Source organism: Panicum hallii, chromosome 1 (assembly GCF_002211085.1).
Source record: "Panicum hallii strain FIL2 chromosome 1, PHallii_v3.1, whole genome shotgun sequence".
Classification (NCBI taxonomy): Eukaryota; Viridiplantae; Streptophyta; class Magnoliopsida; order Poales; family Poaceae; genus Panicum; species Panicum hallii.
In genome coordinates, this window is record NC_038042.1 from 44,459,714 (window position 1) to 44,530,511 (window position 70,798).

A 70,798-nucleotide genomic window follows, 5' to 3' on the forward strand; every position below is an offset into this window, starting at 1 on the left:
AAAATATGCCTTGCAAACAAAGAGCCTCATCTGGTCCAGAGTTGAAACCTAGTCCACCAGGAAAATTCGCAGTCCAAACAGAGAGCCTCACCTGGTCGACCAGAGTCGAAACCTAGTCCACCAAGAATTTTCGCATTGCAAATAGAGAGCTGGTCGACGAGGGTCGAAACCTGGTCCACCAAGAAACGCCCAGAACAGAATTTTCAAGGAATTTAAGCGAGAATTTGATTAAGATTTTGATAGCATTTATATAGGGACATATAAGACAATTTACCACAAGAACAGTACATAACAATGATCTGTTGGGACAAATGTTGATCCAAGAATCCAAAATCCAAATATTTTGAAAAACACACAAAACAAGTCATCTTCTCAAAGACCTGTCTAGAAAAAACTGCAACAGTAAAGCAAACAATTTTGCATGCATGATCTCAAGCCAAGTTATGAGAATCCAAGATATTTAGTTCATTTCTCAAAGCACAAAACTTTGACTCTAGAGGCTTAGTGAAAATATTGGCAGGTTGCCATTTGATGCTCACTTGACATAAAGCAATATCTCATCCCTTGTAAGAAGTGATGTGTGTTTGATGTATCTCATTGCAGGGGTAGACCTACGTTGAGGTAAGCAGCAGCACAGCCCCTTCCTCCCTCCCCCCTCGCCCCTCAATTTTTTGATCGTAACGTAATTAGCAATTTTCACCATATCTAAATTTCTAAAATTTAATTGTTCTTAAGATGTGCCGCCGCTCAAAATTTTCTCTAGGTTCGAGCCCCTGCCTCATTGTAGTCAATTGCTACCACAACATCCGGTACAACAATGTCTATCATGTCAGGTGGCCATAACTCATAATACGCCCTCTCAGTTTAATGTTTCAATCAAACTTGGGGATAATTAGCGTAGGTAGCTTACCTTTACAAAACACATTGGTACTGCTGAGTTGCTTCTCAAGCTAGCTTTGATACTATGGGATAACGTTGCGATGACTAAAATTAGATAGGCGGTTGAGGCACTCGATAGAACACTGTAGGATATTATAGGATCTACACGGTGTTTTGCGTGTTTTGCAGGTAAGGCTACGTTGCTATGGCTTTGAGCAACTTGGCACGTTTACTCTTTGATTGTACTTACACATCCAGGTGCACGGGTGATTAGTGCACATTAATTTTCATCTGCACCATTCGGCGGTTTGCAAACATAAAATGATATGAGAAATTAGTTATATGATGTAGTTTTAAGTTCCTGTTACAAATTATGACCAATGCTTCTTGCAATTCAAAATTGATGTACTATTTGGTGAACTAATAAATTGGATTTGCAACTATTTTATCTATATATCTATTAGTGTCAGTAAATTCCTTGTATACCATTGGAATTTAACCAATCCCCTATATGCCATTGAAGTTTAGTGTATCCCTTCAATGCCATCAGTTATATTTAGGATAATACCCACAGTAATGCTGTTAAAACGGGTCAAACTTCGTTCTTCCGTTTTTACCTCTACCCAACCTTATCCTTAATCACCGGCCACATCTCATCTTCCTTCTCCACTTTCACTAAGATCCAAACCACTACCAGCCCTAAACACGCCGCCCACCGCCGCTCCCACCCTCCCAACTGCACCGCGTCGGGCCCTCCTACACACTCCCAGTCGAGCTCAGCCCCGTGTGCTGGGCAGGCTCGTCGTTCCCGGTCTCCTCGTGCGCAGGCGTCCCCTGCGCGCTGTCCTGTTCACGCCCCCTGCAAGCTGGTCTTTTATTCTTTATTATTTCCATTATTATATACGCTGTTCCTTTTTTCAATCTTTTTCCATATCTTTTAATACATGAATATAATATTCTTGTTTACTAGATTATTTTAAAAACACGTACGTGCTGCACTTACATCTACACTAGTCAAAAATAAAGGGAAAGTGACCAACATAATATTTAGTGCGTATTTGCATTTTGAACTTATTTTAAGAAAATACTTAGATGAACAAGCTCAATTATGTTAGAGAACTGTAACACTCTAGACTAATCTTGGATCAGTTTTCTTCCCACTAATTACAAGTTATAACTGCTTCACACAAGGAGCAAATGGAGTGTAACTCAGTTATGTTGTTGTGAAGAAATACTAAGCTAAGTTATATATTTTTGGCCAATTATTTATTCAGTGGTCGGCAACATGCCTAGCCCTAAATAAACGTCATTAGTCCCTTAGTATTCATGCAAGTAGGATGTGCATAAGCGCCTTTTGAGTATTTCTGCACAGTTGCAAAAAGAAAAAGTTTACAATTTTTTTTCTACCAAGTCAAAATGTTTATATCCTGGTGATAAAAGGCTCGCTATAAATTTAGCCACTAAACTTGTAATATACTTCTTGTATCTAAGTCTAAGTAAGTTAAATAATTTAGTTTTTCTAAGAAAAATCTACTAATATTAGCCCATCTAAATACTCACAATAACGTCAAACCTAATACGTACTATACTATTTGGTGGTATTAAGACATTATAATTCACAGGAGTATATTCTAGAGTCCATACACAATGGATCATATTGATGTTGCTGTTGCATATTATATTATTATGAATTTGGTAACTGCCATAGATGAAAATTGAATTCTTGAAGAAAAAAAACTGCTGCTCCAAGATCTGTGTTCGAAGATCGGTCGGTTGTTGTTGGATCTTCTCATCGAAGCGTCTCCTGACTCCTCCAATGCTCGTCCCCCTCGAACTTCACCGGCGCTCGCGATGCCAGCCCCCTCCGCCGCCGCCGAACGCCTCGCCGCCCAGTGGGTCGCCGACGCCCTCGCTGCCGACGAGACCATCGACTTCTCCGTAATAAAGGGTAAGCCCCAGGCCCTAATCGCTCGCTTCGCGCCCTCGGTTCTCCTTCACTCCTTCAATCTCTCACCTAGGGTTCCTGGTGCTCCACCAGCGCTGGTGGGAGATTCATCGGAGTTCCTCGTCGGCGCCCCGGATGCTGCGCGGGAGCGGGTGGCGCTCCGGTGCCTGCAGGAGCTCGCCGCCTTCGCCGTCTCGGACGAGGATGGTGTTGCGGCGGCGGCGGCCCCGTCGGGGATTCTTAGGGCTGACGCCTCCCGCTCTTGCGAGGACTTGCTGATTGAGCTCACCGGGCAGGTATTTAGTGCCTATGCAACCATCTGCATTCTCAGTTGTGGGTCGTTCTGACTTCTGATTTACCTATCCCTGTTGTCAAATACTAGCAATGTTTTTGTTTAGTGAAGAACACGCATTTCTGTTCATGTGGATTAGTAGACACCGTCGTTCTGGAAACAATTTGAAGGAACTTAGATAATCAATTGTAGCTGCTTGGTTTCCGGTCATGTGGATTAGTTGACTCCGTCATTTTGGAAATGACGAGCCTAGACAATTATTTGCATAGCCCCTTGCTTTCTTATTCGGTTGAAATTGTCCTGGTTTAGTTGTCACTGGTAGAATCATAGTGAGAGAGCAGTTGGGGTTGGGTGGTGGTGGGGTGGGGTGTAAAAGAATGAATATATATCTGAACAGAACATCCGGTCGGAAGGTTAATCCAAATCTTAAACATTGACTGTATGTGCGCTTTAAGCTAAACTGATGCACAAATTCTCTTCAATAAATAAATGAATCTGTAGTTTTTTTTGATGATTCAAGAGTGATCTTATGGTGCGTAATCATTTTCATCTGTTCGTCATTGTGGTGCTAGTTAGATTAAAATGTTATTCAAATTGTGTAGCATACTTTTATCTAACAATTCAAATTCATCTAAGTTTTGAAGCATTGTTTTGATCTTCCAATAACTATAGAGCAGCTGCTGCATTTAATAATTGGTGATGATTCACAGAGTTCTCAGTACAACAATAGATTCTTTTCACGAATGGCTTTCTGTTGCTTTTATTTTCTGTATTTCTTGTGGTAGTTGTTGCATTGTACTAGTTATTATGCAATTTGTCCCTACGGGCTGTGGTCAATTGCGGTGCAACTCCCAAGAGGAAAATATTGCATACCGTTGTGTACAAATATATTTATTTATCAACTTATCCAATTGTTACTGTGAAATATGAATGCTAAATCTCTAATAGAAGACTCAGTATTGGTATGTCAGAAAATAGTCTCTATATTTAGTAAAAGAAAAGAATCTTTTGAGCTATTGTGCTCTACGTTGAGAATTTGGTTCAAATCTACAGCTACTCTTAAGTAGATAAGTGGTCAAATATGCCCACGTGCTCCTGTCAAGACCATAGTTATTGAAACCGGACTGGCCTAGCAGCTCGACCGGTAAAACCAGGAACCAGAGCCAAGCCCCTGTTGGTGTTAAGTGTTAACAGATCAGTGTCCTCAAGGAATTGGAGTTGGGCCCCGTTTTGGTACCGAGTTGTGCTGCCTGCTAACTCATGGGCCTTGGAGGGAAAGTGAGATAAAATATAGATAAAAGAGCTAGGATTGAGAAAATGGGTGAGACTATTTGAACCCTGGTCTTGGGGTTGGAAGGCCGTTACTCTTAACCACCAACATTTATTGACATTTACAAAAATAAGTATGTTTTGAACCGTCGGTTCTACGTTTGGTTGGCCCGGGAACCGTGAACAGACAGCCTCACCAGTTCACTGAATAATGTGGTCAAGACTAACCAATTGGTTGCAACCTTGGAACCAATTATTCCATTAATGCTGTGGCAGCTGTGACATGCATTGCCATTTGCCTACTGAATAAATGATTGTGAGGTTAGAAAGATTACTGCATTGCCTTCCAGATAAGTTGTTTGAATGCACTATTTTGTGCTGAAGACTATGATGTTATCTTATATGCCATTCATCACATAAGCATGCACACATAGCTAATGTAAAAATTTATAAGTATGCACCTAGTTTTAATTGGTGCTTCTCGATGATTAAGTGTAGCTTGCTTATCAGTTCTTGAAATGATCTTCGTGTATTTTTCAGTTTTGTTTGTTTCTTTCCAAAAATAAGACATGTTGCAGTTTGGTTATCATCAATTTATTTCCAGATTCAGGTTTGTGTTACATGAGCGTAAAATTTGCAGGTTGGAAGCTCAATAAGTTTTGAAAAGGACAGAATTCTGCCTTTTAGACAAGATATTCAGGACTTTATTTGTATCAAGAAACCTACACTACCAGGAACTTCTTTGGAGTTGGTAAGTTAAAAGGCTATTTTCAAATGGAAAATCGAAGTTCTCCTCAAAATGTACCAAGCTGCCTGTTTTATATGCAGCTCCGAGAAGTTGATCCAGAGATTCAATCTGTGGTTGCACCATCCCCAGTAGATCAGAATGGCATCAAGAAACATGACAACAATCAGTCCCTGTGCAATGTCAACCATCTCCATTCAAATGTAGAGAAGCCTAGGCCCCCTACAGTCAGTACTGAGCTTCCGCCTGAAAATTTAACACATGTAGTTAAGGAAACTGAAATAGGTAATTTCCAGCAGTGTCCAATCAAACCAACTGTTGATTTTGACCAACCATGTGCATCAGACCTCAGGTTCTACAATCAACCACAAGAAGATGCTATAAATGCTGCTAGTGTTGGTGCAAGTACCACAGAAAAGAATCTTTCTAATGTGGATAGTGACTTATCAGTAGCTGCTGTACCTGCATCAGCTAGCTGCAATGCGACTTCGCAGGGCAACATTGTGGAACCCTTGTCAAAGAAGGATGTGGTAGATAAAACTGCCGTGGTTCAACCACAGCCTTGTAAAGGAAAGTCATCAAATCCAAATGATGATGGCACCTGTGATCAATCATTGAAGGATCCCAGTCATGAAAACCAAACCTTTCAGGCTACAATGGCTCCAGCTTTTGTCAGAACCAATGATGTTTTACCAACCGATACATCTGAAGCAAGCCACATGGTAAACCAGAATCTGGATGGCAGTGCCAGCATTCCACCTGTAGAAAAGGATCCTGTTCATCTGCGAGCTGCTAGCGGTATACCTTCTGTACCCTGCAATGGTGCTATGCAAGGAGACAAATCTGGGACCAACCACCCATCTACAGAGCATTCTACAATGTTTGAAGAGCAGATTGGTACCAAGTCTCAACTGGAAGTTAGTTGTGCTGACAAAAACAAGCACACTCTATATGACGATGGCACCATGTTGGAAAAGAATACGGTCTGTGGTGGGCTGAATGTGCAGACTGCTCCAGAGTCTCATAGCTGCAATGTAACCTTGCATGATAAAATTTCAGAAGCCAACTCTTTATCCGAGCAGAATATTGAAACAAACACAACTGAAGTTCAGAAACGTAGTTGCAGTATATCTGTTCCAAACTCTTCTCATGATGGGGACAGAGAAAGAGCTAAACAGGATTCAAAGAAGCAAACTGTTGGGAAAACTGTGGCAGAAACATCACATGTCCATAACGCAGATGATAGTTTCAGTGGATTTGCTGCTGCTCGTCTGCTGTCAATGACTGGAAAAATGCCATTGTGTAGTCAGGTTCAAGAAGCCAATGATTGCCTTGGGGTCTCCCAAGAACAAGATTTATGCATAAAATGCGGTAAAGATGGTCAGCTGCTGCAATGCAGCAGCTGCTTGTTATCTGCTCATGATAGCTGTTTTGGTTCGTCAGTGACATTTGAAGACTCTGGACAGTTCTATTGCCCAGTATGCATCTGTACTAAAGCCACTGAAGCATACCAAAAAGCAAAGAAAACATATATTGAAGCTAGGAAGAATCTAGTTGCTTTCCTTGGCACAGAGCAATTGCTCAAGCATCATGATGAGCAGCAAACCAACGGTGAGGATCAATTGAATGTACAGGATCAATTGAATGTACGAAATTCATCAAAAAGGCAAAAAGGCTGCAGCCAAACCAAAGATGATGACCTTGCTCATCAGGGTGAAGAGTCTGATCGGCAGAGGAAGAAACAGAAAATAAGTGCTACGAGTGATGCATGTAATGGGGTAGTCATTGAAAAGGCATCTTCTGTTCGGAATGCTGATGTGGCACCCATGAATAAACATTCTGTGCTCCAGAACAATAGCAATCAACCTCATAATTCAGAGAAAGACCATCATGTGGAAAACACAGAAGCTCGTGAAGATGCTGGTAATGGCCACTCATCTCATGAGAGAAGAAATTCATCTCAGAAGAGATGCACTCCTGCTGCAAATCCGGAAGTTGAGGCTTACAAAGAGGATGTCCCTACAAATTCTCACCAATCCGATGATTCTGATGAAATAGAAGCTTCGTCCTCAAATGACTCTGGCAAGCGATCAGCACCCCCTTGGCGTACTATGAAGCACCACAAAGCAAAACCACAAGAAAGGGAAGCAACTGCAGCTAGTAATTCTAGAAAAGCATTTGGGCAGCAGGATCAACACATGCCTTCACCGTCAGGGAAAAGAAAATATGCATACCCACCCAAGCGTTAGTAAGTATTTGAATGGAGCTTTATTAGCACTTCTTTCCTCATTTTATGTGCACTTACTGCTTTATTCATTTTTTTGTTTGACTTAGTATCAGCGCAATATGTGATTAGTTTAAAGTCAAATAACATTAAGCCCGCTGATTTAGATATGCTATAAATAAACCACCCTAGCTTGCATATATGGTAGATAAGGCTCTGCCATGGATATTGGTGTGCTGAAACCTAATGAGTTCCAGCGCTCATGCTTAAATAGTTTACAATATTTAGCATTCTTAGTTTAGCCTTCTTAATTAATATTATGAATAAGAATAACATTCTGCAGATCAGAAGATTATTTTGACTTGAATGTCTTAAGTTTTCTGATATCATCATAATGATATGATGTAGTCTTTTCAGTGTTCATGAATGATTTCACATTCATGACACCATCAACAGTAGTTTTTGCAAATCACCCTTCATTTAGTGAAGTAACTCGTAACTGAGGAGTTTTTGTGAATTTATCATTCATTAAAATGAAAAATGGAACGTTGTTTACACTACTGAAGTTAGGTAGACTTAATTGCATATGTAGCCAATGCAATTTTTTTTTATCACTAAGTAGTGATGAGTGTGCACAGTTGCTATTACCCTCTGTTGTGTGTCAATGACCGTTTAAATTTATCCTGCACACATGATAAAGTATTGAACTTAACTAATTTGGAGTACCAGTGTTTATTGCCGTTTTCCTTAATAGCCCATTTATTATGAAAAATCAAACATTCGAAATTGCACCATTTCATGGTTTCTGCTTTATACCCAATAACCGAGCATTTCCATCTGGCAGTTCCAATCCTGTTGCACCCACTGGAAGGCGCTCAAAGCTCTGTTGGACAGAAGAGGAAGAAGCAGCTTTAAGGGTAACCATTCTTTCTTTGTGAATTTCCATTGCATCTGCTGCTTGCTTGGCTTAGATATTTACAATATGCACTGTGTTATCCAGGACGCAATGGAAAAATTCACCCCACGGGACAACGGGGCTATCCCATGGGTTCAGATACTAGAACACGGCAGGAATGTGTTTCACAAGACACGCCTTCCGTGTGATCTGAGGGTCAAGTGGAGGAACATGAAGAAGAAAGCAGTCTCCTGATGCTAACAATTTCATGCCTAATGCTACCATCGTACGATGTCAGTCTAACCCTTTCCTCACCTCTGAGCATCCTCATGACCTCATGTAAATGTAAATGTTTTGAGCTATCTTCTCGCGCAAGTAGGACCTACAAAGTTTAGCCTGATGTCATATTTAGTAGCTTTCAATCATTAGGATACTATAAGGGCGTTTGGTTTCTCTGTTGTGAAGGTCGTCGGGGTATGCAAAGGACCTGTATTATTTTCCGACAAACATCTCCATTGTACATTTTCATCCGTCGGTTTCGGATGAGTACGGGACCGAATATACCCAGTAGCTATAGTATGCGCTTGCAGTGTGAGATTTTTTTTTTTGGGTGCATATTTGATGGTGCAGTGAAGGTCATGGCCTACAAAAAAGCTACCGTAGTGGTGCACCTGACATTATTTTCGTCATACCCGTTTCCAAACTGTATGAAGCCTAAACTCCCATCGAATGGTTAAGACCACAGGAAGGGCGGCTTGAACAGACATATAAACACTAGTTTAGTAAACGGGAACGCAAGACAATATTTCCTTTTTTTAGAAGAAAATCTTATCTGTCAAGCCTGAATAATTCGTTTAGTCGAATGATCTTCAAAATCACCTCAAACGCACATTCAGGTTCACAAAGTTTTCTAGTAAGCGCAAAGTAGTTGTATAAAACGTTTCAACCTCGAAAATAAAATTTTCACTGCACCTTCACGGCTTCACCGTCGGCCTTTCCCTCCAACCCGTCCCGCCAAAATTGAGAACATTTCCTTTCCCTCGTCTTCGTCTCTTATCCCCCGCCAAAAACCACGCCAAAGCCCATAAAACTCCTCGTTTCCCTCCACCGTCGCCTCCCAACCGCGCTACAATCCTCTTCGGCTCTTCGCCGGCGTCTACTCTCGTATCCTCACCGTCGACCGGCAGCTATGGCGTGCGACGGCGCCGACCGCCGCGACCTGCCGGAGCGGTCCTCCGACCAGCCCGCCCTCTTCGATGACGACATGGCCGCCTTCCGCGCCGTCCTCGGTGCGGACCTCCCGGTGGCTGCGGCCGTCGACGCGCTCACCCGCTGCAGCGGCGACACCGAGCGGGCCATCAAATGGCTCCAGGACGATGCCGCCGCCGCCGACCGCGACGGCGGCGACGTCGAGCTGGAGAAAGGTCCCGCTGGTGGTGCCGCTCCGGTGCCTGCTCCGAGGGGCGTCAAGGCGGAGCGCGGCTTTGGCGGCGGCGACCTTCCCCCGCTGCCGCCGCCTCCGGTGAAGGTTGAAGCCGCGGGCGAGGTCAGGGTCGAGGTCAAGACGGAGCCAATCGATGCCGATCCCGACGAGGTGAAGGTGAAGATTGAAGCTCCCGAAGAGGTTGAGGTGAAGATGGAGGTTGAAGCTCCCGGCGAGGCCGAGGTCAAGGTGAAGATGGAGGTTGAAACTCCCGGCGAGGCCGAGGTCAAGCAGGAGGATGAGGCCGACGAGGTCGATGTCAAGGAGGAGGAGCCGCGCGGTTCGCCCATCAAAGGTCAGGTTTTGTCACCGCGCCGTGTGAAGGAGGATGAGAGTGACTGCAGCGAAAACGAGGTGGAGATGATGGAACCCCCGGCGAGGTCCAAGAAGAGGCCCCACGAAGACGACGGCGTGGTCTTCATCGACCTGACGACGTCCCACCCGGCGCCGTACCTGAACCCGAGGCCCATCCGCGCGATGCCGCCGCCGGGGGCCATCCCGACGAACGAGTGGAGGATGGTGGTGGCTCCGCCGCCGGCGGAGCTGGACGAGTACCCGCCGGACCGCCGCGAGTGGTGCTTCTTCAAGAAGTCGTACGCCACCGGGCTGTTGACGTGCCGCGGGAGGAAGGTGCTGGACGGCGGCGAGGTCGTCCACTTCGCGTTCCCGTCGCACGACAGGCTCCGCGGCGGGATCAGGGTGTCGTACAGGCAGGCGGCCGCTCTGATGGAGATCGTGCGCTTCTCGACCAACCGATCTGGAGAGGTTCGTTCTTGCAACTTTACTCACAATCCCTTCACACATAGCTGCATGTCTGGAAGATATGGATGTATCTGTGCAGAGTTAGTGCCTCAATTTTTCGATTTTTTTATGGTTATTCATTGTAGATTGGGAAGCTGTCTCCCGTGTGGGCAAAGTGCCTTGCCCCGCTGGTGAATTCTTCCACGATCAAGGTCCAGGGGAAGATTGTGTTTCCGATGATGGAGCTGAGGCTGATGCAGGAAGTTTTGCTGTATGTCAGGTAATGAGCGGAATTGGATGTTCATCTGTGCTTGCTGTCTGATTTGTTACATGAGTCCTCCATTGCGCCATTATACTGTCCTGCCTGATGCTGAATTTGTTGGCTTTTGCAGCTTCTACATCCACCGCTCATCCATGTGCCTGATGGCTCCTGAAAACGCTCACCATCCCGACAATCCTCTTCGTGGCCTGTTCAAGTTGCTCCGGAGATTCGGCGTGCCAGAAGTCTGAAGCCCAGTCGACATCGATGGCCGCTTGGAAAGGAAGGGCATAAGTTTTAGGAACTGGCTAGGAATATAGTAGTTAGTGCATCATCGGTTCACCGTGCTGGCTAATTTTGCTCTAATCTTGCCGCACGGCATGGCTGCTAAGCGTTCTTGTATCTATGCCACCCCCCTAAACTCTGATTTCTACTCCTAGCTCTGCTAGGCCAATGGTGTCGTCCCCCGTTGACATGTTGAGCTTGAGCGATGGTGTCGGGTTCAGTGTTTCCGCTCGTGTAGCTTCAGAGTGCACGCACGCATCAGAGAACGCTGCACTGCGAGTTTGCAACGAGGTGTTCTTCTCTGTTCTTTCTGGGAAGCGAAGCCAGCGAGTTTGTTGCTGTTTCTCCGTCCAAGCCGATTGAGTTGTGGGTGTTGGCAAAAGCTGAGCCTTCAGTCATGTGCTGGTAGAGACTGTAGACGTTCATACAAGACCCAGTCAGGTAGTCACCTAGCGAGCGAGTAGCAACAACCCAAGCATCATGCACTTGACTGGCTTACTATTCTGAACATGGAACAACGATGTGATGGTCAGTCCTGAAAACAAGTTGTGCATCATGCACTTGACTGGCTTGCATTAGTTTGCTGCTCTCCCTTGTACGGCATACAAAGCTAAACTGTACATACAAATTGCCTGAAACCCTGCAAGTCTGTAATGTACACCTAACTTTTAGCTGTAGGCTGTTTGTTATCTGAATTATTGATTAGAGTAGACACGTACCATGTCAATTGTTGATCACTACAAAAATCTCTACAATTTGGATTATCTAAATCTGTTTCCGCGCCGATTCGAATTGTTTGATCACCATGTAAACATCTGCATTCGATTATCTAAATCTGTTTCCGCACCGATTCCGTGTGGTCTTTGCCATCTGAAAAATATTTGTATTTGTATCTGCATCCTTATAATATCACTTGAATTCCAAATCCGGGCAAAAAAAACTATGAATTAGGACCGAGAGCGGTTTGTTTGATCCAATCCATTTTTATCCCTACTCTGATCCAAAAAAGTCAAGGTTGGAGTTTTGGATCTTGTGTCCCCACCATTCCACAAATTCCTTTGGTATTTTTCCTCCTCAAGGAATCAATCTTGCCAAAATTTGTAGGATGCATATGCATCAAACGGATTTGCGAGAGGCTCTACCTCGTGGCCCACTTGCAGAGACTATGTCAGTCAGACCCACTATCCCTTCGCTGCACTGGTGTGTTTCCACGGAGCCGAAGCCCCGCCGCCGCCGCCGCCTCCGGGGTGTGTTGTTATCGCCGATTAGCCTGAGATGGCGGCGCCACCGGGAGGAGCTGGGATCGTGTGGCAGACGCCGGCCAACCCACCCGAGCCGCACGACTACGTCATCCGCAACGGCAAGTAACCGCAGCCTCCTCTCCTCTTCTTCCATGGCGCCGCGCCGTACGGGAGTCCCCGGCACTAAAACCCTAACCCCTCCCTTGCTGACGATTTCTCGGTCCCCTCTGCAGGTCGGCGCTACGTGAGGCCTTACTACTTCGAGTTTATCTCCCATGTAATTCCGAACCGCCACTTCCTGTACTTAGCAATGCTTATGTGAGCACATCAGGTGCTGCAGTTGTGGAGATGCTCTCCCACCGAAATAATGGGACTATATAATGGTTCATACTATCACACACATGCAATTACTAAAGGTTCAGTGTTAGGTTTTCATCAAGATCTAATATTCTATCAATTGTGACAGAAAAACTGTATAGAGGTGAATCCAGATATTTCATACTTCACTCGGTTTCTGGGCTTGTTTCTGTTCTTAAGAAATGCTGGTTTAGTTTGCTTTGCTCCAATGATAGATAAGAGCAGAGATGCATTACTTTCTCTGTGGATCTAAGCATTTGGTTTGCAGGTGAAGAACAGATGGGCTGGAAAGACCATTGTTGACCTCTTCACTGATGAGTTCAAAGGGCGGTCTCGTGAATACTATGTATGATTCATGCAATTATAACCTTTGGAGTTTATGTATCGTATCACATAGTTTCATTACAGTTATTTATCCTTACATCGTTGCCTAATCGTTGAGGTACATTCATAAGTGGTTTGCTACTGCCGTTTCTTGAATTCTGCATATCCATCCATGATTTAACCCTTGTTCTTCACATTTTGTGTGACTCTGTTGTATTCTTATTACTCCAGTAACATTTGCATTGCTGCATCTAAGTGAAAGGTGAAATTGCTAGGCTCGTGCAGTGAAGTGTGGGAGGCTTCAGGTGGATGGGCAAATGGTTCACAAAGACTACATCGTGAAATCATCACAAAAGATAAGCCACTTCTTGCACAGGTCAGTCATTTTAGTTGTTTTTGAAATTAATGCCCCCACTGAAAAATGTGTGATAATTTGGCATAAAAAATTCAGCATAGATTGCTGCATAGACAAATGGTCAAAAAATCAGGAGCAGCCTAAATACAAATTAGTGTACATTATATCCTTTACATGCTTGTACCATAAAAATGCCAAGTAAATCGACAAGTAACTAACAGATGTTTTGATAATGTCTTAGTTTGCTTTTGGAATCATTTAGCTAAATGGTAATCGACATAAAGTGCTCGTTATACTTTATGAAAGTCTAATGACAACTTAGTTAATTATTGCATTTAGTTTTACGTCATGTCCCATCTTACCTTTATGTAGTTCTCTTGTCAAGCACATGCTTCCAGTTGCACTGTTTCCTGATCTAATAAAAATGATTCACATGTACTTCCTCACCTACTATTTTAATGGAGCTTTCTCAAGGTGATTTCTCTTGCAGGCATGAGCCACCTGTCTTCGCTGGTGATATTTCAATACTTCAGAACGAAGTTGATGTTGTAACTATTTGCAAACCAGCTTCTGTCCCAGTAAGTTTATATTCACAGTCCACATGAAAGATGTTATACTAAAGGAAAAAGAATGATGTAGATAAATGTATCGATCCAGTCTTATTAGTAGCACAATCCTATCCTACTCTAGTGTTTCCTTTTTAATTCTTAAGAATGTCCTCCCTTTCTTATTCTTACTAATCAAGCCTATTTTTCAACATGTCACATGTTTGTTAAATATTTCACCTGAACTAAAATACATTAGGTTCATTAGCAACACAAATTACATATGCTAGTAAATAATCAATACAGTACTCTTAAAGTTGTATCTGATGGGATTTTCAGGTATTGTAATGGCAGAATTTTAGTTTCCTTTTCTGGTAATTTTTTATATGATCAGATGGTGCCTGGGTTATCAACTAATCATAAACAGTTTTCTGGGATGACATTAAATTAAGTTTGGTAGGTTATTCATGAACTTGTGGTGAAATGCAGGTTCCGCTTCAAGAAAAAGGTTATTCAAGACAATTTGGTTCATTAGTTTGTTGAAGATGAAATCAATTTTTAGAACGAAGTAACTATGTTAAACTAGAGTACCTAGGCCAAATTGATTATCGTTGTATTCAGAAGAAAATAGGCTCCCAAATTTTAACCAAAGAGGACACAAGCTTAGGTGGTGTGCACACATGCACCTCCCAACTGAGCTAGGTTTAGTACCTAATGGAAATACTTAATTGCTAATTAGTGTATGTTTGGTTGAAGTCATATAACGTGATTTACTTCAAGCAAGCGGTTCCCATTTTGTAGGTTCATCCATGTGGCCAGTACCGTAAGAATACTGTAGTCGGGATTCTGCAGGCTGAGCATGGGTTAACACCCCTATTTCGTATCCTTTGCTTTAATTATCCGTTTATTTGTTATGATTTACCTTTATTCATCAGACATTAGAATTCCTTGACTATCATTTTATTTTCACAGCGGTGCATCGGTTAGATCGATTGGTTTCAGGCCTCCTTATATTTGCAAAAAATGCTGAGAGAGCTGAATGTTTCAGGCAACAGGTGATATTAGAGTCCACGATAGTATTCTCCTTTTTATTATACTGTTTATTATGTGCATCTGCACTCTTAACATGCTATTGTATCCATTTGGTCTGTCTGCACTCATTTTATAATTCACTTATTGACATATTTTATCCTTTTAAACATGTTTCTTATTTTAATACTGTTACAGATTGAAGCTGGTCTCCTGCAAAAAGAATATGTGGCCAAGGTTGTTGGTGTATTTCCCGATGGTGAGGTATGCCGTTTATGTAGCATTCACATTTCTCTCTATCCACGGATAAATAGCTGATTCTTCCGTGCAGTAAATCTTTAACTTATCAGATCTTTAATTGATCTACTTATCGCCTATGTTTTCGGATACCAAGTTGTCTTACATTACATACCCTTTTTTTTTGAAATTTTAGGATCCAATTGAGTTTAGGAGCTATATCTTTTTGTAATTAAATTATTGTAACATCCAGCCAATATGCTATACCTTGTACTATTGAATTTTCCTTCAGGAATTTTGCAGAAATTCTGCTTTTAGGACATGAATAGATTGCTGGAAAGTTCTTGCCAGTGTTCTAAGCATTTCCAATATATTTGTTTTGTCATACATAAATGCTAATTTGGCATGAATATCTATCTCAACAAGTTTCATTTCAGCAAACTGTTGATGCCAATGTAAATTTCAATGCACGGGAAGGAAGGAGTACTGTGGAGGTCTGTAAGCAATTAAGATTGTTGTTGTGCATATTTTTCTGTGAAAATATGTTGGAGCAATGACTGAATCTCTCTTTCCCTCCCTCCCTCTTTCAAAGAAAGCATATTGCTGCCAGGGCAATCCTAGGCTAGTACAGATTAGTTTGTAGATGTTCAACAATGGTTATGATTATCAAAAAATTTGTACCCTGTATGTTCCGTATCATGAATATAAAATAAGTAAAAGAAATGTTACGTTATCCTTGTAAATAAATATAATTTCTTCTAGTTTCCACCCTAATAGCAGCTCAAAGATATACCACTATTTACTTCAGCAAACCACATGACAAGATTAAATAGAACTACATGTGTACTTAGCAAAAGAAATATTGCTCTGAAGCAGTGATCTGAGTACAGTTTCTGAAATGCAGATTAGTGGTGGTGCTGGTAAAGAAACAAATGGAAAACAAGCACTCACGAGATTTCAAAGGATTTGCACTGACGGGACTCACAGTATTGTCTTGTGCAAACCTGTAACTGGTCGAACTCATCAGGTATATTTACTCTCTGAATTTTGTACATTGCACTGCTTGGAGTATGCAAATGGTCAGATGCATCTTACAGTTGAACGACATTACTTGCCACTTGGTCTAGATATTTCTGAGAAATTGGAAGATATCGTGCACGGCATGCTGTGCTCCCACATATCAAATTTCATGATCAAATCAATATGCAAAATATTTTTCATTCACCCAGCTCCAACAATCGCACAGATGATTTTTTTTTTCTCAGTTAGGCTCTATGTTAGGAACTTGGTATTGCCTATTCACAATTCATTGAAAACATATTGTACCTTCCAGTAAGACATGCAAAATGCAGAATTTTCACTCACTATCTAAACAACAAGCCTTCATTCACCTGCTACCAATTGTTATAGGCACTCAAAGCATCAAATATCGCTTCTCGTGTTGATTCTTCTCCTTATTTAAACAAGTTTCATGTCCAATATACTTAATTCACCGTCATGCATCATGTCTCACCCCCACCCCTCCTCCCCTCCTAGCTGCTTAATTCTTTGGACTTATAGAACTTTGTTTTTTAGGCTTTTACATGTATCTATATACGGTTGATGCATTTGTGTCGTTTGCCTAATGTCCTCATATGTTAAAAATTGTAGATAAGGATACATCTAAAACACACTGGTTATCCGATAGCTAATGATGAGCTGTACCTATCGGGGGACTTCTGTCCACGATCAATAAAAGGAACCAGTGCCAGTACAGAAATGGCACCATCAGATTCAGACAATAGTGCGGCTGAACATGGCAGCAAAGATGCAGAAACAGATGAGGGTTTCGATATCGATCCGATGTGCACAAACTGTCCAAATCTCGCTCCAGTAGGGTGAGTGTTTAGTTGTTTACTTCTGCTTAACAAGTTCATAGTATTTGATATTAAGGATTGCTGATAGAGGATTTGCTTAGAGAGTGAATGTTTTCAAGTAGGTCTGCTTTATGGTGGACTTGTAGATTGTGTATTCACTTTAATGTTTGTCCGTTTGGCAGTTACGATGGAGACGAGGAAGGACTATGGTTGCATTGTGTACGATACACGGGTCCTGATTGGAGCTATGAATGCCCTTATCCTGACTGGGCGTTCCTTGATAGTGTGTCAACGAAGAAGATGAAGTTATGATTTTGTAAATTAGTTCATGGTGAATACTAAGCCCAAAATACTGAACAACCCAGATTGTTTTGACGTGACTATGATCGAGGTTCCTAGGTTTTCATTCAGTCATTCAAACAAGTCAGGTCCGGTTTTCCTTCTGATTCAGCTAATTCACGGCTCAGTCCTTAATCAACAACTTATAATTCAACATATATTATTCCACCCAGCATGCCAGGTCCATCGTCCATGGCATTACTGTGTTGTGATATTTCTGTATAACCAAAAAGAAAAAAGAAAAGAAAAATCGTAACTGGGATACCATTTTGTGAATGAAGGGATACTACAGCGCAGAGATGTTGGAACTTCTGAACTTTGCATGTGATCAACTGCAGGATATATTTGCTATTATCGGAGGTGACGAGAACTGCAGTATTCATGCTGCAGCCATAACTGATTATGACACTGCTGGGATGTGCTCTAAGTTGCAAGTTCTTTTGTTGGTTCTTAGCTTGTTGCATGCATGTTGCTAGATTAAAATAGTAACATGGAACATAACACTGCTGGCGGCAGTAACCAAATGGTTGCGAAAAATGTAGTGGTTGTGGAAACCAGGCGACGCTGTAAGCTAGTACAAGGTTAGAGTACCTCTAATGTGTACATGCATATTAAATGATTTGGGATTCCTGATTAGTGCTATATAGAATTTTGAATCTTCAAGGCTACTTCTAATATAATGTGATGTATCATGCTACATGCTCCCTCCGTACTGTAACGTAGAGCATTCTAGCAATTTTATGATAGATACATGTACCCCTATTTAATATTTTGTTTGGTTATTATTTTGCTGATTTTATGACCGATTGGGAATACTTATTTTTTTAAAACACTCTAGGATTTTGTACCATTCAATATCTTATATTTTAGGATGGAGGGAGTAGAATTTTTAAAGTAACATGGCATTAATTAAGAAAAACGGTAGAGAAGAAAGTTATATCTTCATCAATCTTAATGCTGATATAGCTTAGCCTCGATAGAAAATGATGTAGCACTTTGATAGGCCTGTTTGAATCGATCAGAGCTACTATAATAAAATGACATTCAGGATATATGAAGTGCCACATCAATTTAGTGCTGAGGAGGAGGAGAGAGAAGAGAAGCAGGATGCAGGTCCATAGCCTGGTAGGCTGACTGTACCACGGGACCTGATTGGATAGTTTGTTTTGTACCTATTAGCACCATTTAGTAGCCCCAACCATCTAATGGACTACTTGTTATTTTAACTTCTAATGAGGTCTATCTAATAAAAAAGTTATATAGAGAAGGGCATGGAACAATTAAATACTTAGTAAATATTACTTTTCTGGTTATAATGCATTTGCATTTTATTGAGAATCTAGATAATCAAATAAATAAAGCTCTTCTGTATTACAATTGCTACAATTAATTAAGGGTAACTATATTATTTCTAACTATTAGTAATATGTCTGAAATTTTTTGAACGGACAATTATTTTAGAACGGAAGAAGTAACTGTTATAACGACGGGCTGCTAATAGTTAGCGGGTTTATTAGCAAGTTTTGGATCCCAACCAATCCCACGTCAGTTAATCCTCCGTGCATATATAGAACTCCGTGCACCGTGCTGAGGTGGACCCCACTACAGGGCATATGCATGATGTCATAGACGATGTGTGGGCCTTTGTAGTGTACCCGTCATTCTTCAACCGTTCGATTTGGTTTTGGTCTACTACAACCAAGAATGTCCATTGTGCTTGTAGAAGATGTGCACGGTACAAAGGACATGTGGGAACACATTTGTACGCAATCTTTCCTTTTCCTCATTTAATTTTAAGCATAAGTTAGTCGCGCAAACTAAGAGTATGTCTAATAATTTAGCCCGCAGCTGGCTAAATGCAAGTGACATGTTATATATGTTATATATAGTCAACAAAATAACCTGCTCGTATAATAGTTTGGCTATAGATTAGCTAAGACTTAAGTGAGAATGCATTAAAGAATCCATCTCGTCCTCCTTGAAAACGCTGCCGGCGACCACGTACTGCGTCTCAACCGGGTGTATGGCTTGCAGGAGCCCGAGAGCAAGAATAATAGTTTAGCCCGCTGCCGACTACAAGAGTTTGCTATGTCATCTAAAGTTAATATTGTAGTCAACAAATATAATAGATTGGCTATTATGTTGGGTAAAAGAGTGTTGCGTAATTAATATTAGACCCACTTGCATACTCTCGTTCTCTCACCTCAGTCTAGGAATTTATGCTATAGCCAGTTATGAGCTGGCTACTATCCTACAGCCAGCTCCTTCTCTCTCTTCTCTCTTCTCTCCTCCACCTCAGCATAAATATAATAAAATAAGGCTTATAGCCAGCTGACTAGGCCTTATTGTACCTGCTCTGAAAGGCTGGCGTTTCTTTCTTGTAAGACGCGATTCAGCTAGGCGCTTCGTTAGGGCAGTCCAATGTAATAACTAGAATAGTTTTCGTAGTATTTAATATACTGTTATATAAGATATTTTGCTGATTTGGTAATGCAATTAAAGAAAAAATTAAGATAGAAAAAGATTAAAAACTGGATCTTATAAAAAATGTTTCTTGTAAGAAAATTGTCGGAAGATTTCTCCAGCCGGGTAGCGGAGTGCACCCGCCTAATCCTAACTTAGGATGAGTTTGGGGGCAGTCAAGGAATGTTCGATCTAGAGGCGTATGAACACGAATAGCACATACGGGTTTGGAGTGGTTCAGGCCGCCGGAGCGTAATACCCTACGTCCACTGTGTGTTGTATTGCTTGTGAGTTTGTAAAACTTGTGTTCTAACGTGCGCGCTCTCCCTTTTATAGGCTCAAGGGGAGCGCGTACACTGAGCGGGGTTCCAACAGGTGGACCCAGTGATATATTAAATAACGTACATATTGGAGTCTTAAATGCCTTAGATTCGGAGATCTTTCTCATCAGCCTCCGTGCATATCCTTCGTCTGGATATGGTCTTGTGCCGTCTTGCTAGCATAGGATCTGCTGCCGCTGGCATACGTAGAGGGAGTCGTGCTGTCGATGTAGAGTCAGCTCCGCTGATAGGCGAAGGGGCTATACTGACCTGCCGTGCTGTAGCCTTTGCACACTGTAGCAGCGCACGTTGTGGCCTTCCTGCAGCAGGTCATAATAACTCTTCGCCCACGCGCGCGGCGCTGTGATGTGACCATACATCCCTCGCCCACGCACACGGCGCTGTGACGTGACGCGCCGCCTCAGTAACTGGCGGGCTTATCGTGATGTCACCTATATCTGCCCAACGTGTTAGAGGGCAGCCCATGCCCTGCCTTGGGTGCGCGCACCCCAACCACCCGCATTTAATGCGGTAGTTGGGCTGGCTTCTCGCAGAAGGCTGGAATCCACCGGACACATGGCGGTGCTGGTTTAGCGGCCGCTTACTTAGGGGCACGTGTCGGCACCGGACCTCCTCCCTGGTGGGATGGGAGGTCCGGGCCCCCCTGGCTGGCCTAGGTGCTCAGGCCCCCTAGGGGTCCGGCTTCGACACGTGTGGGTCTAAGACCATCCCGCGGTGGTCCGGGCCCGTGGTAGCTGTTCCTAAGCACTTTGTCCTTGCGGGCGCGTGGAGGCACAGGACTTGCTCGTACGTGGGGGGAGGTCCGGAGACCGTGCCCCCAGTTGTCAGGCCCGGGCCTTACGCCCTGTCGCCCAGAAGCTTAGTGTGAGGTTACGGATAACCTCGCACCCCTCGGGCTGGTTACACTAGTAGGAGGTACTCCTATCTGTATGTACCGACAGAGGCCCCCGGGCCCACCTCGGGTGAGGTACGAACCACAGGTGGGGCCATAATCTTGTGTTGTGCTGGGTTGAAAGATATCTAGGCCCCTTAGTGGGTTTTGGTGGTAGATGACAAAGCACATATATATCTAATCATGTTATCAAGCATGTGTGCAGGGGCTAAGAGTGATGAAGCAAAGCGTATTACAAAAATATTATCCCTCAAAAGTGAAATGAAAAGCAGTGTTTCAAATTTACTTGAAGAATTAGATTTTATTTTGAAATTGAGTATAGGAACGCCGTACTATCAAGAGGGACTTTGATCTACAGGTGTTGATGTGGTAGTTGTGCTCAAGAGAATCTATAAAAGCCATGAGAATCAAACCTACCACTAAAAACAGCCTTCTTGTGAAATTCCATGTTATATCCGGATTGTCCGGTTCATAGTCCGGAATGTCCGGATATAGTGCTCCGGAGTATCCGGACAAACACCCGGAGTTTCCGGGTAACTGTTACCCATCCGAAGTTTCTCTGAGATCGGAGTCTCCGGACCCCTGTGTCCAGAGTATCCGAACATATACCCGAAGTATCCAGGTACCCTTTACCCAACGGCTAGTTTTCTGTGAGAGGGGGTATAAATACCCCCCATACCCCTTCATTCATCTCTCTCTTGCTCATTTGAACCAGAACACACCTGCAAGCAAAAGGAGAGCTCTTTCACTTCCCCTCTTTCATTCTTAAGTGATTTTCTTTGGGGATTCGAGTGAGATTGTTGCAAGAGTAAAGATTTGTGTTAGTAAGCTTCCATTCCAACTCTTGAGCACAACACCCTTGTCTAGCCGGTGGATTCAAGTTTATTACTCTTGGAGCTTCAAGCTTCTAGATGGCTAGGCGTCGCTTGTGAGTATTCAAGCAAGTTGTGAGAACCACAAGAAGTTTGTAATCTTCATTCCTCTTGGAGGAACACATAGTAAGTAACCTTGGGTTTGAGCGTTGGTCTAACCCTTGGAAGAGGAGCATATGAGTTATTGAGCATCGTCTCTTAAATCCTTCCTCAAAGGAGACATAGCTCCTTTGTGAGTTAATTTTGGGAAACAAATTTTGTCTCTCTTTTGTGCTCCTTACTAATTTTATTACATATTTTCTTGTGAGACTAACTTTCTAGGGTTTGAAGCCGATCTACAATTATACTAGTCTCTAGAGCAAGACAACTGGTTAGAAACGCTCTTAAGGTTCTACTAGCGTGCCTGAATTTACTCAATCTAAATTGCAGCATCAATATCTTGTTAGTGTGTACATTGTTTCATAGCCGGACTCTCTGGATAATATTTCCGGAAACTCCGGACATAAAACCCGGAGTATCCGGACATATATCCGGAGTATCCGGACATCTGTGTTACTGACAGTGTTTAAAGTATTTTAAATTTCAGATTAGCCTATTCACCCCCCTCTAGGCATCTTGAGATCCTTTCAATCGGTATCACGGAAAGGTTCTTCATCTTTGAAGCCTAACCGCTTGGAGAATCAAGATGTCAAGTGATACTTCATCAAAGGCTCCTATCAATCCAACCGATGAAGTTGACAAGAAGAAGTCATCGGGAAAACCTGAGGACAAGAAGAAGAATAGTCAACATGAAGAAGAAGAAGATGAGTTGGAAACAACCGATGATGAGATGTCATTCCAAGAGTGGAAGGTATGAAAGAAGAAGAAGAAAAAACTGCAAAGAAAGAAAGAGAAATTCAACACCAAGATTGTAATCGAGTCAAATGATGACTCAGACATCGATTACAAGAAAAGATCCTCAAGCTCATCAAAAGTGAAGAAAAGAGCCAACTATCACCGAGTGGGTCATGACTACACCTTTCAAATTTCAAGTGAACACAATGCCTCAGTTCACATCGGAAAGCCACCGCACTTTGATGGCACTGGCTATAATCAATGGAAGACAAAAATATTTGGTTACTTGAGTGTATTCATAAGGATTTTTGGAAGATTGTGGAAGTTGGGTGTGACATTCTGAATGATGATGAAACTCCTACACCACTTCAAGCTTATATTTTGCAACGCAACTACCAAGCCTTGAACATCCTCCACTCCTCCGTAAGTGCCGAAGAGTTTGATAAGATTGAATATGCTCTCACCACCAAGGATGCTTGGGATACACTCCAAGTGAATCATTAAGGATCAAGAAAAGTTCGTGAGTCAAGAATCAAAATATTAGAAGATGAATTAAGTCTTTTCTCCATGATGAAAGATGAAACCGTGAAAGAAATGTAATATCAGAGGAGTGAACTTCGGGAAACAAATTCTGTCTCTCTTTTGTGCTCCTTACTAGTTTTATTAGATATTTGCTTGTGAGACTAACTTTCTAGGATTTAAGGCTGATCTACAATTATACTAGTCTCTAGAGCAAGACAACTGGTTAGAAACACTCTTAAGGTATACTAGCATGTCTGAATTTACTCGATCTAAATTACAGCATCAATATCTTGTTAGTGTGTACATTATTTCATACCCGGACTCTCTGAACAATATTTCCGGAAACTCCGGACACATAAACTGGAGTATCCGGACATCTGTGTTACTGACAGTGTTTAAAGTGTTTTAAGTTTCAGATTAGCCTATTCACCCCGCTTTAGACATCTTGAGATCCTTTCATGGGTGGAGTGGTTGCTCCCATTGCGAAGGGGCAAGAAGGACTTTCCCCTCCGGCGAGATCTCCGAGGCGACGCCCACTGTCCACGTTTGGCGCGCCCGACGGTTCAGCTTCCGTCTTATCCGCGCACGTCCCACTGTACTGGCGGTTCAGATTCTACCTTTTCTTCCTACCTCCAGCGACCATGCCTATGATTGGCGGGCCCGGGCACACCGGTCATAGGGGGTAAGAGGCGGGCGCTTGGTGCGATCGACTCATCGGGTTCCACCCGGCCGCCGTGGAGTTCAGAGGGGGAACAGCCTTATTAATGGCATGCGCCGCAGGGATTGGCTACCTTTTCGCACTTGCCTTCTCCAGACGCTGCCGCGCCCTTTCGTCTTCTCTCGCACCATTGCGATTTGCTCTTTTCGCCCTGAGCTTTCTTCTCTTCCTGCTTCCTTGCAATCCTTTCCCTCGCATTTGCGGCAATCTCCACCATGTCTCCTCTCAGCCATCCTCGCCGCTTCCAGTGACAAGAGCAGCTCGACTTGGTGCGCCGCCTCCTTGGTTGGACCGCGCCGGAACTTGCCAGGAAGATCCGGGCGGGTTCGAGTTCCCTCAACGACCTGGTCGCTGGGGAATTCGTCCTCTTCAACTCGTACATCACCTGCGGACTAGCCCCTCTGATCTCCTCCTTCTTCCTTTTGCTTCTGGAGGAATTCGGGCTTTAGCTGCAGCACCTCACCCCCCACTCCATCCTCCTCGTGTCGGTGTTTGTCCACTTCATGGAGATATTCGTGGGAGTCCACCCCTGCGTCATCATCTTCAAGCATTTCTATGCCCTGGTCGGATCTGGGAGGAGCAGGTGCGCCATCGGCGCCTACTACTTCAGGCTCCGGCATGGGATGTCCAGCACCTGCATCAGCGTCTTCTCTAGCGCCAAGTGGGAGGACTGGCGCACGGGCTGGGTCATCGCCATGACCGACGCCAACGACCGCCTCGAGCTGCCGACCGGAGGGCCCCTCCTCGACCGCAACAGCTGGAAAGCCAGGCCATCCCTACCGGCAGAGCTCGACCCAGTACTGGACCGGGTCAAGGTTCTGGCGAGGGGCGGCCTCACATCAATGATGGTGCTGGGCGACTTCCTGAGGTGCCGCATCGCTCCCTTGCAACAGCGATCCAGGATGGCCTGCATGTTCACCGGGGTGAACGACTGCAGCAGGATCGAGCGCGGGGCTGGCACGGATCTGTCCGACGCGGAGTTGGAGGTCCTGATCCGGGGGATGACCGGTGAGGCGTACGCCCCGGAGCTGCTGGTGCTCCCAAGAGGGATCAGTGCTCTGTGTGAAGACCAGGGGATGCGGACGGCAATCCTGGCGTCACTGCCTACCCTCGATGACTGCGGCCTGGCGGTCCGGCAGGTGAGGGTTGACCCCAATCGCGGCATCCGGATCCCTGGCGCCTTGCCCGACAGCCCCCGGCGCGACGATCCAAGCCTCAACCAGTCCAGCCACGGAGCCCCGGCACCCTCCGGCAGAGGGAAGGAGCCGGTGGTGGCCAGCTCTCGGATACCACAAACACCAAAGTCTAAAAAACTATATAAAATTTATTGGGATGGATACGACAAATATCAAGATAGAATTAAAAAATAGGAAGGAAGGTGCTTGATAGGCAGAACGAGAAGAAAGATCATTGGAGGAATTTATTTTGTAACCACAATTACAAATTATGCATTGGGAGCTATAGTTTCTGGTGGTGTCTATATGATATGGCATGTCATAGACACCTTTATATAGTTTCTTGATTGGGACTGCCCTCATCCGCTGCTCTAATCTCTCTCCTCTCTTCTCACTCCTCCGACTAGGATTTTAGTGATGTGGAACCCCTTGCAGCCTGCTGATAAGGATTTATAGGGCAAGTATTATAACAGGTTGTGAGCAGGCTGAATACTGAGGTGGAGAAGAAAGGGAAGGAGAGAAGAGAAGCGGGTTGTAAGCTTACAGCCGGTTTCGATACATTAACCAAAAACTTTGTAAGAGAGACAACTAGACTATATATTAATGGTGAAGAGCTATCTACTATATACTACTGTACAAATGGTCTAAAAGATAGGCTGCATGCAGTCGGCTGTATTATTAATCTCACTCTCCCTCTAAGTAGCGGTAATGCCTAGGTAAGTTCAAAGAACCAGTACGGCTGATTCTACACCTAGATTCCTAGAGCAGGTCAAATTTTTTCCTCGTGCCTTTTCCTTTTTGTAATTTTCAGTTCTCATAATCAAATTTTCTAAAATTTTAAAATACTATCAATTTGTTCAGACCTTGAAATCATAATATCCAATAGTACGTGCTTCATTTATAGAAAATAATATGGTTCATGAAGAGACGGCTACGGGCGATGGAAGGAGGCAAAAGGAGGTCAGCGGGCAAGCGGCATAGCGTCAGCCTCGGGAAGTGTCATGCCCGCCACCCATCACCGGCGGCAGGCACCACCAACACTCTCACAGCGTATGTCACCATCTGGTCGATCTCATTGTTCTCTCTCCCCCCCGGGTCCTCCCCGTCTTTTCTCTCCGCAGGACGTAAATGAGAGCAGCGTGCATGACCGACCCTAACTTTTTCCGTCTTTCCTGGCTTTGCAGAAGCAGGAAGGAGAGAGTGCACGCACACGATACTAGCAACGGCACCGGCAGGAGACCAACAGACAAGCACGTCCTGACACTCTCGTGCCGTGCATCCCAGTTATACCGTGGGAGTTGGATGGGGATGAAAGCGAATAAGTATAGAATCGGATTTAAATATTATTTTTTACTATATTTTAATTTGAATATGAATATAAATTTAAATATTTAAAACGGATGCCTCGGATTGGGATTCGAATTTGGATATTTACTCGATACATAGGATAACATTTAGCTATTTTCTTTATTGATAGATTTATAATATAAAACCGTTATATATGTACAAACTAAAGTATGGCAATATAATAAAGATAGCTAGTTAAAAGTAGTTTATTTATCAACAAATATTGTAATAAATAAATACATAAAAAATAAAATTAGAAATAAAAATATATTTTCAATAAATATAAAAACATTTACTATTAATATATAATAAAAATTATAAAAGTAATTTCACCCATAAATAGATAAATCAAGAATATTACAAGTAAACTTAATTTTTATAATTTTATTATAAAATTTAATAACATTGGTTATGAGAATAAATATGACTTTTTAAATAGTTTTACTGAAAACGGATACAGATAGTATCGGATATTGTCGAATACGGATGTGGAATCGGATATATAAAAATAATAAAAATGATTCGGATATATCCACTTTACTGCCACATTAAATTCGAATATGGATACAGATATCCATATTTATGTTTAAGCGGATACGGATATCGGATATTTTGGATATCCGCATTTACATTTTCATCCTTAGAGCTAGCATTCTGTAGGTGCTTCCCCTACGCTGAATTTGCAAATAAACTAACGATGCACCTGCCTCACTCTCAAAATTTGCAACGCAGCGTATCATGTCATTTTTCTATACATTATACAGTAACTACAGTTTCTTTTGCATGATGATGAGGCGTGTAGTAGCAGCTTGCAGTTTTACCCCAGCTTTGTTTAGTCGGCAAACAGGCGGTTAGTTAGTTAGTCAATTGAGGATATGAATACTACATGTTGGTCATCTTTTTTCTGATATGGTCTGTCCTGATCCTTGGTTCCTCTGTCAAAAGCTGCTCGCCCCATGTGAACAGCCTTTTAAATTTTGTAGCTTACACAATTCCTGCAAACCTACTTGAGCTGTTCCGGTACCTTAGCTTGACGATTAAGGCTAATCACGGAGTTTCACAAGCAGTAAATTCTATAATACATCAACAATATTGCTCATATCAACTTATTATAAGGAAAGAGAAAGGAAGAGTTTTATCCCATGAAACCCAGCGCACTCGGTTACCAAGTCCATGACACATAATGAAACATGCGCTGAGGATGTTATCATTCATCACTTAAATTTCTTAAGATAAACATGACACTCTTGGTATTTGTGAAGTGAAACACCCCACTGGCCGGGTATCCTTTCGGTTATTCTACTCACAAGTATTATTGATTACTACACTCTTAAAATATATGTTATTTTAGTTTTGCCATAAGTCAAATTTCTTAAAAACTTTAATTGGTTCATAGAAAAATACACTAACATCTACAACATCAAATTATTTTCATTGAATCCACTACGAAATATGTATTGATATATATACTAGTGTACTTATTTCGTATTGAAGATGTAAATATATTTTTGCTATAAATTGAATCAAAGTTGAAGAAGTTTGATTTAGGATAAAACTAAAACGACGTATATGGAATGAAGAGAGTACCAAATCTTAAAAGTAAATCCATTTATGTTTGTCATGCATCAAATCCTTTGAGATTAATAGCTCCAAATTTGTATAGATTGCAAGTGATGTTGAAATATTGTTAGATTCATAATAAAAATATTTGCATAACACGTATGACTTTCTAATGGACATATATTTGGGATCGGAGAGCCTACTATCCAGAAATTAGTTAGCATATGGGTCCTCAGTTTGCATTCTCCTATAGTCCTATACTACTTGATGTGCCCACCTAGACTTAGCCATACCCCCTTTGGGTCACAAGCTTGTGACATTTTGAACACTATTATGGTCTGCAAAGCACAACTTAATTTGACTAGTATTTTCATATGAATATGAAAAAACACATCTTAAATATGAAAAAACATATCTTAACTATTATTTGGTTCAAAATAGTTGACTTAAGACAACCTTTAAAAACCACTTATATATCCATATTGGAAATGAGTAAATGCCGATCAGGTCTACGGGTGGGGGAGTTATAATTTAGAATTTCTCTCGTTTTCTAGCGTATCTCATGAGGATTAATATGGATACCAAAATTAAATCTGAACCAGGTCACCCAACCCCCTGGAAAATACATCCTTGAGTAGCATACCCATCTACTTGATGGGAATGTTCATGTTCTATGAGGGGAACCACCAACAAATGGATAGCTTGAGGGAAAAATTCTTTTGGAGGGGAGATGTGGAAAAATTCAAATATCATATGGTTAAATGGGAAAAGGTTTGTCTTTCTAAGGACTTTGGGGGTCTAGGCATTATAAACACTAGGAGACTCAATGAGGCATTGCTTCTGAAATGGATCTCAAAGCAAAATACCTCAGGAGAACAAGTTTCAGTAATTGTAACGGGAGGAATGGTCCCCAATTTTGAAAAGGGCTGCACAAAGTAAATGAAAAATTCAGTTGGGGGGAAACATTTTAGGTGAACAATGGCAAGAAGACCAAATTCTGGGAAGGTATTTGGATCCAGGACACTGCACTAAGGGATAAGTTCCCTAGATTGTACTCTTGCTGCAGAGACAAACAGGTCCTGGTTGCTGACTGCTGGGAGGAGAGGGAGTGGATCCCAGAGTTTAGGAGATCTTTTGGTGAAGAGGAGGTGAGAGAGTGGAACTCCATGTTAGTGTGGTTGGCTGATTGCCAACTTAATGGTCAGAAGGATGTGGTGAAATGGAAGCTAGAGAAAACCGGGCTCTACTCCACAAAATCCATGCATAGGGTGTTGTCTTTTAATGGGGCCACTAACAGAAGGCTGAAGAAAATGTGGAAGAGCAAAACTCCCTTAAAACTTAAAGTTCTTCTATGGCTTGCCTTCCAAAATAAGCTGTAGACTGGGGAAGCTTTAAAAAAAGAAGAAATGGAAAGGGAGTGAGAGATGTGTGATCAGTGGGATTGTAGAGGATGTAGATCATATTCTCAGCTCTTTGGGTGCGTGATAGCTAAATGTGTTTAGAGTTGCATAAAGAAAGCACAAGGATGGGCTAGAACGCCAAATAGTATGGCTGACTTTCTGAGGGGTTGGCTACCTCTAGGGTGTTTGGACTATGAAACCAAAATTTTCTGCTTTGCTATTGTTTCGTGGAGTTTGTGGACTAGCAGAAACAAAATGGCGATTGAACGGAAATTCCCAGTCTCTCCTTTTGGCGTTCTATGTAAAATTGATGTATTTCTGCAGAAACGGGGGATCTTGCTTCGTGAGGAGGATAGGAAGAAGATGCAGATATCCAAGGACTGCATACAAGCTTGGTGGAAACGCTCTGTTGACTCAGCTCGGCATCGCGATGACGGCGATGTCTTTATCGAACCTGTTTCCATCTAGACGTTTAGGGGTGTTGTTGGTGTTCTTCTTTTGTCCTTCGACCTTTTATCTTTCTTTTAGTCTGTTCGTGTTCAGGGGGTGTGGATCGTGGTTTGTTCTTTCAGTTTGGTCGCGTATGGAGAGATGGTAACCCCAGCAGCACTTGTAAGACAAACGTATTTGCTTTCTATAAAACCAGGAGAGTTCTCTGTTTAGAAAAACCGGGAAAATACAAAACAAATAAAAACCATGCGGAAAGAAAGGACTGAATGCAAGAGCAGCCAGTCAAAAGTGTCAAGCAGTCGTAGCAGCTGTGATCTTAACCCGGATTTGGATATGATTCACCTGGAGAGTGGAGAGTAACGAGGTGTATGACCACAGCAGGCAGCTTTACCTCTACCCATTTCTGTCGATGCAGGCACGCCAGCAACAGAAAGCGCCCTAGCGAACACAAAGCGAGCATGCAAAGGAATCAAGCAAGTACAAGGTCGGATAATAAAACAAGTGAGAAGAGGAAAATCCATGGAAGATACGTATCGCCGGCCATGGGGAAAAAAGCCCACGCGAATCAGATCGATCGATCACATGCATCTCCATGCACGTCGTACGTCGTCGGATCCATCCATCCGATGGTCGATCTCCGTTGGGTTATGCAATTAATAACTAGGCACGGTGCTCGTACAGCGCCCATGTTACCCGCTCACGCCTGCTTTTTTCTCGTGCGCGAGCCGCCTTTTCGATCCGACGGCTCGCACGGAAAGTGCGTGCGCATCGAGATCCGAGGCCTTCGCTGCATGCATGTCTCTGCGGCTACGACGACGAAGGACAGAGTAGCAGCATGCACGAAGAAAAGTTCGGCCTGCAAAGCGCCTTCCAAATCTTAATTAATTTAGCTTGACGTCAAGTACATCACCGTCGTGCTGACAACGTACGCCTTTCTTTTTGCAAGCTTGGAGGTTGCCTTTCATGCAGATTATACCTTTATTCGTGGCAAGCCAATCCAATCAATTTGTAGTTGCAGACCAAGTCTTTTCATGTACTCCCTCCTTTTAAAATTGTAGGTTATTTTAGCAGATGTAGATACATAATTTTTAGATATAGCGTTTATCCAGTGTATAACAAAATTATGAACATAGATTATATAATTTGCCAAATGATCTACAATTTAAAACAGAATGGGTACTTTACATGCACAAAAGCCGTGCCAAAATCCCTCGCACTTTTGTCAAAAGTGACGGAGCATAGAGGCCCGCCACTGTTAATAGCATATATAGATGGGCCGTTTTATGGGATGTCAATAGTGAGCAGATGTGAAATGCTATAACTTTTCAATGATCTAAGAAAAACTATTGCCATATATAGTATTTTCAATGTTAAGTTAGCAATTTGTAATTTCATATGTCATGGCATACATATATAAGTGAGACTATTTGATGGCTCATTTCCTCTCCGGTCCCACGGAATAAATTTTTTTCCTATTACAAGTTTTGATAAGATTCAACTTAGCTTTAGCATTTTTAAGAACTTTAAAGAGTAGAAAATTCTAGCAATTTACTATAAAAGGACATATAGTTCACCCAAATCATAAGAGAAACCGGGTCATGAAAACCTTACAACTGCAATAAGATTGATTAAAAGAAAATCGGTGGAAAATTTGATAGCGGCAGAATAAGAGGGGGCAATAACTCATAAATTGGCTCACCCGCCGCCGATCCTACAAACACCGCAGCCTAACAGAAGTGAGAAATCACTGTTGCCACGTAAAAGCAACGTATTAGCTTCGTTCGACTTCCCACGACAAAAAACCTCAGTTGTGCTTTTGATATTTGTCATCCCTTTGTGTACTCGTCGTTCTATTTTTTTCTCCATCGCGTAGGCTAGAAACAATTTTCTTTTTTTTAAAAAAAACCTCAGCTGTTGCCTTGATCGATCAAACTCAGGCCGGCACACAGCTATACACACACACACATAAAATTTGGACAGATGATGTCATGCTTTTGTTCGTGGGCAAAAAAAGAGAGCTTGTGTCCGATCCATACGGGGCCGGCCGGGATGGAGTTGCACGGCTGAATCTTGCCACAACCTCGCTCTGCTCCATCGAGCATCATATCCAGTGTGGTATGGTCCAGCCCAAACATTGCATCACCAGCAAGAGCCAATGAATGTGTCTCTTATGTAGCCTTGGACCCAATCAACAAAGAGGCAGACATTATCCACTGTGCAAGCCCCGGTGTGACGAGGAAAGAACAGGACACGCATCATGCCTCCATGTTGGGAGGAAGAAAGCGGTCGAGAGGGGCCAGGCCGGACCGGACCGGATCGATACTGTGAGGACGCTAGCTAGTACCAGCCTACTATAGCTTGGCTACTAGGACTAAGCAGTAGCGGCATGTAGAAAGAGATGAGCACAGCTGCACAGGCACAGCACACGTCCTTAATTCGGCCGGGTTGGGTTCGGATCCGGTCGACCAAAAAGTGCGGTTTGGCCATACGTGTTCCGGCCTGTGGGACCAGCGCAATTCCAACTCGTGGTTGGGCCCACGGTCCGACAGGAAGGACGAGGACAGCCGCTATTACCCCACGTACTCGCTGTCAATGGTGCATCCTTGGGCTCGTTTTGTGTAGTATATGTACACTGTACAGTAAGGTTTCCATCAGTTCATCGGGAAAAAAAAGGTTTCCACCGTTTATAGACCTAATAGTACTCCATCCGTTTCAATTTATAAATTATTTTGGTATTTTGGTGTATAATTTTTACTATATATTTAGGCATAGTGTATATCTAGATTTATAGAAAAATTATACAGTTAGAAATACCAAAACAACCGATAATTTGGAAGGGAGGGAGTACCTGTATATCATGGATGCCTCGTGGTGGATTTATCCATCCAGATTGGTCTCCTAGCTACCTAGTGTGGGTATTTGTATTCACGGTTGATTGTTTTTTCAGTGATAAACAACGTACTTATCATTATAATGAGACACTTATGACACATGTGTTACCTTCTCGATCTCAACTGCCGAGCTCGACACATATTCAAAGAGTGTACATGTTTGTATGTTTCGGGAAAAAAAAAACGCCATTATCACACACAACTTTTATACTCAAATGTTTCGAAAAGAACTTTTATACTCAGACGCAATTGACCTTAAGTGCACTTTGCACCATTGTTGGGATATCACTTTTTCCGTCTATGTCACTTTGAAAATTAACAATTCAGGTACCCAAACGCAGCACGTGAGACTGGGGGGTGGAGTTTGCACCGTTGCTGGGAAATCATTATTTTGTTGTTTATGTCATTTTGAAAATCTGTTGACCATGGCATGCATGACTCGCCCCTCTATCCCTAAGCAAGTGTCCCTCTGTCCCTAAACGTAGGCTCAAGACTCGCAGCAGTGGAAGCAAAAGCCGGTCTTTGGATGGCTTTCCTCTCCCTCTCCCCATCAAATCTTCCAACAATTTTTCAGGAATGCCTTCACTTTGCAGTGATAAAGACAGGCTGTGCCACAGAAAAGTGGTGTGCACAAAGGCGAGGGGGGGACAAAGAGACACCTTGGTGATGTAATACACTTGCGGTGTTCCGGCAGTGGCATGAAAAGCCTAACGTTCGATTCATCCAGTTGCTTGTCTCCATGCACAACGACATGTGAGACTGGTGAAACAGTACCGTTACATCAATCTTTGCAGATCAGATACTGCTAGCTAGTAATAGTACGTTTTCTCGATGCACATTATTAACTCAACCAAGAAGGCCACAAATTAACCTTAGTAACCTACCACGACAATGGACGGAGTTTTTTCTTTTCATCTACTATGGGAAGTCAAACTTGTAAACATTATTACATTGTTGTACACTTCACGTGCATTTTCACCATGTCTACAATGTTTTCATTGCAGCAATTTATCAAACAATGAGTGCTCAGGACTCACGAGCACAAGAGCGCAGGCTTAAAAAATAAGAAAAAGCAGGTTCCAGTTAAACACACTTGAGTTAAAACGTGTTCGCTAAAATGTGTAGCATGTTCGCTAATGCATGTGCAACCTTCGAAGATAAAATAATTAGGGCCAAACCAAAGGTTATTACTCGGTGACTGGTTAGTGGTTACTAGTTGTATAACTAACTGCTCCTGCTAAGAATTCTCCTCCGTTATCACCACACATTGGACAATAAAATAGTGCTGGTGGCAAACAAGGAAGAGAGGAAAAATTTGCATTGGCTTAGAACCCGAAAAAGACCTCATTGGCTTGGAAGTGCCTATCCTTCTTTCCCTGCCTCCCTCAAATTACCAAACCACCCCTGCCTCCTCTATTTATACACCCTTCACTTCCTGCTCATCGCTCATCAGGACTCAAGCTCTCAAGTCTCTCAACTCACCTCATTGCCAGCCTTTGCTTACAGCTAGCAGCTGGCCAGCCAGCAAAGTCCCTGCCCGCCTCTGTTGCTAGCCTTCAGCAGCACCAAACAAACCCCTTTCAATAGCCAGCGGCCTCCTCGGTACCACCAGCGAGCGAAGCGACAATGCAGTACGCGGCGGCGGAGCAGGCGTGGTACATGCCGGCGGCGCCGATGGCGGAGAGCGCCGTGGCCCGCGTGGAGCGGCTGGCGTCGGAGAGCGCGGTGGTGGTGTTCAGCGTGAGCAGCTGCTGCATGTGCCACGCCGTGAAGCGGCTCTTCTGCGGCATGGGCGTGCACCCGACGGTGCACGAGCTGGACCTCGACCCGCGCGGCCGAGAGCTGGAGCGCGCCCTCGCCCGCCTCCTCGGCTACGGCCCCGCCGGCGCGCCCGTCGTCCCCGTCGTCTTCATCGGCGGCAAGCTCGTCGGCGCCATGGACCGCGTCATGGCCGCGCACATCAACGGCTCCCTCGTCCCGCTCCTCAAGGAGGCCGGCGCGCTCTGGCTCTGAGCTGCAGGCCGGCCGAGCGCCATCGCCCTTGCTGCTGCTGTGCTGGCTCGTGGCAACAAGCTACGCAGCTCCCCTTGTTCTTGCCTGTCGTTAGTTGCTGCAGAACTTGTTGTCACTTGCTGCCGCAAGTAAGCTAATCAAACTAAGGTGATAGGAGGATACAATATCCATCGACAGGGTGATGGTAGATCAGTGAGCTGATGACTTGCTGCATATGTGTGAGTAGTGTGTGTGTGCGAGAGAGAGGCTGGTACCGTGTGTGCTTTTTTCTCACTACCTACTGCCTCCGTCCGTGTCTCTGTGTGGAGTGCCGGCGCGTGCATGTGGTGTTTGACGCATGCGCTGGATTTGCTTGCTTGGTGCTACTACACTGCTACCGCTGTTGTTCAATTTGATATCCTTTAATTTCAATAGCTTGGCTGCTCTCACTTCTATGTTTCCCTTTCCTACACTTCTGTTTGTGTTGTTCTTGGTTCTGGAGATTGAACTGACATAAATGATGTGACGGTTGCCTTTGTAATTTGTGTTTTAATCATCTCTTAACTTGTGTTTGGCGCATAATCAATTGTTCGCATTCATTCTATTTGTGGGCAACTCCTTTCTTGATATACCGTATTTGATTACTTTCATACCACCTGGGAGTCAGATGGATTAATTGAGTCAAATGACATGAGACAAAGTGTTTGTCAGGCATATTTTCCTAGTACAGACTAGATCGTCTCTAAAGCCAATGGTGTACAAACACTTCGTTCTAAACTAACTAATTAATGTGTATTCTCCTATGCTTTGTATCTACTAAAACACCTAATGATGATATCGCCTCAAGTGGGATTATTTAATCCCACATACATGACCCTAAAGTTCAAAGTTGGAGCATGCTAGTAGGGCAGAACTTAACTATATAAATTATATAAACTATAATTCTCCCTTTGATTGCAAATGCATGTCGTTTTAGCCTCTGAATGCAAACCGAGATGTTTTAGGAATCTCAACTATATATTCGTTCAATGTAAGTCGTCCTTAAACTTATATAATATTTTCTTTCATTCATTATATTTTCTTAATAAATTCTACTAACTCTCATACATAGCTAAAGCCATCTTTCACAATGGAGTGTATATAAATGAGGGGGATGCGTTTGACATGCTTTTCCTGCATTTCAATCTTTATACATTTTAGCCATCTGTCGCGGTGGAGTATAAATAAAGAGAGTTTTTTTTTAGAAAAGGGAGAGTTTCCGGCCTCTATAACCGCGGCCAATTTTTACAGCAATCTCAGCTCCAGAGCTGATCATAAATAATAAATACAGCAATCTCAGCTCCAGAGCTGATCACAAATAATAAGTAAAAGTCTACACCAACTAAAGAAAGTAATTAAAAGCAAATTCTTTTATTGCTTGTCCATCCATTGTGTTATCCAAAGTGATGATCTCTTAACGCTTTGCTTGCCAAAAGAACAGTCTCCTTGATTCCTGAGGCTGCAATAGGGATCAGAAGCCAATGTGCTCCCTTGAAAATAGCCTGCATAAAAGAGGTAACCTATTTTCTCAAAATCAAGTCATTACGAGTACACCAAATCGCCCATAATAGAGCAGTAGCCCTACAGAAATCAATAATCTATCTTTCCGGTTTATGACATGAGATATTGACTTAGGTGGGGGTTAACCCGGTAGCTATATGAACAATATGCCAAATAATTTTCGCATGTTGATAATGAAAAAAGAGGTATCATAGATAAAGATAAGAAAACGTAAGCCATCTTTACATATTTTAGCTTAGGTGCCTCTAGACATAACAGAAGACTACAATGGGAAACTGTCCGTATATATGGACAGGGGTACCTCCTGCTAGGGTGTCCAGGCCCTTAGCGTCTCACCATCCGTAATCTCCCCCTTGTCTTTTGGGTGACGTGGCATACGGCCCAGGCCTGACAGCTGGGATCATGGTCTCCGGACCTTCCCCGTGCTCTTAGAGGTCTGGGGCCTCCACGTGCCCATGAAGGCAGGGTGGCTCGCGGGTAGCCCCCGCGGACCCGGACTCCCCAGGGAGGTCCGGGACCGCCACGTGTGGAGGCCAGACCTCCGCAGGCCTGACCGCTCCGACCGGCTTCGGGGGCCCGGACCCCCCTCCCCCAGGGAAGGGGGTCCGGTGCCACCACATGCCGCCCCCGCGGTGGGAGCAGGGCTGGCCCTGCCACGTGCCGAGGCAGGAGGCCTTTCACGGGTCTCCAGCCCACCTACCAGCATTTAATGCGGTAGTTGGACCGGACGCGCCCAAGTCAAAAAGTATAGCCTGCCACTGACACACGGGGTAGGTAGGCTGACACCACGGTAAGCCCGTCTGTTTCCAATACGGCGCGTCGTGTCATCGTATACTGTGCGCAAGCGGCGTACAGTCCCGTCACGGTGCCGCGCGCGGGCGTGATGATGGCCTGTAACAGGAGAGCCGAGGCGTGCGCTGCCACAGTGCACGCGGAGGCAACGGCGCAGCGGGTCAACGCTGCTCCTTCGCCTGACAGGTTCTCACCCAACAGTGGCAACACGGCTCCACTGTTGGGTAACACTGACAGCGGTCACTATGCTGGCAAGGCTGCACACGGCCATATCCTGGCTGTAGATACGCACATCAACTTCTCGATAGAGAAGACTACGGAGAGGAGCTGGAGATGAAGATCTCCATATCTCTCATAGAACAGGCTCCTGTTGGCCGGGCCCACCTGTCGGGGCCCCGCACAGTGTAAGCACTCCTCTTGGGCTATAAAAGGGAGAGTGCACCGTTAGAAGACAAGGTTCAGATAGGTTCTCACGAACACTAGCTAAGGGGCATCCAAGCTCACACGATCAATACAACACCAAAGTGGACGTAGGGTATTACGCTCCGGCGGCCCGAGCCACTCTAAATCCTTGTGTCCTTCGTGCGTTCATCTGCCCACCGATCAAGCGCTCCTAAGTCTCCTCCAAACCCATCCTTAACTAGGATTAGGCGGGTGCATTCCGCCACCCGGCTGGAGTTTTCCTCCGACATTTGACGCGCCAGGTAGGGGTCTTAGGTTTGGTTTGCGCTTGGTCGAATCTCGAGACCACAATGGCGCAAGAAAACGGTCGTCACGACCTCATGTTGGGTGAGAAAGTGGCGTCCTCGACGCCACACGCCTCACACTACGGGGGCCGCGCATGCTGCCCCACTGCGTCCGGCGGAGCGGGCTTCCGTGGCCCAAGCGGTGCCAACACCGAACGGGCCGCTCATGGCAGCCAGGGAGTTGCTTCGCAACCCTCCTGGTGGGGCAGCCTCGCCCGATGCCCAGAGGCAATGGCGTGACGACGTCAACCGCCTCCTGAACCTGGCCCAGGCTTCCCCATGCTCTGCGGGGGGGTCTGCCTCCAGGCAACGCCGTTGTCAGGGCGGCACATCTGGTTCTGTGCACTCACCATCAGTGAGGAGTGCACAGACCGAGGACCTCCGGGCGGAGCTCAACCGCAGACGTGCGGGAGAGGATGCCCGAGTCTCCATCGAGCGGGCGCGTGGTCGCCGGCTCAGTATTGAGGGTCGTGACCTCGATGCCGAACTCGTTGCGGTAGCTCTGGCGCCGAAGGGACCTGTCCAGGCACCAGTGTCCGGGGTGGGCTGCGCAGCGCTCGCAGACCACCTTCGCGCGGTCGCCTGGCCGTCCAAGTTTCGGCCGCACCTGCCGGAAAAGTATGACGGGTCCACCAACCCGTCAGAATTCTTGCAGGTCTACATCACCGCCATCAAGGCGGCTGGAGGTAACAACGCCGTCATGGCGAGTTACTTTCATGTAGCCTTGACCGGGCCAGCCTGGACCTGGCTCATGAACCTTACTCCGGGATCCATCCGATCCTAGGGTGAGCTCTGCGCACAGTTTACGGCAAATTTTGCCAGTGCGTACCAGCAGCACGGTGTGGAGGCCCACCTCCACGCTATGAGGCAACAACCCGGAGAGACCCTCCGGACCTTCATCTCCCGCTTCACCAAGGTGCGTGGAACTATTCCGCGTATCTCCGATGCGTCCATCATTACGGCCTTCCGCCAGGGGGTCTGTGATGAGAAGATGCTGGAGAAGCTGGCGACTCATCAGGTGGAAACCGTTACCACCTTGTTCGCCTTGGTGGACAAATGCGCCAGGGCTGCAGAAGGCCATGCATGGCACTCTGCGACCCAGCGAGCGGGCCCAGCGTCGCTGCCCCTGGCAGCGGAAAAAAAAGAGCAAGAAGAACCGTGGCTTTGACAAGTCACGGATTGGGGGTCCGGCCGTTGCTGCTGCAACTACCGGGGGCCAGAACCCCCGAGTCAAGCGCCCACGGCAACAGCGCACCGACCCCGGGTCGTGCCCTGTTCATCCTGGGGCTCGCCACAGCGCCACCGACTGCCGCGAAATCCAGAAGCTCGCGGAGCGCCTCAGCAAGAGGCGTGACCAAGCCTCAAGGGAAGGCTCCTCCCCTCCGCGGCGGTCTGGCAAGGAGAAGGCCTCCGATGCCGACGCGGCCGCGACGGAGAGGGAGTTGGGGTACCAAACCCCCAACAAGGACCTCAAGGGACCTCAAGGGTCTCTTCCACCAGTCCAACTCCGAGTCCGGTGGTGACGAGCGCCGCAAGAAGCTGTACGTCATGTACGGCGGCAGTTCGGAGCTCGTCTCCCGGCAGGACGTCAGGACCCTTGGCTGAGAGGTCCTCTCGGTGAAGCCGGCGACGCCGAAGGCGGCACCCCACCAGCGGTGGAAGAACATCACCATCTCCTTCGGTCCGTCGGACTGCCCGGAGAACATGGTGAGCGTTGGTGTGCTGCCGCTCATCACAGCACCCACCATCTCCAACGTCCACCTCCACCACGTGTTGATCGACGGAGGTGCAGGCCTCAGCGTCATCAGCTATGTAGCGTTCAAATACCTGCAGATCCCGGAGTCCAAGCTGACTCCTTCGCGCCCATTCTCCGGGGTGGGCCCAGACCCAGTGTACCCGGTAGGGACCATCTCCCTACCAGTTACATTTGGGATGGAGGACAACTTTCGTACCGAGAATGTGCAGTTCGAGGTTGCGGAGGTTAACCTCCCCTTCAACGCCATCATCGGCAGACCGGCCCTGTACCGGTTCATGGCCGTGGCCAATTACGGGTACCTGGTCCTGAAGATGCCTACTCCGGCAGGCGTCCTCACCGTCCAGAGCGACCGGGCCTCTGCCGTCATGGCGGTCGACAGGACTCGCCCCTGCAGCTGGCGCCCAGGGGTCCGACCCCTCCACCTCGCGTGCCAAGGCTCTGGCTAAGGCACCCAAGGTCCGCCCGTCTGATACGGATGTTGTACCCGTGAAGACCGTCCAGGTTGGAGCGGAGACCTCCCAGACCACCCGCATCGGTGGGAATCTGGGAGAGAAATAGGAAAGCGCGCTCATCGCCTTCCTCCGGGCAAATGTTGACGTGTTCGCCTGGGAACCGTCACAGATGCTCGGGATCCCTATGGAGGTGATTAAGCATCATCTGAAGATCCACCCCGACGCCGGGCCAGTCCGGCAGAAGCCACGCAAGCAGTCCATCGAGCGGCAAAACTTCTTCCGTGAAGAGGTCCGCAAGCTGCTACAGGCTGGTTTCATCGAGGAGGTCTATCACTCAGTGTAGTTGGCCAATCCAGTCGTGGTCCCGAAGGCTAACGGGAAGCTTCGGATGTGCATCGACTACACCAATCTTAATAAGGCATGTCCAAAAGATCCTCATCCACTTCCGCGTATAGATCAGATTGTAGACTCCACCTCTGGGTGTGATTTGTTGTCCTTCATAGATGCCTATTCTGATTTTCACCAGAACAAGATGGCTAGGGATGATAGGAAGCACACTGCTTTTGTAACAGTGGATGGTCTTTATTGTTATATAGTGATGCCTTATGGATTGCTTAATGCTCTACCCACTTTTGCCCATGCAGTGAACATCACTCTAGGTGATTTGGTTAGAGATATAGTAGAGGTGTACGTTGATGACATCGTTATCAAGACTAGAGAATCAAATTCCCTCCTAGAAAATTTAGCTCAAGTCTTTAACAAGCTACGAGCGACCTCCACCAAGCTTAATCCCGAGAAATGCGTCTTTGGCGTGTCGGCGGGAAAGCTCCTTGGTTTCCTGGTCTCCCACCGGGGGATCGAAGCCAACTCGGACAAGGTCTGGGCGATTGAAGCAATGAAACCCCCTGCGCGCCTCAAGGATGTACAGAGGTTAACGAGGTCCCTTGCAGCCCTCAGCCACTTCATTTCGAGGCTGGCAGAGAGGGCACTTCCCTTCTTCAAGCTGATGAGGGGGTCCAGTCCATTCACATGGACTGAAGAGGCAGAACGTGCCTTCCAGGAGATGAAGCAGTACCTCACCTCCCTGCCGGTCCTGGTCGCACCGGACCCAGGTGAGACACTGTTTCTTTATCTTGCAGCGACGGCCGAAGTGATCAGCATGGTGCTGGTCACCGAGAGGTCCGAGCATCTCCCGCAGGGGGCCTCCGTGGACCCTCCTGTTGGAGAAGGAGGTCCGGCCTCCACCAGTCTAACAACCGGCCCTACTTCGGAGGGTCCGGCCGGGTCCCGACCCGGGGAGACACCAAGCGACCTAGGGTCCGGCGAGTCCCCAGCTCAAGCAGAAGGATCCAATCCACCTGGCAGAGTCAGGACCGTCCAGAAACCGGTCTACTACGTCAGCGAGGTCCTTCACGAGGCAAAGGCCAGGTATCCTGAGACGCATAAACTTCTTTATGCTATACTCGTTGCGTCCAGGAAACTCCGTCACTATTTCCAGGCCCACAAGATTATGGTGGTGACCTCCTACCCATTGAGGGCTATCCTCCACAATTCCAACGCCACGGGCAACATCGCCAAGTGGGCAGCTGAGCTTGCTGGATTCCAACTCGACTTCCAGCCACGCCATGCAATCAAGAGCCAGGTCCTTGCTGACTTCGTCACGGAATGGACACCAGCACCGAGCGTCCTGGGGGGTCCGGACAATGGCTCGGACCCCCCACGTCTGGAAGTCCGGGCTCCGATGTTCACCGGACCTCACTAGACGCTTTTCTTTAACGGGTCCGCCCGCAGCAAGAGGGCAGGGGCTGGCATGGTCCTCATCGACCCACGTGGCGAGCAGTTGAAGTACATGGTGCACCTCGACTTTGAGGCTACCAACAACATGGCGGAGTATGAGGCCTTAATCTTTGGACTCACGGTGGCTCTGTCCCGGGGGGTCCAGGAGCTCCTGGTCAAAGGTGACTCCTAACTCGTCATCAGGCAGGTCCGGGGGGAGTGTTGCTGTAATAATCCTCAGCTCGCAGCTTATCTCATCCATGTGAGGAAGCTCGAAAAGGACTTCGATGTGATAGAATTGCAACATGTTCCACGCGAAGGCAATTCAGCGGCTGATGCACTCTCCGCGAGCGCATCGGCTAAGGCACCCGTGCCCGAGGGCGTCTTCCTGAGACGTCTGCTAAAGCCTTCCGCCCAGCCAGCCGACCTGGGCGAAGAGGGTCGGACTAGCACCTCGAAGCTAGCGGTCCCGGCGGCGCTCCATCCGTGGAGCCCGCCAAGGGTCGTGTGCTCCCTCGAGGGTCCCGAAGACCTCAAGGAGTCACGCCCGATTTCTCAGGAAGGTCCCGATGCATGGATCTTTAAGGTCCAGGACTACCTGAAAGATAATTTCCTTCCTGAAGACCAAGCATCTGCTGAGCGCATAGTCCGGATGGCTAAGCGGTACACGGTGGTAGAGGGGGATCTCTACCGCCGTGGTGCCAACGGCATCCTCATGCGGTGCATCACCCAGGAAGAGGGCCGTGACTTGCTCGCGGAGATCCATGGAGGCGAGTGCGAAAGTCATTCTTCATCCCGCACGCTGGTCGGTAAAGCCTTCCAGCATGGCTTTTACTGGCCGACAGCACTCCAGGATGCAGCTAAGTTGGTAAGGTCCTGCAAAGCGTGTCAATTCCATGCGAAGCAGATACACACTCCAGCTGAGGCACTGCAGAAGATTCCTCCCTCTTGCCCCTTTGCTGTATGGGGGTTGGATATCTTGGGACCTTTCCCTAGGGTCGTCGGCGGGTACCGGTACCTCTATGTCGCCATTGACAAATTCACCAAGTGGCCGGAGGTGACCCCAGTGGTCAACATCACCAAGGCGTCAGCAACCGCTTTCCTCAAGTCAATTGTGTGCCGGTTCGGGGTCCCGAACCGGGTCATCACCGACAATGGTACTCAATTCACAAGCCAATACTTTCAAGAGTACTGCGAGGATATTGGCATCCAGCTCTGTTTCGTCTCAGTGGCGCATCCCAGGAGCAATGGCCAAGTCGAGCAGGCTAATGCTGAGGTCCTCAGAGGGATCAAGATCCGGACCTACTGCGATCTTGAGAAACATGGCGCAAGATGGATTGATCAGCTTCCGAGCGTGCTGTGGGGAAACCGCACCACACCCAGCCGGGCAACAGGGGAAACCCCTTTCTTCTTGGTCTACGGGGCCGAAGCGTGCCTTCCCCCGGAGGTCACCATAGGCTCTCTACGAGTCCAGGGCGACAGGGGAAACCCCTTTCTTCTTGGTCTACGGGGCCGAAGCGTGCCTTCACTCGGAGGTCACCATGGGCTCTCTACGAGTCCAGGCTTTTGATGAGGACTTGCAGGAACAAAAGCGTCGCCAAGACGTGGACCTCGTCGATAAGCGGAGATGGCGAGCAGTAGTCCGAAATGCACGGTACAACCAAGCGCTTCGGCGCTATCACCAACGGTTCGTGCGTAGTAGGGAGCTTCGGGTCGGGGACCTAGTCCTAAGGCGAATACTGAACCGTGAGGGGCTTCACAAACCTTTCCCTAGCTGGGAAGGACCCTTTAAGGTGACAAATGTGTGCCGACCCGGATCTGTTCGTTTGGCTACGGAGGAAGGCATGCAACTACCCAATCCATAGAACATAGAGCACCTCCGTAAGTTCTATCCGTAGGACCTAGTTGAGAGGAAATTTCTCCTTTGTAATTGGTAGCATCACCGTGCGGACCAGGGCGGTGGAGGTCCGCCCTTGTAAACCCGGCCCCTGGCGTACATCGCACAATTCTTCTGTACCAATTCATTAAGGAAAGATTTGTTCTCAGTGTGTCCGTAAGGTTTATACGATTCTATTTTTTCTTTGCTTCTCGTTACACTAACCCCCCACGTGGTCTTTTACGTCTCTGCCGTGCTCGAGGCCTAACTTGAGTTGCTACGCTACGTCTCTGCCCCAGGACCTCTGTCTCGCAGGAGAAAAGGAACCGAACACCTGGGAACTGGCTTCAGGGAGACGAGCTCGTTCTTTGCTAGGGTCCAGGGTTGTGTAGCCGGTTAGCCTGGTTCCGTACCCTAAGCCTACACGCCCTGCCCCCCTAGGGCGAGTACCGTTGTACCTTGAACCATGGACCCGGGGGCCGAGACCCCTTTTAATCCCCGAACCTAGGCCCTGGCGCCCTGACCCGCTACGCAACTCAGGAGGCCCTCGCTGGCCAGACCGGGACCTCGTGGGGACGTCTACTAAGCGTCGATCCTAAGTCGTGTGCAGGACCTTGGTTCTATGGCAGCTAGTCCCGACCTATCGCTACTACCTCCCAGGGGGCCACGGGACCTCGGCATGCATGAGTACACTTTACAGGATCGACAATCAGGAAAACAGCTAAGTTTTTCGTAAAAAAAGTAGACGCATGAAATACTTAAATACATTACTGATAATGTACACGGAGTTATATTACATCACAAAGCTATATTACAAAAACAATAACAAAGATACTAGCCCTATTGTCCTGGTGGTCCGGAGGCGTTCCCACTCTTTGCAGGTTCGGGACGGCGTCGGATGCGGGACACCACCATGTCTGCCGCCTCCTGCACTCCCTCCTGTGTGGCGGCCGCCGTCGCCCGGATGGGACCAACCAGGATGGGAGTTAGTTGGATGGCGGGGTCGTGGCTCCGGAAGCAGGTAAGGATATACTCTGCCGTCCCCCGGGCAACTGCTCACCCTTCTGTCTCCAGGAGGTCGAGCGTGCCGGACTCCAGACCTTGTAGCCGCTCGGCAGTGGAGTCCAGCACCTGGACGCTGCTGGCGGTCCGATGTGGCGTCGGGGATGTTGCGCCCACGATTGGGGTCGCCTCCCAGCTGCCGCACCGCCAGGCCACCCTCGTCCAGGGTTGGCCTCGATGACAGGACTGATGCCCGCAACGCCTGGTCCTCGCACAGGGCCTTCACCCTGCTCGGGAGGACCAGGGACTCCGGGCTGAATGCATCGCCAGTCATTCCCCGGATCGCGACCTCCAGCTCCGCCCTGGAGAAGTCGGTGCCGGGCCCGCGCGCGATCCTGCAGCACTCGTTAGACCCCGTGTACATGTAGGCCATTCTGGTCCGCTGCTGCAGGGGAGCGATTCGCCGCTTCAGGAAGTGTCCCAGCACCATCATGGATGTCAAGCCGCTCCGTTGAAGATTCTTGACCCGATAAAGGACCGGGCTGAAGTGTTCCCCCCATCAGGGAAGACTTAAAAGTGTCGGTTTATCAGTCCCAGGAGGCTGATAACACTTTTATTACATCAGATGGTACATCACCGTACAACTCTACGCGGTAACGGGCAGTGAAGAGCCACTATCGCGAGGATTACAACCACAACCCACACAACTACACTGGCTACGAACAAAGGATCATCAGAGTCTTGCGCCATGCGGAATCCAACGGTGGCCTCAACCACAGGCAAGGCTGGGTGTAGGACGAAACCCTACTCGTTGTCTTCGGGGATGTAGTCTGGGTCTTCCACTGTAAAAGTAAGAGAGGGGTGAGTACAAACGTACTCAGCAAGTCCAATCACACCCACGGAGGGGGGGGGTATAACAGTAATCATATGCACAGGACAATCCAAGGATAGGTTATGGTTCATTTGTGAAAAACTCAACTGTATGCAAGGGTTCGTTTAAAAATGATTTCCAAAACGAGTTTTCTGGCACCAAAAACACACAATGTTGATCCACACAGGATCCACGTTTTAAACTGCTACCGGACTCCCCGTCCGCCGTAGCACACGGCACAACTGCCGGACACTTTCCAAACAACTCACACCAGCCCATCCATTCCCAGAGATAAACACTAGTTATGTGACCACACCGTAACCTGCCCAATACCGTGGGCACGGCTATTCGAATAGATTTTAACTCTGCAGAGGTGTGCAACTTTACCCACAGGTGGGGTACCACAGCACGAACACCTTAGTGCCGGTGCAGATCCCATCAAAGCCATTACCCACCTTAGCTAGACCTGACTAGCCATCACGGGATCCATCAAGGGGTCATTCGACCTATCTCCGAGGTTTAACCGGGGCATAAGTCACACAGAGCTTATCCCGTCTCCTTGATCACCCGTTGCTCTCAGCTCTCCTGATGGCTATCAAGCTAACTAGTGGGATTTAAGCTAAGCCGTTGCCCATACAACGGTCAAGTGGTTCGCACGACAAAAAGCTAGGTGAGATGTCACATCAACTCGGTCCTTAGGGGTGACAGGATGGATATCTCCCTTCCTCGCTCAACCACACAGGTACGAGCACACCAACGGCAATTCACACAGAAATGCCATCCATCCCGTCTAACTCGTCTTTCAAAACCACATTGTATCCCTTCCCACACACACACATTTTCTTTATAAAATCAGGTGGTCAAGGTAGGGTTATCTCAAACAAGGGTGGCTATCCTACCATGTTTTCAGCACGCAAAACCATGCAATTTTATAAAACAGGTCACTGGATTGTGTTTTATAAAAACTAGGACAGAAACATGCATCAAAGGGCGGAATTGAACTTGCCATCGTCAAACCCTTGCGGGAAGTCCTGATCGAAGCACTGTCCTTCGGGTTCGGGGTCGCAGTACTGGTCCTCAATTGCTTGGTCGCGGTCGGGAACCTCGTCGTTCACTCCGCGTCCTACGACGCAAACAAACAGACACACAATCAAGCGAAAGAACTAAAAGCTTTTACCGATAGGCTTGAATCGGAAATAATTTAGTTACGGAGTTAGGGGTAATATCTCTGGGTGGTTTCTTAATGTCATGACTAAAACTATACTAGAAGCGGAGTGGTAAAGTTTCGGGTCAATCGGAGGTCGTTTCGCACATAAAATGACGTGCTAAAGGTGGTTTCAGGGCTTAAACGGGGGTCCAGGGACCTATTCATAATTACCTAAAAAGGGTAGGGACTTATTTGCGAATGCTAGGGGTATTTAGGGTATGCTAACGGGTGTCGAGTGTAATTAAGTTCGTGTAATGAAGGGTTTATTTGAAATGTCCGATAGAGCAGGGTTTCTTTTGCGAAAGGAAATGTCTTTTGGTCATTAGAGTGAGGGGGGGGGTCTCCTTGAAAAAGCAGGGAAGGCCAGGGGGTTTTGGGCAAACTTGCCCTCCTTCTTCTTCCTCCCGTTGACAGAAACAGGGGAGGGAAGGGGGAGCTCGGGCCGGCCCCAAATCCGGCGGCCTAGGGGCCTAATCGGCTCGGGTGTGTGGGGGAAAAGGGAGAGGAGGAAGAGGGGGTTCCACTTTGGGGCTCACCTCGGGCGGGGGCTGTGCGAGGCGGCGGGCCGACGTGGGGCAGGCGGCGGCGGCCGTGCGGCTCGGGCGGGCGGCAATGGGGGCGCGAGGAGAGGCAGGAGGCGGCGGTGGGGGTGTGGGGGAACGAGGGGCCGCGGCCGGCCTACTTATAGGCGGCCGGCGGTAGGGGGAGGCGGTGGCCGGCGGGCGGCTCCACGGGCGGCCATTAATGGCGCCCGTGGCGTGCGGCGAGGCACGGCCGTGCACAACCGTGCACATGGGGGGGCCGGGCGGCGGTGTGCGGGCACAGGGGCGGCACAGGCGGCGACACAAGCGGCGAGGCGGGGTGCAGCGGCGGGCGGCGCGTCGCCTCGGCTCGGCCGTGCGCGGTCGGCACGGCGGGCGGCGCGGCACGCGGTGCACGCGCGCGCGCGCGCGTGGGCGCGGGCAGCCGGGCACAGGGCAGGGCCAGCGCGCGGGTTCGGGCATGCACGTGCGCGTGGGGGGGGAGGGCCGTGGTGTCCGGCCAGGGGAGGAGGCGTGCGGCCTCGGGGCAGGAAAGCCAGGAAAGAAAGAGAGAAGGAAGAAGAGGAAAAGAAAGAAGAAAGGAAAAGGAGGAAAAGGAAAAGAGGAAGAAAAGAAATGGGAGAGGGAGGAAAAGGAAAAGGAGAGGGAAAGAGAAAAGAGAGGAGGCGCGTGTTGGCGCCGGTCGCGGCGACGATCGCGGCCGGTCGGCCATGCGCGCGCGGGGATTCGCGCGCGGCCCGAGGAGCGCCAGCGCTAATTGCGGCAGCGGTCACGGCCAGTCGGCCACGCGCGCGGTATTCGCGTGGCGGACGGTCGCGAGCGACGCGGAACGGAACAGCGATCCGATTAGGGCTAGGGTTTTGACGTCGAACCGTTTTTACGAATTACTCGAGCGCATGATTTTATTAAGTAAATTTTCAGGGCGTCACAAACCTACCCCACTTAAATGAATCTCGTCCTCGAGATTCGGCTGGCTCCTAAATAGATGGGGAAATTCTTTCTTGAGAGCCTCCTCGCGTTCCCATGTCGCTTCTTCTACTCCATGTCTACTCCACTGAACTCTACATATCCGTACTTCGGAGTTTCGTGTCCTCCTAGTGACAGTGTCCAGGATTTTGACCGGTACTTCCTGGTATCGCAGATCCGGCTGTAGATCGATTGTTTCCGCAGGCACATGTTCTCCCTCGGGTATTCTTAAACACCTCCTTAATTGCGAGACATGAAATACTGGGTGTATATCTGACATTTCTTCTGGTAACTTCAGTCGGTATGCTACTGCCCCAACTCTCTTTAGAACCCGATACGGTCCAATGTACCGAGGGGCTAACTTTCCTTGTACTTGAAACCTTCGCGTTCCCCGAATGGGTGAGACTTTGAGATAGGCGAAATCTCCCGGATTGAAACTTATTTCCCGCCTCTTCTTGTCTGCATAGCTCTTTTGTCGGGACTGAGCTGCTTTCAATTTCTCGCGGATTTCCGCTACCTTTTCTTCTGCTTCTTTTATAAGTGCGGGCCCTACTAGCGCACGTTCTCCAACTTCCGACCACATTAAGGGAGTTTTGCACTTTCTCCCATAGAGGGCTTCGAATGGCGACATACCCAGGCTGGCTTGGTAACTATTATTGTACGAGAATTCTGCATAGGGTAGACTCTGTTCCCAATCGTTTCCATAGGTCAGGACACATGCTCTCAACATATCTTCCATGATCTGATTCACCCTCTCGGTTTGACCATCCGTCTGTGGGTGGTATGCGGAGCAAAAATCTAACTTAGTGCCCATGGCTTTATGTAGGCTTTTCCAAAACCTAGATGTAAATTGGGTCCCTCTATCCGAGACGATTCTGCTGGGCACTCCATGTAACTTCACTACATTTTCCACGTAAAGTTTTGCCAGCTTTTCTCCGCCATAAGTGGTCCTTACGGGTATGAAATGTGCCGATTTAGTGAGTCGATCCACAATTACCCATATGGAATCGTGTCCCTTCTGTGTTCGGGGTAATCCCACTACGAAGTCCATTCCTATCTCATCCCACTTCCACACCGGAATAGGCAAGGGTTGCAATAATCCCGCCGGCTTCTGATGCTCGGCCTTGATCCTTTGGCAAGTATCACAATGAGCCACAAATTTTGCAATATCCGCCTTCATTCCGTTCCACCAATATTTTTGCTTTAGGTCCATATACATTTTGGTGGATCCTGGGTGGATAGAGTAGGCCGAGTTATGGGCTTCGTCCATGATCAATTGCCGGAAATCTCCATCCTGGGGTACACAAATCCTATCCTCGTACCATAATGTTCCCTTATCGTCCACTCTGAAGCCCGTTGCTTTGTTTTCTCCAGTTTGTTTGCGAATTTTTACTAACTCTTGATCCGAGCTTTGGGCTTCTCTAATCTTATCCTCTAATGCTGATTGGACGTTTAGCACTTGGCTGGAACCTCGAGGTATAATGTGCACATTTAATCGTGCCATTTCCTCTTGTAGATGGTCATTCGTGGGCCCATAGGATTTCCGACTTAAGGCATCGGCTACCACGTTCGCCTTTCCGGGGTGATACTGAATTTCCAGATTATAGTCCTTGACCAACTCCAACCATCTTCTCTGCCTTAAATTTAAATCTGGCTGAGTAAAGATGTACTTTAGACTCTTGTGGTCGGTGTAAACCTCACACTTATTTCCGATCAGGTAGTGTCTCCAAATTTTAAGGGCATGCACTACGGCTGCTAGTTCCAAATCATGGGTCGGATAGTTCTGCTCATGAGTCTTGAGTTGGCGGGAGGCATATGCAACGACTTTTCCGTCTTGCATCAGTACGCACCCTAATCCTTGTCGGGATGCGTCACAATAGATGACAAAGTCCCGATGAATGTCCGGTAGGGTCAGCACTGGGGCGGTTGTCAGTCTTCGCTTCAATTCTTGAAAACTCCTCTCACAGGATTCTGTCCAAGCGAACTTTTTCTCCTTCTTAAGAAGTTCCGTCATGGGTCGGGCTATCTTAGAGAACCCTTCAATAAATCTCCGATAGTATCCGGCTAATCCAAGAAAACTTCTGATCTCACTAACGTTAGTCGGTTGCTGCCAATTGGATACGGCTTCAACCTTCTCTGGGTCCACTGCTACTCCTTCCGCGGTTAGAATGTGACCAAGGAAGGCTACTCTCTCCAACCAGAATTCGCATTTGCTAAATTTTGCATATAGTCTGTGTATCCTTAATTTTTCCAACACTACCCGCAGATGCTGTTCATGTTCCTGAACACTCTTGGAGTAAATAAGTATGTCGTCGATAAAGACTACGACAAACTTATCCAGCTCGTCCATAAACACTTTGTTCATGAGGTTCATAAAGTAAGCAGGGGCATTGGTCAGTCCGAAGGACATTACGGTGAACTCAAACTGCCCGTAGCGGGTGACAAAAGCTGTCTTAGGGATGTCACTTTCCCTAATCTTGAGCTGAAAATATCCTGACCTTAGATCGATCTTGGAAAAGTACTTAGCTCCTTTTAGCTGATCGAAAAGGTCATCAATCCTAGGGAGGGGGTACTTATTCTTAATGGTAACTTCATTCAGTGCCCGGTAATCTACACACATCCTCATACTCCCATCTTTCTTTTTGACAAACAGGACTGGGGCTCCCCAAGGCGACGAGCTTGGTCTGATAAAACCAATCCGTTGCAGTTCTTCTAGTTGCTTCTTTAATTCCGTCAATTCCGAGGCCGCCATCCTATAGGGTCTCTTGGCTATAGGGGATGTTCCGGGGATGAGGTCTATGACGAACTCTATATCTCTTTCTGGCGGCATGCCAGGAAGTTCTTCGGGGAATACATCTGGGTATTCGCTTACTACCGGAACTCCTTCTAAAGGCTTGGCTTCCATGCTAAATACCATTGGATCAAACTTACTATCTCGGGTTCGGCAGATCACTTGTACTCCTTCGTGGTTTGTTAGGTGTACCACTTTGTCGGTGCAGCTTATGAGACCATTATGTCGGCTTAACCAATCCATCCCAAGGATCACGTCTATTCCCCCAGGCTTAAGTACTACCAAATCTGCTAGAAAATCTACCCCACTTAAATTGATCCTTACCCGTGAACAACCTAATTGGCAATGGATGTCGCCTCCAGGCGTCCGGGTTAATAGGGGTGTTTTTAGTAGTACTGTAGGTATTTTGTGCTTCTCCACATAGCTTGAGGATATAAACGAGTGCGATGCTCCAGAATCAAATAATACTGTCGCCAGAGCTGAGTTGACTAAGTACTCACCGAGCACTACGCCCTGAGCTTCTTGAGCCTCCTGCGCGTCGATGTGATTGACGCTGGCTCGTCCAAATGATTGCTGCTTCACCTGCTGGCTGTTGTCGTTGTTGCGGACGGGCACCCGGTTGGCACCGGTCAGGGCTGGTCTGGGCCCGTTCACTGTGTTGGAGAAGGTCGACGTTGCCGGCTTATTCTTGGCGTAGGGGCAATTGGCGATGAAATGCCCTGTCTCTCGGCAGTTGAAACAAGCTCTAACATTGTTGTTGTCGGGGGTGGCCTGACTTGCATTGCTTTGCAGGGCCCTCGAGGTATTCTGGCTTCTAGGCGGGGCCTGTGATCCTGTCACCTGGGACTGGGTCCTATACTGCATTGGGGCCTGAGTTCCTGGTGCGGTATAGCTGGAATTTCTCGGCTTCTGGAAACGGTCTTGTTGGCGAGCCTTACTTTCCAAGAACTTGCGTTTGTTGTCCTTTCTTTCTTCGGCCTTGGCCCTTTCTGTGAGAATGGCCTTGTTCATCAGAGTGTTGAAGTCCGGATAGATCTGGGGAGTAAGCAAGGTCCGGAGCTCTGGGCTTAGCCCCTTCTTGAACATGTCTTGCTTTTTGTCATCATCGTTCACCTCTTCCGGCGCATACCTGGCCAATTCTATGAACCGGTGGGTGTATTCTTCCACCGTCATATTCCCTTGTTGTAGTGCGCGGAATTCATCCGCTTTGCGTTTCATGGTGGCAGAGGGGATGTGGTAGCGGCGGAACTCCCTTACAAATTCTCCCCAGGTGATGGTAGAGGCATCTTCGGCTGCAGCACAATAGTTTTCCCACCAGGATAATGCCGTTCCGGTGAGCTGGTGGGCTGCCAGAAGGACTTTATCCCGGTCCTGGCATTCGAATGGTTCGAGCTTCCTCTGAATTACCCGCAACCAGTCGTCAGCATCCAACGGATTGCAGGATCCGGCGAAGGTAGGCGGCTTGGTCCTTAGAAAGGCCGTCAGCTTGTCGTTCATATTCTGCCCTCGTGGCTGCCGGTTAATGAGGGCATTTGCCAGGGTCTCCAGTATGAGGGTCTGGTTATGGATGATCTGCGCCAGGTCTCCGAGGGGTGGGGGTGGTGGTAGTTGTTCTCCTTCTTGACTTCCCCCTCGGTTCTGGCTTACTTCTTGTTCTCCTTGGGGAAGATCTTGTTCAACGGGATGTGCTCCGACACTAGCGGCTACGGGGTTCCGGCCGCGGGAGGCCCTCGCGATGTTCCGGGGAGTCACCTGTTGTTTGGGTAAATTGGGATTACGGTTATGTGATGTTTAAGTTGCTTAATACGTATATACGGCGGAATCTACTTCCTGCCAGTAGATATTTAAACAAGCAGCACACAGCACACAACATCACACACGACAGGCACAAACAACTTTATTACTGCGGAAAGGGGGTACAGCTTGGGGTAGGGCTAGGTCTCGCACTACTTGTCCAGGGCCACACCCGAGGGCACGACTTAGACAAAAAGGGGCTGGGGTGTACACCGCTAGGGTGGCGTCGGTCATTCTACTTGCGGGGCAGGCCTTCTTCTGGGGCGGAAAGCGTGAGTGATACTTGCTCGCCGTCCTCTGGATTTCCACTGGTCAAGGGTTGCGCTGCAGCCTCTCCCTCGACGGCGGCAGCAGAGCTTTCAGGGTTCTCGGGCGGGGCTCGTGCGCTCCCGAAGAGTGATCCCCACCCTATGACGGGTGTCCCGAGTAACACGTGGTCTTCCCCTATCGCCGGGACTGGTGTTCCACTTTGGGTCCAATCTTGCATACGCCGGTCTCGGGCCTGTCTAAGGCTTTCTTGGGCGACAGCTTCGCTACTGACCGCGGCTGCGGCTCTCGCCTCGGCATGGGCGGCTCGGATCTGTTGTATCCTCATCGCGAGCTCTGCTTGCTCGGCTCGGTGAGTCTGCTCCCTCAGAAGGTTGGCTTGCTCGTCAAAGAGCTGGTCCAGGGCGGCTAGGTAAGTAGCCACTTGGTACAGGGGCCTTCTTCGTGGCGACGTCGCTCTAGGTTTCTCATGCGCGCTTCCCAGACTGGGGTTCGGATGGCCGGCGGAAAGAACTTCGCCGGCGTGGGGGCGAGGTGTTCTTCGAAGATCCGGCACAAATAACGGAGCGCTTTTCTGGTGGCCAAGGGGTAGGTGTCTTGGTGTCTAAACCCTGTGGCGGTCGCTCGCCAGGGCTGGATGTCGGGGTGGCGGTTGCTCCTGGCGATGACCAGGATCACCCTGCAGCGGAGGGTACCATGGTGCTCGTACTCTCGGCTGTAGTACCTTGGGCGCTCCGTAACGCCAAGGCCTTCCAGGGTGTCGATCAAGAGGCTGGGGAATCCAGGTGCAGCTTGGCAATCACCCTGGGTCCATCCTTCCTCAGCCATCTGAAACAGAAACGGGGTAAACAATCTGGTACAGGTGCAAAAGCGAGTAGATGATATTTATTATTACAACAAGGGTGGTACAGTTTTCATGGATACGTGGTCATTAGGGTAGAGTTTTTGCTAGGGGTGCTAATCCTATCATGGGGATTCTTCCTCGGTCCTGATAGAGCGCTTCTTTATCGGAAGGAACCGATCCATCTCGTTTTCGGTCTGAGTCCCCTTATCCCAATGGGTTTCCATGGGTTCCTCTTCTTCTTCTTCGATCCATCCACCTATCCCGTTGCGGTTCTCGTATTCTTGCATCTGGGCCTGGAGGGCGGCTAAGGAGTACTCGGCGTTTGCGGCTCTTGTCCGTTGTTCCTCCAGCTCCTGGGTTAACTTTTCAACCCCATGGATTAGCTTCTTCAGTTGTGCCGACTGTTCGCGGCAGAGTGCATCCAAGCCAGTAAGGTAGATGGATAGGTGGGAGACCGCATCTTCTAAATCTTCTTCTTCTCGTCCAAGTCCCCTCATCCGGGCAATCCAAGTGCGTCCACTTCTTTCAGCGGGTGGGAAAAATCCCATAGGAGTCCGCTGAAGGTAGTGCCTGTAGAGCACCCGTAATCGGCGCAGGGCTTTACGGGCGGCCTTTCGGTAGGTGTCGGGGAATCGGAAGCCCTTTGTGGAGATGAACCACGGGTCTACTTCAGGGTAGCGGGTGCTTCTCTCCATAAAAATCATCATGTCACACCGGAGGGTGCCCCCGAAGATGTATTCTCGGTAGGCATACTCCGGTGGTTCCATGATCCCAATGCGTTCCAGGCTGAGCAATAGTAGCTTGGGGAGGCCGGGCTCTGCGTGGCAGATTCCGCTGACCCATCCATTGTCAGCCATCTGGAACAGGGTAAAGAAATCAGCGGTGAGTGTTTGTGTAAGCAAAGGGTTATGTCAGGACAAGTTCTAGGGCCTAAAAGGGGTCTTGCTCCTAGGGTCACGTCCTACGGCCAGCCTACGGCTCTGATACCACCTGAAGCGTCCCCCATCAGGGAAGACTTAAAAGTGTCACTTTATCAGTCCCAGGAGGCTGATAACACTTTTATTACATCAGATGGTACATCACCGTACAACTCTACGCGGTAATGGGCAGTGAAGCGCCACTATCGCGAGGATTACAACCACAACCCACACAACTACACTGGCTACGAACAAAGGATCATCAGAGTCTTGCGCCATGCGGAATCCAACGGTGACCTCACCCACAGGCAAGACTGGGTGCAGGACGGAACCCTACTCGTCGTTCTCGGGGATGTAGTCGGGATCCTCCACTGTAAAAAAGGGGTGACAAACGTACTCAGCAAGTCCAATCACCCCACGGGGGGGTATAAAGATAATGCACAGGATAATCCAAGGATAATTACGGTTCTTTTGAAACAATTATATGCAAGGGTTCGTTTAAAAGCATTTCCAAGTGTCTAAAAACACACAATGTCGATCCGGATCCAAGTTTCAAACCGCTACCGGACTCCCCGTCCGCCGTAGCACACACATTGCCGGATACTTTTCAAACAACTCACACCAGCCCCTTCCCAGAGAAACGCTAGTTATGTGACCACACCGTAACTTGCCCAGTACCGTGGGCACGGCTATTCGAATAGATTTTAACTCTGCAGAGGTGTGCAACTTTACCCACAGGTGGGGTACCACAGCACGAACACCTTAGTGCCGGTGCAGATCCCATCGAAGCCTTACCCACCTTAGCTAGACCTGACTAGCCACCACGGGATCTATCAAGGGGTCATTCGACCTAACACGAGGTTTAACCGGGGCATAAGTCACACAGAGCTTATCCCGTCTCCTTGATCACCCGTTGCTCCCAGCTCTCCTGATGGCTATCAGAACTAGTGGGGTTAGGCCAAGCCGTTGCCCATACAACGGTCAAGTGGTTCGCACTACAAAAGCTAGGTGAGATGTCACATCAACTCGGTCCTTAGGGTGACAGGATGGATATCTCCCTCCTCGCTCAACCACACAGGTACGAGCACACCAACGGCAATTCACACAGAAATGCCATCCATCCCGTCTAACTCGCTTTTCAAAACCACATTTATCCCTTCCCACACACACGCATTTCTTTAAAAATCAGGTCAAGGTATGGTTATCTCAAACAAGGGTGGCTATCCTACCATGTTTTCAGCACGCAAAACCATGCAATTTTATAAAACAGGCCACTGGGTTGTGTTTATAAAAACTAGGACAAAAATGCATCAAAGGGCGGAATTGAACTTGCCATCGTCAAACCCTTGCGGGAAGTCCTGATCGAAGCACTGTCCTTCGGGTTCGGGTCGCAGTACTGGTCCTCAGTTGCTTGGTCGCGGTCGGGAACCTCGTCGTTCACTCCGCGTCCTACGACGCAAACAAACAGACACACAATCAAGCGAAAGAACTAAAAGCTTTTACCGATAGGCTTGAATCGGAAATAATTTAGTTACGGAGTTAGGGGTAATATCTCTGGGTGGTTTTCTTAATGGCATGACTAAAACTATACTAGAAGCGGAGTGGTAAAGTTTCGGGTCAATCGGAGGTCGTTTCGCACATAAAATGACGTGCTAAAGGTGGTTTCAGGGCTTAAACGGGGGTCCAGGGGCCTATTCATAATTACTAAAAAGGGTAGGACTTATTTGCGAATGCTAGGGTATTTAGGGTATGCTAACGGTGTCGGTGTAATTAAGTTCGTGTAATGAAGGGTTTATTTGAAATGTCCGATAGAGCAGGGTTTCTTTTGCGAAAGGAAATGTCTTTTGGTCATTAGAGTGAGGGGGGGGGTCTCCTTGAAAAGCAGGGAAGGCCAGGGGGTTTTGGGCAAACTTGCCCTCCTTCTTCTTCCTCCCGTTGACAGAAACAGGGGAGGGAAGGGGGAGCTCGGCCGGCCCCAAATCCGGCGGCCTAGGGCCTAATCGGCTCGGGTGTGTGGGGGAAAAGGGAGAGGAGGAAGAGGGGGTTCCACTTTGGGGCTCACCTCGGGCGGGGGCTGTGCGAGGCGGCGGGCCGGCGTGGGGCAGGCGGCGGCGGCCGTGCGGCTCGGGGGGCGGCAATGGGGGCGCGAGGAGAGGCAGGAGGCGGCGGTGGGGGGTGTGGGGAACGAGGGCCGCGGCCGGCCTACTTATAGGCGGCCGGCGGTAGGGGAGGCGGTGGCCGGCGGGCGGCTCCACGGGCGGCCATTAATGGCGCCCGTGGCGTGCGGCGAGGCACGGCCGTGCACAGCCGTGCACGTGGGGGGGCCGGGCGGCGGTGTGCGGGCACAGGGGCGGCACAGGCGGCGACACAAGCGGCGAGGCGGGGTGCAGCGGCGGGCGGCGCGTCGCCGGCTCGGCCGTGCGCGGTCGGCACGGCGGGCGGCGCGGCACGCGGTGCACGCGCGCGCGCGCGTGGCGCGGGCAGCCGGGCACAGGGCAGGGCCAGCGCGCGGGTTCGGGCATGCACGTGCGCGTGGGGGGGAGGGCCGTGGTGTCCGGCCAGGGGAGGAGGCGTGCGGCCTCGGGGCAGGAAAGCCAGGAAAGAAAGAGAGAAGGAAGAAGAGGAAAAGAAAGAAGAAAGGAAAAGGAGGAAAAGGAAAAGGAAAAGAAATGGGAGAGGGAGGAAAAGAAAAGAGAAAGAGAGGGCGTGTTGGCGCCGGTCGCGGCGACGATCGCGGCCGGTCGGGCCATGCGCGCGGGGATTCGCGCGCGGCCCGAGGAGCGCCAGCGCTAATTGCGGCAGCGGTCACGGCCGGTCGGCCACGCGCGCGGTATTCGCGTGGCGGACGGTCGCGAGCGACGCGGAACGGAACAGCGATCCGATTAGGGCTAGGGTTTTGACGTCGAACCGTTTTTACGAATTACTCGAGCGCATGATTTTATTAAGTAAATTTTCAGGGCGTCACACGGGCCGAGCTCCTCTGGTATCGTCGGCTTGGCCTTTCAGGTGCTCCGGTCGCTCTGGGGTCCCCCTATTGGCAGCTCCAAGCGGTCGTGGAGATCGGCTTCCGCGATAACCCAGCCTTCACGCCAGTCCTCCCACTTGGAGCTGGAGAAGGCGCTGATGTAGGAGTTCACCATCCCGTGCCGGAGCTGGAAGTAGTAGGCGCCAACCTCGCGCTTGCTCTTCCCAGTCCTGACCAAGGCATAGAAATGCCTGAAGATGGTGGTGCAAGGGCGCACCCCCACGAACATCTCCATGAAGTGGGTGAAAACCGCCACGAGGAGGATGGAGTGGGGGGTGAGATGATGAAGTTGAAGGCCGAACTCCTCCAGGAGCAGGAGGAAGAAGGAGGAGATCGGAGGAACCAACCCGCACATCGCGTACGAGTTGAAGAGAATGAACTCCCCCACGGTGAGGTCGCGGAGGGGGATTTTGCCGGCCCTGATATTCTTGGCATGTTCCGGCGCGGTCCATCCCACAAGGCGGCGTACCAGGTCCAGCTGGGCCTGGCTCTGGAAGCGGCGCGGAAAAGGGAGAAAAGACATGGCGATGAACGCAGCAATGGCGGGGGATGGATCGTAAGGGAGCAGGAAGGAGAAGGAAGCCGAGCGCAAGGAAGCTGATTGCAAGGAATGTGCGGAGACGAAGGGGCGCTACAGCGTCTGTTGATGGCAAGAGCGAAAAGGTAGCCGTTCCCTTCGGCGCCTACCTTTTATGCAAAAGTTGTTGCCCTCTCGCGCTCCGCGGCGACCGAGGAGAAGTTGAACGGTTGCCTGCACCAGGCCCCCTCCTCTCACACCCAATGACTGGTGGGCCCGCACCCGCCAGTCAAAGGCCTGGCCGCTGGAGGAAAGGGGGAAAGGCGGAATCCGAACCGCCCGAGCCGCGGGACGGGCCCGAATAAGACAAGAATCTAAACCGCCTGATGCGCACGGCGCGGGCGGAGGACGGGCCCCTCGGGGATCCCGCTATAGGGGAAAAGACATCCATGCCCTTCCTCGGCGGGAACAAGCTGTCCACCCGGCGCAATGCTGGGATCTGGCCCCACCTGCGGGTTCATCCCTCACCCGAGGTGGGCCCGGGGGCCTCTGTCGGTACATACGGACAGGGGTACCTCCTGCTAGGGTGTCCAGGCCCTTAGCGTCTCACCATCCGTAATCTCCCCCTCGTCTTCTGGGTGACGTGGCATACGGCCCAGGCCTGACAGCTGGGATCATAGTCTCCGGACCTTCCCCGTGCTCTTAGAGGTCCGAGGCCTCCACGTGCCCATGAAGGCAGGGTGGCTCGCGGGTAGCCCCCGCGGACCCGGACTCCCCTGGGAGGTCCGGGACCGCCACGTGTGGAGGCCAGGCCTCCGCAGGCCTGACCGCTCCGACCGGTTTCGGGGCCCCGGACCCCCCTCCCCTAGGGAGGGGGTCCGGTGCCGCCACATGCCCGAGGCAGGAGGCCCTTCGCGGGTCTCTAGCCCACCTACCAGCATTTAATGCGGTAGTTGGGCCGGGCGCGCCCAAGTCAAAAAGTATGGCCTGCCACTGACACAAGGGGCAGGTAGGATGACACCACGGTAAACCCGTCTGTTTCCAAGGCGGCGGGTCGTGTCACCGTATACTGTGCGCAAGGGGCGTATCGTCCCGTCACGGCGCCGCGCGCGGGCGTGATGATGGCCTGTAACAGGAGAGCCGAGGCGTGCGCTGCCACAGTGCACGCGGAGGCAACGGCGCAGCGGGTCAGCGCTGCTCCTTCGCCTGACAGGTTCTCACCCAACAGTGGCAACACGGCTCCACTGTTGGATAACACTGACAGCGGTCACTGTGCTGGCAAAGCTGCACACGGCCATATCCTGGCTGTAGATACGCACATCAACTTCTCGATAGAGAAGACTACGGAGAGGAGTTGGAGATGAAGATCTCCATATCTCTCATAGAACAGGCTCCTGTTGGCCGGGCCCACCTGTTGGGGCCCCGCACAGTGTAAGCACTCCTCTTAGGCTATAAAAGGGAGAGTGCACCGTTAGAAGACAAGGTTCAGATAGATTCTCACGAACACTAGCTAAGGGGCATCCAAGCTCACACGATCAATACAACACCAAAGTGGCTCCGGCGGCCCGAACCACTCTAAACCCTTGTGTCCTTCCTGCGTTCGTCTGCCCACCGATCAAGCGCTCCTAAGTCTCCTCCAAACCCATCCTTAACTAGGATTAGGCGGGTGCATTCCGCCACCCGGCTGGAGTTTTCCTCCGACAGAAACCATTTAATTCTTTGGGCCCTTTCACCTCCTAGAAACAAATAAAACAATTGTAATCGCAGTGGCAGCTTAGCTAGTTACAGTTAAACTGTACTAAGTAAAACAGTTACCCCTGTCAAGAAAGAATGAAAGAATCTCAGTCCTAACCAATGTAGTCTCTCCACCTCAAAGGATCACATCTTGTTCAAAATGCGTGCAGCTGAGATGCACATTCCTTGCGATTCTACGAGAGTGTTAAGTTACAGTATTGTACTGTACTATACAGATTAACAATGCAATATCAGTACTGAAGGGCTGGGCTTGATCAGGTTTAGGGGCCGCCATTTCTGTTTGATTTCTTCGTTTTCGATGGCTCCTGCTTTTTTTCCCATGGGAAGCTGGGGACGTGCTACGTTAGTTTTGCCTCTCTTTTTTTGCTTTGTTCGAGGTAACAACTTGGCACTGTGTTGCTTCTCCTGTGTCTGCTTTCTTGCGTCCTTTGCTGCTTGACGTCGGTCTCTATACTCACTCCTCATGCATCTCCTGTCGCTAGCTAGCACCCGGCAGCACAGATTGTACTTGCTTTGAAGAGCACTTTGGCCAGAGTACCACGGAGAAAGAATAATGCTAGCATGCCTGCTGCTCTCTTTATCAAGGGAAAAAAGGTACAGACACGCTAAAGCAAACAGCAACTTGGTTTAAAGATGTCACGGGCGCATGCAATTAGAGACAAACTAAAAGGGTTAGCGTTTAACTATGCGTGGGAGTAGTACTAGTGCCACTAGCTTGCTGCTCGTTAGATAGCGTTCAGGCCATGCTTAAACAATTGGTACTGGAAAGTGTTGCTTTGGATCATCTATCTGGATATGAATCGAGATTAGCTGACAAGTTGCAGCATTTGCAAGCCTAAACCTATCATTACCCTTTCGTACCGGCGTATGATGCTTCGGCCACACGCACCAGCTCACCCATCAGTATTGAGCTGCGCCGGTGAGCTTCTTTACACTTGGGGATTCAAGGTTAGTTCTCAATGTAGACGATTTTCAATCATCAAATGCGCCTTTTGTTTTATTTTTAGATAATGATGGGCCTTTTGTTTGAGCGGGACATTATGTTCGTAGGGTTTTTTTTTTCATGGGCGGTGAGTCTAGTTTTCCGATGGTGAGTGAATATTTGTTATTCTTGATTTTGAACTTTGCACGGTTATGTTTGATATAGATTCCATATTGCTGCAGTCGTATAAGTCAATGATGTCGAGTTTTAGCTACGTGATACAGATAAATTGATAGCTTTAAAAGGAATATATGTACTCGATCACTCACATCTTCACCTAATAGAAAATCATTTACCACTCACTATAATTAGCTCAGATGACCTGTCACTGGGTTTTTTATTGACATGCTGCCACTGGGTCTTATAACATGCATGTAAGTAAAACAAGAGTGCCATGCTCTTGGTCCTATTTGAGATTCCATTTCTTTGTGGAAATAAGAGTAATCCTGCCAAACATTCAGTTATTTGGTTTCTGGCTCGCACAAAAAAAAAGCAACAGGGACATATACATGAATCAGAATCTATCTCCTATGTACATGATTTTATAATGAGAACCCAAGAAACTAGCCAAAGGATTGCACAAAGCGGTTCTAATTTATCAGAGAAACGTTCCTAGCGAAACCACAATTTTAAAAATGAAGAATTTGAAGCTTTACAATGCTCTGGACTAGTCGAATAAAATCAAATTCTGCAGATTTTTGTATCTTCTGTCAAATCATTTTGTTGAGCATGGTTCCCACGCATACCTGCCACACTGCTTTGCCTGCATTTTTGATCGGCTCACATGACACACGACAGCATGGCACCACATACCAGAGGTGGCATTGTACAGCCATAGGAGTCGGGCCGTACGATGGTCGATGGTGGCAATGCATGCAGGAAAGAAAGAGGAACAGCAGCGGTATGACTGGCATTAATGGGTGTTGGGGTAAAAGAGCGCAAGGCTCCGGCAAATCGGCTTTCGGCACGGCGCCCACCCGTATAAAGCCAGGCCCCCCCATGCATGCCTCTCGCTCGCGCTCTGAGCTCAGAAAAAAAACACGCACACATGCATGCAATTACACCCCACGTCAACCGTACTCTCGTACTGCTGCTACTGCTAGGGGAGTGTATGGTAAAGTAGTAGGGCTCGCAAACACTACTACTACCACAGGAGATCGCTACTAGGAGGGCCCTCCTCCATGCGATCCAGCTGAATACTCAGCTCTCTCCTAGCTTCCTCCTAATAACGGGTAGTCCGACAGTTACACCTACCCGACGCAAGCATGATTTTGTTCGCGTCCGTCGTCCTTTTTCCTGCTCCTGCCCGGGATCCGGTCGGCAACTGTGCTGTCCTCTGCAGCAACATTTTATGCAAATCACCACCGATGCTCTACACGTATAAAATTGATACTTTTTCTTGAAAGGTATAAAATTGATACTAGCTACTCACAAAATTGAACCAACGAAATTCATACTACTGATGGAATTACAGTAGAACTCGAAATTTGGTGCGACGAGAAACTGATGAGATTCAGTCGTTCTTGGTTTGATTTTTTTATAAGAGTTCTTGGTTTGATTTGTTTGCTGGCTGCTGCAAACCGAGCAGGATACTCCAATATAGGAGGGACAGGAACGGGCGACCGGCGCTATGGGCCTCCGGTGTCTGGTCCCCGCCGGCGCAGCGAGGCGACGAGACCACGTCACGTCACGTCTCGCGAGCTCATCAGGCCGGGCGCGGGGGTGACGTCGGCGGGCCGGTCGCTGACCAGCACCCATGCCTCAAGCAAAGCTCTCGGCGATCCGATCAATGGGACGGATCGATCGGAGCGTATAGGGATGGACGACGCGACGGCGGCTTTGCTTGCTGGAGCTGGGGGGCCGACACCGACAGCCTTGTGGCGCGCGCGGGCCGACGGGGCACGGCACGACGGCGCTGTCGGCCCCCACCTGCAGGCCGCGCGGGGCGCAGCCGCGGGCACGCGCGATCCCCATGGCGCCCATCCCCAGGGGCCAGCTGCCGCCGCGATCCGCGCCCCCACCTGTATGTGTGTATCTCTCCTGATCGATCTCTTTCTTCTCCGGCCGGTGGTGTGGTTCCCCGCGGCGCCGCAGATCTGCGCTGCGCCCTCCTTGCTGTGCCCATGCTGGTCTCACTGCTCAGGCGTGAGCTGCTTTTAGCTCAAGTAGCCTTGCCTATTCGCCGAAAGCTTTTGCTCCCTCGGCACCCACTTGGTACTTGGAATGCAGCTGCAGGCTGCAGGTGGCTACTCCGGTAGCATTTGCGAGTCCTCTCTCTGAACCCGAATAAACTGGAGCAGATCTACGCGTAAAGATCATCAATGTGGATTATCATAAGAAAAACTTGTCTTGAACTGTTGATGCTGGCCTGGCACTCCCAGTTGAGGGCTGAGCCGGCCGGCCAACGTCGTAGCGTAGCGGAATGAATTACAATTACTACTCCGGCCGGCCGGCGGCAGCCATGTGCGGCACACTTTAGGTGGATCGATCGCCGCTGGAGGATCGGACAAGCACGGCGCCGTGGCAACCGACACCTCCACATGCACGCGGGCATCTGCGTGCATGCATGGTCACAGCTACGTAGCACGGGCGCGCACACACATACACACACACACGAAGCCCAGAACCGCCGAATAGGACGCACGCACAGCGCAGCACAGAAGCAAGCAACGCATGCGCGGATGCGCCCGCACGCTGCTCCCAAAAACCAACTTTTCCTCGCAGGCCACAGGGTGCTTTGACTACTTTCTTTTTACGTAGGACTAGGTCAGACTCTGCAGTTACGAGCCATGACCTAACCGCGACGCTATCGCCGTACGCCTCCAACGTCGGCTAGCCGTAGTCCGTAGACGGACGCAGGCACACGCTCGCACGCGGTGTCGCGCGCGAGGACGCGCGCTCGCGGACAGAGGAGGCACGGCAGCGGCAGGGACAGGGAGGGCGCAGCGGCGAGAAGCAGCAAGCAGCGCTGTCTTTTTGGGGCGGCGTGGCCGGTTCTCTGTCCCGGGCGGTGACACGAGCGACATCCCGCAAGCAAGTGTAGGCTCCTGCCTGGACCCTTGCTGCCTGCCCCCAAGTTCTCAGAGAATCCCTGTCGCCGCGCGGGCTGTCGTCAGGCTCCTGGACGCTCCGGCTTCCGAACGCGATCCGTGCACCTCGGACGGAGCAAGTCAAACTCTTCTTTTCTTGGGTCAGCTGCTGCTGCTGCGGCTTCGCGGATTACGATTACGGCTAGTCGGCCGGCCCATAGTAATTCGTGCCGGTGAACTACTGTACTTCCCGGCACGGCGCATAGGTATACGTCTACGCGGATATATTCTTATAGCAGCTCCAACAATAGCCCCCTACTTCATGAGTAGGGGATGCTCCAATTTTCTGTGGTTCTAAATTTTATTCACAACTTAGCAACAGCCCCTACTCCTTGGCCCTTACTTTATTTATGATAAGTGGGACCCATCTATAAGTGCATCAGTAGAGAAATGCTCAACTATACCTGTTTTTAAAGCTCTTTAATCAACAGAGACTATGAATTTGGGACTAAAGGTTCTGGTTTTTTTTAGTTCCGCGTCCCGCAATTGGGACTAGCCTAAAAAATTAATTGGCACAAGCACAACCATCCCTGCGGTCCACAGGACTCGAACTCAAAACCTTTTGCCTCGCGCATAGCTTCTTTATCACCCTACCTACACAGCACTTGTATCTCTGAATGGGATGCCTTACTTTTAAACTAACCCGTAAAAGATCCTTTAGTCCTGGATGGAGCCAGCAACTGGGACTAAAGACCATTTTAGTTCGGGTTGGAGCCACCAACCGGGACTAGAGGGTCATCCTTTAGTCATGGTTGGTGTGACCACCCGGGACTAAATGTTTCTCCCGGTTGGAGCCACCAACCGGGACTAAAGCTCCTTGCCATCCCCTAGCCATTGGACCTGGGACTAAAACCTTCATTGGTCCCGAGCCCAAAACTGATCGAGACAAACGAGGAGGACGAAAGATCGTTTCTGTAGTAGTGGTGATCCTTCTTTTCTTTTTCCTTTTTTCTTTTACTTCCTCTTTCTTTTCGTCCGTTCCCTTGCGTCCCTTCATCGTGACTCTTCTGCCCGCGCCTCCCTCCACGCCGCCACTGTTCCCATTCTCGCCGCCCGCAGCCGCCCAACGGAGGGAGCAAGGGAGCCGGGCCAGTGTTGGATTGGATCTGCTCGGGTGGGCTCAACGTTCCCCAAATCGCCGTTGGGACATGGTGCTCGACGAGGCTCTGATGTGCCGAGCTCAGGCTCCCAGAAATCTCCGCGCTTGGAGGACAGAGGTGCATGGACGACGAGCGAGCTTGGCGAGGTCTCGGCGGGATGGGGTGGCAGAGCTTCATGAGGTCGCGCCCGGGTTGGGGTAGCGCGGATCCGGGCTGGTGGCACGATTCGGGGGCAGCACCGCTCAAGCCCGAGCAGCGAAGCCGGGGAGGAGGGGCACGACAGGTCCGGTTGACGCCGTCGTCGGCGAGATCCAGGCGTGAATTAATCGTGAGACCGTCGCGCGCCTCGTGGCCACGCTAAGGCGGCCTGACGGCGGCGGGGCGGGCGCCGCCCACGTGCTCATAGCGGAGCTCGAGGAGCGACTACTATCTGTTGTCCAGTTCGACTCGTGGCTCCGGCGCGCTGTTATGGCACGGTGTGTTCTTCGCCATCGAAGCAAAGCTCGGGGACCCGGCCGTGGGCGAAGGTGACGGTGCGGCAGGCGCCCGCGCGGTTAAGGAGGGAGGAAACAGTCGCAGGATAGACGTAGGGGCCTCGCTAGACACCCGTGGGAGATGGGGCTAGAGAGAGAGAGATTTGGGTGCCTCCCTACTATAGGGACCCAAGTAGGGGGCTTGTTGGAGTGAGGTTTATTATCCTCGGCTCTATTTTTAAGTAGAAGATTGAGTAGGGACCTTACTGGAGATGCTCTTAGCATACTAAATATTCTCTGGACACCCCCTCAAGTCTCAATACATTCGACTAAAGATAACAGTTTACTGAAACGTTAAAAAATATTCTCAATTTTTTTGTCACTTACGCGCTGCTCTGGAGTAACCACACTCAACGGGGCTCATCTCTTTTCTTTTTATCAAGTGGGCAGCATACTTCCTGTGGCTCTTTTTCAAAGGAAAATAAGTTCAACACCATCTTTATTCCAACATTATCAAAACTTAATATCAAGTCAACTTTTGCTTTTTAGTAAAATATAATTTGTTGACTTGGGCTCATCCCACTGGAGCAGTGACCATGAATTAGGAGATGAAACTCCTCACATGAATGCCTTTCTTAATAATATTTTGTCTACTTTGTCTGATATGAAGGGGTACTTTTTCCATGAGATGTCATTTGTATGGACCAAAATAGTAGTTATCATTTACTTCTTATTGATTCTTACTAACGTTGCATATGTTCATTTACTCTAGCGTCAAATATATACATATATAGAAAATCCATTCTACACGCACTTGTAACTACTCCCACGTATGTATCTCATGATGTAGGATGTATCTACACTCGATTATAGCTACTCTCACTATCAGTGTACCACCATGCGTATGTCTATTTACTCATTTATCACTTTGAGTATGTTTATATACTAACTTTAAGATACTTTCAAAGATACTTTCACAGGGATATTTACGAAAAATTTTGAAAGCATCCCTATTTTTTAAATATATCATGATTACAGATCCCAGATTGTTACAATCCAGTTATGCATGTTGCCTATTTACACTCGCAAACTTTTAAAACAAAGCAGGAATTGATTACATTCATCATTTCTTCAATGATGAAAAGTATGATCAATTATGTGTATTTGGGACCTGCGTGAACATATAAAGAAAACCAAACTTCGCCGGTTAGTTGTCAATGGTTAATTTGCAGCTAGGGCTTGCTTGGACTTCTGTCTATTTTTCATGTAGTCTAACCTAGCAACATGGCCCGATGAGTAGCCCTGTTATTTACTTAGTGCACAAATTCTCATCACCGCTGGTCCAAAACAGTCAGATCCGGGGCAGCGGCACTGCTCATAAGGCATAGAAATATCTAGAATAAAGGCTGGATTATGTCTCACAGCTTATATCTATTATACTCGAATATGAGTAGGACTAGTCGTTATAGAAGGAAACTACCCGAGTAGTATTCGGGTAGGACTCATAAACTAGTATCGGTCTAGGATTCAATGTAATCCTATCCCCCCAGAGTATATAGGGTGGGCAGGGATCCCTCCAAAGGACAACACAACAATAACAATGATAGGAGGATGAGTTCTGATCTTCCGAGAGGTACAGTAAACTTGATTGGTGGAGAACTCGACGTTGATAATCCAAGGCTCCGAACGAACAGAACCTCGCAATCACTACACCACTGCTCCGTTAGTTATCACCCGTGTCACACGAATGACCTCACCATGAAGGCTTATCCCTGCAAGCGCAATCAAGAACACAAGCAAGAGCAGGAGATGCAAGCAAACAATTTGATTACGAGATGGGGTCTCACAAACCGATGAATGGCGACACTGTTCGGTGACAGATTGAATCTAAGAAAAACCCAAGCCCTAATGTGGCGACGGCTACTGAATAAAAAGGAGTTAGGGGCGTGCAAGTCCCCTGGACGCAACCCTAACGGGCTCCAACACGGTACATGGGCCAGCGGCCCAAAAGATGGTGACGCAGCATCCTGACAGATTCTGGATGTCCACTTATGTCGATGATTCCATCGACTCAGAAGGAATTTTGAGGTGGGATCAGTTCCATTGGAAGCTCTATGAAATTCTGGTTCCAACGATATATAGAACATCCAAATCCGACTCTATATGTGGCCAGGACGTCAATTTTGGTGAAGTTAGGTTCTGGAATCCGAGGTGGAGTCGAGGTCGAGTTGGACATGGACTCCTCCTTGGTGTGGACGTCCTAACTCCTCCTCTTTGACTCCTTAGCCTTCTTCAAGTCCTTGCTGGTGCTCTCCATTGTTCCTAATCAATAAAATATGCATAAAACCAAGCATAAGTTCTGAAAAATAATTGACAAGGTTAGAACGTACCTGAAGATCCAACTGTCGCGCACGTGCTCTAGTGATCGGTTCCTGCATTGTATGCAAAGGAGAGATGTCCTCATCATCCTACACCTCTTCAATTGGAGTCGTCCTCGACTCAAGCTCATCTTCCTCACCCAAGTATGACTTCAAATCTGAAATGTTAAATGTGGGACTAACCCCAAACTCAGGAGGCAACTCAAGTTTATATGCATTGTCATTTATCTTCTTAAGAACCTTAAAAGATCCAGCAGCATGTGGCATGAGCTTGGACTTTCTCAAATCTGGCCTCAAATGAACCCACACCAAATCACCGGGTTCCAATTTTACCTCCTTCCTACCTTTACTAGCAGCAATTTGATACCTTTCATTCATTTTTTCAATTTGCAACTTAGTAGTTTCATGCAACTTAAGAATAAATTCAGAACGTTGTGTAGCATCTAAATTCACAATTTCAGAAGGTGGTAAATGTAGCAAAACAATTGGAGCATGAGGATTGAAACCATATACTACCATAAACGGACTTAACTTGGTTGTGGAGTGAATAGATCTGTTATAAGCAAACTCAATATGTGGCAAACACTCCTCCCACAACCTCAAATTATCTTTCAAAACAGCCCGCAACATAGTAGATAAGGTATGATTAACTACCTCCGTTTGCCTATCAGTTCGTTGATGACAAGTAGTAGAAAACAGCAACTTTAATCCCAATTTATACCATAAAATTCTCCAAAAATAGCTCAAAAACTTAGCATCCCTATCGGAAACAGTAGTATTTGGTACACCATGCAAGGGCACAACCTCATTGAAGAACAAATCAGCAACATGTGAACCATTGTCGGTCTTGTAATAGGGTATAAAATGTAACATTTTAGAGAAACAATCAAAAACCACAAAGACACTATCCCTCCCCCTCTTTGTTTTAGGCAATCTTAAACAAAGTCTATAGAAATATCCTCCCAAGGTGCACGAGGAACAGGAAGAGGCATATAAAGACCATGTGGATTAAGTCGAGATTTAGCTTTGTTGCATGTGGTGCAACGTGAGACGTAGTGCTCCACATCATGCCGCATCCATGGCCAAAATAAGTGAGTGGCCAGCACATCCTCCATCTTTTTAACACCAAAATATCCCATCAAACCACCGCCATGCGCCTCTTGCAACAGCAAAAGACGAACGGAGCTAACTGGAACACACAGCTTGTTAGCATGGTAGAGAAGACCTTCACGCAGCAGAAATTTTTGCCACATTCTTCCCTCTCTACAATTTTCAAAAGCATCTTTGAAGTCCAAATCAGTAGCATATAATCCCTTTATGGTCTCTAAACCAAAGATTTTATGAGAAAGTTGAGACAGCATGATATAACGTCTAGATAAAGCATAGGCAATCACATTGTCTTTCCCTTTCTTATGTTTAATGATGTAAGGAAATGACTCTATGAACTCAATCCATTTAGCATGACGTTTGTTCAGAGTAGCTTGCCCTTTAAGGTACTTCAAAGATTCATGATCCGAATGTATGACAAATTCTTTAGACCATAGGTAATGTTGCTAAGTTTGTAAGACTCGCACTAAAGCATAAAGTTCTTTATCATATGTAGAATAATTCAGCGAAGGACCATGCAATTTTTCACTAAAGAAAGCAACAGGTTTACCTCCTTGTATGAGCACTCCTCCAATGCCAATCCCACTTGCATCACACTCAAGCTCGAACGTCTTCTCAAAATCAGGAAGTTACAGCAATGGTGCCTGTGTGAGCTTTGACTTGAGAGCATCAAAAGCTTATTGTTGTGCTGGGCCCCATCGAAACGGCACTCCATTCTTTGTCAACCCGTGGAGAGGTGCTGCAATGGTGCTGAAATCACGCACGAAACGCATGTAAAAACCTGCAAGACCAAGAAAACTTCGAACCTGCGTGACCGTAGTGGAAAGTGGCCAGCTTGTGATGGCAACAATCTTTGCTTCGTCCACCTCAATGCCCTGCGATCTAACAACATAACCAAGAAAATACACACGATCGGTGCAAAAGATGCACTTCTTAAGGTTACCAAATAAATGTGCATCGCGCAAGATATTAAAAACAGCACCGCAAATGTTCAAGATGTGCATCATATGACTTGCTGTAAATAAGGATATTATCAAAATAAACCACCACAAATTTACCAATGAAAGTACGTAAAACCTCGTTCATCAATCTCATGAAAATGCTGGGCGCATTAGTTAAACCAAAAGGCATGACTAACCATTAATAAAGACCAAACTTGGTTTTAAAGGCAGTTTTACATTCATCCCCGAAAGCCATACGAATCTGATGATATCCACTACGTAAATCAATCTTGGAAAAAATAACAGAACCACTCAACTCATCAAGCATGTCATCCAAACAGGAATAGGATAGCGATATCGAATGGTAATATTATTGATGGCTCGACAATCAACACACATGCGCCAAGTGTCATCTTTCTTAAGAACCAAAAGAATAGAAACAAAACAAGGACTAAGGCTCTCACGAATGTACCCGCGGTCCAGAAGGTCTTCGACTTGTCGCTGAATTTCCTAAG

At 48.0% G+C, this 70,798-nt stretch overlaps 4 protein-coding genes across 4 annotated transcripts; all 4 read left to right on the plus strand.

Moving 5' to 3' along the window:
• The first annotated feature begins 2,642 nt into the window (after window positions 1–2,642).
• Window positions 2,643–8,844, plus strand: LOC112900984. The gene is made up of 6 exons (XM_025969784.1): window positions 2,643–2,827; window positions 2,918–3,120; window positions 5,026–5,136; window positions 5,214–7,378; window positions 8,199–8,271; window positions 8,355–8,844. Exons 1-6 carry the CDS (start codon window positions 2,731–2,733, stop codon window positions 8,502–8,504), a joined length of 2,799 nt encoding a protein of 932 aa, XP_025825569.1. The 5' UTR covers window positions 2,643–2,730; the 3' UTR covers window positions 8,505–8,844.
• Window positions 8,845–9,105: 261 nt separating this feature from the next.
• LOC112873780 (DNA repair protein RAD5B-like) lies at window positions 9,106–11,186 on the plus strand. Its single transcript, XM_025936834.1, has 3 exons — window positions 9,106–10,497; window positions 10,620–10,753; window positions 10,866–11,186. The coding sequence occupies exons 1-3, from the start codon at window positions 9,439–9,441 to the stop codon at window positions 10,981–10,983; spliced, it is 1,311 nt and encodes a 436-aa protein (XP_025792619.1). The 5' UTR covers window positions 9,106–9,438; the 3' UTR covers window positions 10,984–11,186.
• A 989-nt stretch (window positions 11,187–12,175) lies between these two features.
• Window positions 12,176–17,512, plus strand: LOC112876120 (RNA pseudouridine synthase 7). The gene is made up of 12 exons (XM_025940172.1): window positions 12,176–12,377; window positions 12,492–12,535; window positions 12,884–12,961; window positions 13,215–13,315; window positions 13,785–13,872; window positions 14,641–14,719; window positions 14,812–14,894; window positions 15,067–15,132; window positions 15,543–15,599; window positions 16,010–16,132; window positions 16,756–16,982; window positions 17,144–17,512. Exons 1-12 carry the CDS (start codon window positions 12,293–12,295, stop codon window positions 17,271–17,273), a joined length of 1,161 nt encoding a protein of 386 aa, XP_025795957.1. The 5' UTR covers window positions 12,176–12,292; the 3' UTR covers window positions 17,274–17,512.
• A 16,751-nt stretch (window positions 17,513–34,263) lies between these two features.
• LOC112874791 (glutaredoxin-C3) lies at window positions 34,264–35,212 on the plus strand. Its single transcript, XM_025938322.1, has one exon. It carries the CDS (start codon window positions 34,392–34,394, stop codon window positions 34,776–34,778), a length of 387 nt encoding a protein of 128 aa, XP_025794107.1. The 5' UTR covers window positions 34,264–34,391; the 3' UTR covers window positions 34,779–35,212.
• Window positions 35,213–70,798: the final 35,586 nt, after the last annotated feature.

What these genes read in the sequence shown, in the direction of transcription:
- LOC112876120 (XM_025940172.1), top strand. Translation starts at nt 12,293, where the DNA reads ATGGCGGCGCCACCGGGAGGAGCTGGGATCGTGTGGCAGACGCCGGCC. An exon ending in ACTTCGAGTTTATCTCCCAT is followed by an intron (nt 12,536 to 12,883) that starts GTAATTCCGAAC and finishes TTTGGTTTGCAG; the next exon opens with GTGAAGAACAGATGGGCTGG. An exon ending in TAACTGGTCGAACTCATCAG is followed by an intron (nt 16,133 to 16,755) that starts GTATATTTACTC and finishes TAAAAATTGTAG; the next exon opens with ATAAGGATACATCTAAAACA.
- LOC112900984 (XM_025969784.1), top strand. Translation starts at nt 2,731, where the DNA reads ATGCCAGCCCCCTCCGCCGCCGCCGAACGCCTCGCCGCCCAGTGGGTC. An exon ending in CGACTTCTCCGTAATAAAGG is followed by an intron (nt 2,828 to 2,917) that starts GTAAGCCCCAGG and finishes GTGCTCCACCAG; the next exon opens with CGCTGGTGGGAGATTCATCG. An exon ending in TGATTGAGCTCACCGGGCAG is followed by an intron (nt 3,121 to 5,025) that starts GTATTTAGTGCC and finishes TAAAATTTGCAG; the next exon opens with GTTGGAAGCTCAATAAGTTT.
- LOC112874791 (XM_025938322.1), top strand. Translation starts at nt 34,392, where the DNA reads ATGCAGTACGCGGCGGCGGAGCAGGCGTGGTACATGCCGGCGGCGCCG.
- LOC112873780 (XM_025936834.1), top strand. Translation starts at nt 9,439, where the DNA reads ATGGCGTGCGACGGCGCCGACCGCCGCGACCTGCCGGAGCGGTCCTCC. An exon ending in CGACCAACCGATCTGGAGAG is followed by an intron (nt 10,498 to 10,619) that starts GTTCGTTCTTGC and finishes TATTCATTGTAG; the next exon opens with ATTGGGAAGCTGTCTCCCGT. An exon ending in GAAGTTTTGCTGTATGTCAG is followed by an intron (nt 10,754 to 10,865) that starts GTAATGAGCGGA and finishes TGGCTTTTGCAG; the next exon opens with CTTCTACATCCACCGCTCAT.